We start from the raw sequence: 72,089 nt of genomic DNA, 5'->3' as shown, positions 1-72,089 counted from the left end.
TAACCGAGAGTTGCACGGGCCCTCCTCACAGCTTCTGCTCCCTAAGCCCTGTAGTGCAGTACACTGCCGGATAATGAAGCAAGTGAGAAGGTCCAAAATTAGCGGACCTTTGCTCATTGGAGGTTTTTTTGACTTAGAAGCAAGTCTAAGCGCATCTAGAGAAACAAGCATTTGCAATGTTCAGCTGTCTGCGGTTCATTGTTGGTTGTTGTCTATGATTTGAAGTACATGAAAACATGAGACAATTAGTACTTGCGTGTATATTAATTTTAAAGGTATCTTCACGCACAATGCACGTGGTCTAGGCAGCTACAGTTACTTGATGTTTCGTAGTGACCTTTGTTGCTTTAAGAACTTTAGCATCCTGCTGTCATTAATTTGCATCCCACAGATGCTGCAGACAAATAGATTCCAATCTTTCTCGGTCGGCTTGTTTACGCTTAACTAGCCTGGCCTGGTTTCCTTTCTAAAGTGTCGGAAAATTCACAGCAACGCACACTTCATCAGACCTTTATTCACAAAACATACGTAGATCTATTACATTATTTTAACCCCATTACAAAAGCAACGTGCAAGGTATTTTCTAGCGTATTTTTACAATTTTGTTTGCTAATATTTAACGCTACTAATTTTGGTTGTGTGTAGTTGCAAACATGTGGCTACAGTTGTTCTGTTCGCACGTATCTCCTGCCGATTATTAACGGAATTTTTAATTCTTTTGTTTGTTGCGTGTGATTAATTTAGCACAAAACAAGTCCATCTGAGCGCGTTATTTACTTTTTAAATGTACCCTTATCGTACATTTTGTGGCCAGGGTTTTTATTAGGAGGCTGCTTTCTAAATACAATTTTGGGTGTTTGCCTGCCTAAAAAACAAAATAGAAACTGTATTATTGGGGAGGGCACGTTTAAATGCAAACAATGAGAAATTCAGCACTTGCGGTTAACTAAATTTCAAAAGCAACGTCTTTCTTAATGTACGTGTACTTAGCCAGCTGCAGTTCCTTGTTTTTTTGGGCTTAGCTACAGCCGCTTTTACAGTGCTGGTTGCAGCTGCTTTTATACAGCTTAATTTGTGACAGGATACGTGCCGGGGCTCTTATTAGGTGGCAGATTTTAAAGGAATTTTTTTGTGTTAGCCTGCCTAAGAAACATCCTAGAAACTGTACAATTCTGGAGGGCATGTTCCTTAAAGGCAAAAAAATGAGACACTCAGCACTCGTGTTTATTTTACTGTAAGAGGCAACTTCACTTACAATGCACCTATGTCCAGCCAGCTGCAGTTCCTTGTTGTTTGTGGCTTAGCTACAACCGCATTCACATTGCTGGTTACAGCCGCTTTCCAACAGCTTAATTTGTGATGAAAGATGTGCTGGGGCTCTTATTAGGCGGCACAGCCGCATTCACAGTGTTGTTACAGCCGCTTTTCCACAGCCTAATTTGTGATGAAAGAGGTGCCGGGTCTCTTATTAGGCAGCACTTTTTCTATTTAAACAAGCATTTGCAATGCAATAGGTCTCGCATTTACAAAAGTTTAAGCTATTGGCATTGTTCATGACAATGCCTTTTTTATCTATTTTATAAAACAAACACATAAATAAATGCCATTATCATTTAAAATGCCAATAGCTAGTGTTGCATTATTATTAGCAATGCCAACTGCTCACACTTTTATAATGCGAGACCTATTGCATTGCAAATGCTTGTTTAAATGTATTGTTGTTGCTTGCTTGAGAGAGCTCCTCGGAGCTGCAGTGGCTCCGGTCTGGAGAGACAAAGCAGTGAGCTTCCTTAGCAGGGGACACACCTGCCTGCACACCCGGACCTGGGGGGAGGAGGGTGAGCTTCTCATGAAGCCTCTTGGGGCTACAGATGTGGCGGTCGGTCTGCAAGAGGGGAAAAAGAAAGAAAGAAAGATGGCGGGCGGCCCGGAGGGCAAGCACTGCCAAAGCATCAAATCAGATAGCCAATGTGAAGCTCGACAAATCACCAGCCCTCGGCGTTCAAGTCCCTGGCTAACAAAAGGCCCGCGATACAATCCACCAAAAAGCTCCCTCGTTATTCAACTTCACAGCCGATCACATTCTCAGCTCAAAGCGCCGAGAGCACACACAACACAGAGCACAGGGATGACTGTAGAAGCCAGTTCCTCCAAGGTCAAGCGGCGGCGGGCAGCCTCACATCATCCACAGAAACCTCAATGCACATAGTAAGTCGCAGCCTAGAAAATCTGCCCAACCAGTGAAACAAATACAGGGGGTTGCTTGCTTCCCGCTTAGCAAACGCAACTCATCAGTGACTTACAAGAACAAAAAGGATCACACTGTTGCTGAATGTCCGAAGGAGCCAACGCGATCTCCCGACTTGGCACCCATGCAGGATCGCAAGCGGATGCTCAGTGGCGTTGCATGCGGCCGTCAAGGCCGCTCAAGACTGTGAAAGGAGCGAAGGGACTCACCGCAGGTCCAAGCAATCATCCACGTCCTGCACTCATCCCTCCTGTCTTCGCAACCGCTCTATAAGCGAGGCAGTCTGTTCCCACTGTGTCTTGTGTGTCGATTTAGATACCGTATATAGGTTTCCCGATTTATGTCCTTTTATAGGCACAATTCGCATTGCCCATATTTAGGCATAGAAATCCTACCCTTATTTGCTAACTAAATACAGGCATGGCCACCTACATCCGTTCACCTACGTCACAGCGAGTTCTTGGAAAACCAGACTCTTAAGCCTTTAGGACTTCCCCTTGCTTGGATATTGATTTCTCCAAGAACTCATTTACAATGCATGAACATCTATTCCTTAGGGGTTCATTCATGACCTTCTTCTGCCTGACTTTTTCCGTCAATACTGGCATTCCTAAACACCTTCAAGGTATAAATATACCTTCACTTACCATGGCAAACCACGGTTCGGCTACGTACTTGCACGACGCGGCTTGCCACGGCAAGTTCGGAAGGAAGTCAAGTCCCCGGCTGACGCACTGACCAGACGCTGTCATCCTCCTTGCAGAGAATCCAGCTCCTGTGTTTCTGTCTCCCCTTGCGGGGTGTTCGATATCGAGACTCGGTAAGAGATTCCAACCTCACTCCTTCTAAGGTATGGAGCGGACTAGAACCTAGAGGGACTTTTGGCAAATCTTGGCAACTATAGCTAAACTAGACTATAGACAAACAGCACCTACTTCTTACCTCGTTCCACACTTAGGTTAGGTACACTGGGGTAGAACTAGCTAGAAGCCTCAGATGAGTATTAACATTTTAGCCTGTGTTATTTATGTATGTATTTTTATGAATATCTGTCATAGCTACAAACCATGCTATTGCAGTATTATATTATCTTACTGCTAACGCTGTACGTATTATACTTTGCATTCTGTCTTACGATTGTAGCAGTTCATATCTCTTGCACGAGAAATAAGACTGTTCAATAAACCCTTTTTATTGAAACGCCCGTCTGTCTATTTCTGTGTAACTCTGAGAAACGAAGCATGCACGATTGACTGAGTGAAACTGTTATCTATTGTTTCCACGGTTCTGAGATTGTTCCGACTCTAAGGGAAACAAAGTTGTCATGGTTATGCGGTTGTCAGAAACTAATCCCTTCTTGATCATTCCAGAAGTTTTCTAGTGACCTCTGAGTTAGCTGGCACACACAAGTAATTAAGTTTAATGTACTCGATAGAGACACACTGACCTCAGCCCTATATCAAAACCATAGTGTATATTATTCCAATGCACAGAGCCTATTGGGGATATATGAACTACACTACAGTCTGCGGATCTTGGCAGCAGCGGTGCCCCTCTCACTGAGTATTTCTGGAATGGGCGCACGATGTGAAGTTTAGAGGCAGTGGTTATTTGCACGTCTCCCAATTTATGGGTTCCATACTAGCATGTCAGTTAGAGGGCATTTCTCAAAATGTCTTCTTTCTTATACACTGGCTTACATTCGGAAGGCAGAAATACAGAGAAAAAGTATAGGTAATAACACCTGTCTACTATTCTGTATTCTCCTAAGCCTCCCGATAAAAATGGTACCTCCCTTGTATGTGTCGAGCTACTACCCGCAACAGGAAAGGCACCAAAACGCAACATTAACACCTCACAGTTTTTTCACTGAAACCATACCTTCTTTTGCAAAGTGCCTAGCTGTGGATTTTGGGCTCTAGCTAAGCCAACACCTAGGGAAACCTGGAAAAACTGTACAATTTTGAACATTAGACACCCAGAGGAATCCAGAATGTGTTGACTTGCATGGCTCTCACCAGTTTATTTTACCCAGAATCCCTTGCAAACGTTAAACTTTGACTAAAAAACACATTTAACTCACATTATTGTAATGGAAAGTTCTGGAACCTGTGGGGGGCTACAGACGACCTTCCACCCAGCAGTCCCTTAAGTCTTCTGATACAAATGGTACCTCACTTGTGTGGGTAGGCCCAGTGCCTGCAACAGGAAATGTCCCAAAACGCAACATGGCTACATCAAATTTCTCCACTCAAAACTCACCCATTTTTTGCATTGTGTAGCTTTTCATTTTGTGTCCAAACTCAGCCATAACCTAAGGAAACTAGGCAAACCTGTACATTTTTTAAAACTGGACACCCAGTTAATCCAGTATGGGGTGACTTGTGTGGCTTGCTACTTGAGTTACCTTGTTTGTGTCTGTTTATCAGGTCATTGTAAAAATGATCATCTTTGATGTATCGTATTCGGCCCAAGGAGTATTCAATTGGCCTCTATAAAAAATGTTTTATATATTTCTGACTCATATGGCCAGTTTTGATAGTATTATGGGCACCTTTCTACGAGTCTACTAACGTTGTAGAGTGCTCTCTATTTTTTTTATTCCTCATTCGCCTCAGACCACAGTGAGCATGCTTGCCACCCGTACCGTTACTCGTTATTTGAGAATCATAGGTTAGTGTAAACGAGAACAAGCAGGAAGACACCTCCCCTACCGGTACCTCAGTAGACTAGAAACAACACTGACCCAAGGGAAAGGGGGCCGGTCACACTCCTATATAGTGCAGGTTACCCAGGTGACTGTAGATGTTGGCAATGGGGAAAGCGGGGGTGCCCAACGCAGTCAGGAGAGCTCCAAAGAGCCATAATCATAGGAACCATGATTTTAAATACAGTGTCATCCAGCCTCACCAGACTCAGCATTTGACCATTTCAATAGAGAGTCCCATACAGCTTTCTTCCTCCTACTCTGGGTGCGACTCAGGTCCAACTTAGATCCTGAGAACACCAAGGACAACCACTCAGCATGCATAGGAGGTGCACATTCTACTCATCTTTTACATATTTCCCTCCTTGCCAACAGTACAGCGTAGAAAAGGATAGACCTCGCCGAGCCTGTAACTTCACTAGCTATTCCGAAAATGATCAAGGCCAGATTCATTTGAATTTGAAGGCCGAGAAACAGTCTGTGGGTGTTTTTACATTGCGTATTCCTGTCCTTCCTATGCTGCCGCTCTGAGGAACTCTTCTTGCTGGGCGACTGTAACTTTAATTTGTTGATATCTTAGTGTGTGTCTTTCGTCCCTAGCTCCCTGTTCTGTAATTTAGGCTTATTCCCTTATCTGCTACTAATTGTTTGGTGATTATTATTTCCTCTCTGATCTCCTATACTGTTCATAATCATGACACCTCTATCTCCCTTCTGCCTTTTATTTGATCCTCCAGCACGCCTAAGAGTTCGGTTTGGTGATTGTAATTGTAATCTGTTTTGATATTTTTTGTCTGTTTCTCCCTGTATTGTAATTTATGCATATTCCCTTATTTTGCTATTTATTATCGGACGACTATTTCTTCCTTTCTGATCTCCTATACTGTTCAAAATCCTGACACCTCCACCTTCCTCGACCTTTCATTTGATCCTCCTGTTCCCCTTATTAGCTCTACCTCTGTCCACTCGTTGATCTTATTTCTCAATACTTGTACATTGCATTATCCTTATATTATCTCTTTCTGTTGTCACTCTCTTTGCTATTCACTCTCTGCTCTACTCTAACTATCCCACTACTCTGGCCCCTCCTCCTCCCCCTCCCCTTTCTTGGACACGCTCACTAAGCATATCCTGGTCTCTCGTTATATGCAACTATTTGATCACTGCATCTTAACTTCCTGCCCTTACCTCTCAGTTGAACCATCGTGCCCCCCTCATCCAATCCCCCTTCCTGCAGGTCTCCCTCATATCTAGAAAAGGCCCTGTATCATGGTCCATTCTTTACCCTCCTAATCTTTCCAAGATGCAAAAAAAAAACTATAAACACAAGCTACTCAGGTGTCATCAAGAAACTTTATTCGTCAACAACTACACCAGCTTCACCTCCTTAGTTAAAACTAACTACATCTTTTGCTCAAAACGCCCCTCCAAATGGAAAAGCATCTTCTTACACCACCTACCCATCACTAAATCCTGCAAAATACTATGTGGCTTAAAACTGTCTACCTCCCCTTCGCCTGCTTTTCCCGGAGAAATTGACATATCCATCTTTAAATCCGGCAACATCCTCATACAAGCTTCTGAAAACCACCACTCCATCTTCGAACAACATTTCAACTCCTTGTCCTTATTACTGTCTAAACCACCCCCTCACTCTTCAGTCTCCCTCTCCCAAGACTCCCTTTCGTCCTCCCCATCGATCACCCTCCCCCAAGTTAGTAATACTGATTACGAGGTCTCCCAACCTCCCTCAATGTCCTACCCTCCCATTGACGTCTCTTCACCTTTAACGATCTCCCCTACTCACTCCCACATTTACTCACCTACCCTTAATCCCACCACTTCCCTCTCCAATCCTTCGTTACCTACCTTCCCTCCTCTAGCTATGCCTTCTGTTAATATTGCCTCCCAACCCATGCCTCTCACACCCCCTCTCCCCCTCTCTTGTTTATGACTTCCCTTCCTCCAATCTGCCCTAAACCCCCCGCAACTACTCTGATTCTCCCTCTCCCTAATGACATCTCTTCTCCTACCTCCAACTCCATCACTCCCCTTCCTCCTCTTCCCCAGCCTTTCCCCCCTAACCAAGCTGCTTCCCCTCCTCTCTCTCCCCTTCTGCTTCTCCTTCTCAGTACACGTATCCTGATTTTAGTAATGCCCTGTTTGACCCCTTTGTCATCCCTCCGACCTTCACCTCCTACAATACTCTCTCCCCCTGGCCTCCCTCCCATCCCACTTTTCAGACCTCTTATCACAACTAACTTGGTTCATCCTCTCTACCCTCCCACCCTCTCTCCCTCCTCCCCGTTCAGTCTCCTGACCCAGTCTCTATCTAACATTGAAAACTATCTCCTATCCCTGTCGTCGGAACTCACCGGACTTAGAAAAGATCTCATCTCCCTCTCCTCGTTGAACCTCCTTAGCTGCACTAATCCCCTGGACCCGAATTACAAATCACCCCAATCCTCAACTTAGTAACAACGCCCCCCACTGCAATTGCAATCATAGGCCCCCTGAAGACCCGAGGCATCTATCCTCCTCTCTCTGCCCTGGTTTTTATAACCCCTTCTCTCCTAACTCCCCTTGTTCTGACCCTCCGTCACCCTCTCTACCATCCCGGTGATTCTGGGGACTAGCAGATTACCTTCCTCCCCTGTCTCTCCGACCACCTCTGCAACGTAACACTACCCAACCATGTCCCCCTCCCAAATTCTACCCCAAATCCCTTGCCTGCATGTTGGTTAACTGCCGATCAGCTGTCCGGCATGCAACTGAAACTGCAGAAACTATCTTTAGTGAAAACGTCGACATGTCCTTCCTTACTGAAACTTGGCTCGAACACCACTCTGCTTCTATCCTTGACTTGCTCGTCCCCCCTGGTTTCTCCATTCTCAGGAAAAACAGGCCGGACAGAATAGGAGGTGGCCTAGCCTTAATCTTCAAAAATGTACTACAAATCTCTCTGGTTAAAAACTCAGACCATTCCACCTTCGAATACCTGGGTGCGGAAATTAAAGCCCAGGGTTCTCCTCCAATTCGTCTCCATAACATCTATCATCCCCCTGGTGATTCACTTCCCTTAGCAGAGGAACTCTCGGACCTCCTAACCCAATCCTCTCTCTCCAACACTAATAATCTCTTCCTTGGTGACTTCAACCTCCACTGGAATACTAAGGACCCCACAGTTAATCTACTCTCAAACTTTCTTGAGATCAATGACCTTAAACAACTTTGCCTTTCCCCAACCCACACCAAAGGGGCTACTCTTGACGCCATCATTGCTAACAACAATCTGGCCACCTTATCCAACATCATCTCCATCAATTGGTCTGACCACCACCTCATTCTCTTCACGATCTCTTCCACATTTTCTTCCCTCTCCCCATGACCTCTTAAACACAAGAAACTGACCAGAAACTTTAATCATATCCCCCCTGGCGAACTGGAGTCTAGGCTGCAAGCTCAACGTCTACTTAATCCTCCCTCCCATAACGCTAATGACCTCACAGACCATTTCAATAATTCGGTTAAAGAGGTGCTTGACCTACTTGCCCCTCCCAAGCTTAAAACAATACGAAATATCCCTTCCAAATCGTGGTTCAACTCAGATCTCAACAATGAAAGACGCTCTCTTAGATTTACGGAAAGAACGTGGAGGCAACACCCTTCCCCCACCATTATTGCCCTACTCAGATCCACTAGGTCCAATTACAAGAAGCACATCCTGAATGGAAAGGCCTCCTACTTCCGCGCACAACTTGATTGGGACAAAAATAGACCCAGAGAACTGTTCAACATTGTCAAAAACAAAACATTCTCTGCACCCCCAAATCTTAAGGCTTCCATTGAAAATTGTGAAGATATTGCAAACTTCTCCGAAAAAATAGCCAAAATTGATCAATCCTTCCTCTTAACTCCCCTCTCTACTCTCCCTCTACCCTCCTCTGACATGACTTCGGACTCTCCTGCCATTATCAACCCACCCACTGACCCCTCACTTCTCCCTCCTGACACCCTTCCTACAGAATCCATCCCCAACAAACCCCAGCAAAAAACAACGCATTCTAGAATACTTTCCGCCCTGTTTCTGAACTCAAAGTAAATGACATCATCGCTAACCTTAAGCCTTCATCCCACACCAAAGACCTCCTCCCTTCTAATCTAATCAAATATCTTAAACATATCATTGCTCCTTTCTGGACCACTATCATCAATTCCTCTTTAGGCTCGGGGTGTGTCCCTGCCTCCTTCTAGTTCGGACAAATTACTCAAATTCTCAAAAATCCCAATGCCAACCCTAACAACCTTAATAATCTCAGACCTATCTCTAACCTCCCTCTTCTCTCCAAAGCCCTTTAAAAATGTGCCCTTCTCCAATTGGATAAACACATCAGCTCTTTCAATCTCGGGACTCTCTGCAATCTGGTTTCAGAAAAGGCTGCAGTACGTAAACTGCTATGCTTAACATAGTGGATGACATCCACCACTCCCTCGTCAAGGGTGACTCTTGCCTTCTCATCCTTCTCAACCTCTCTGCTGCTTTTTACACTGTCAACTACTCTTCCCTACTTAACACTCTGAAAGTTCGCTTTGGCCTCAATGGGATCGTTCTCCAATGGTTCACCTCCTTCTTCAAGCAGAGAACCCGACAAATCAAAATTTTGGACAGCCTTTCTAACCCCACTCCTATCTCCCTCGGTGTTCCCCAGGGCTCTATTCTCTCCTCCTCCCTCTTCAACCTCTTTATGGAACCGCTAACCCTCATTCTTAAAAATGCAGGTATCAAATAACACCTCTATGCCGACGACACGCAACTCTATTTTAAGATTAAGTCCCGCTCTGATGTTCAACACCTTAACAACACTCTAACTAAGATCCAATCTTGGTTCCACCATAACCATCTCAAACTCAACCCAAATAAAACCGAAATCATTCTCTTCTCTCCGAAAAGCAACCCGCTTCGAAAATTGACTATGGGAACGTTATCCTTTCCGGTACGCCTAAAATTCACTTTGCTCCACTCAAAACTGTGCTTAACCTTGCTGCCAGGCTTATCTCCGACTGCAAACGCTTTGAACACATCTCCCCTACCCTCAAAGCCCTCAACTGGCTGCCTGTCGAAGTCAGATCCTCCTTCCGGGTTGCACGCATTACTCATAAAGCCCTTCACCATAACTCCCCTGCGTACCTCACTGATAAACTCGACAAAGCGGGCTGTTTCTGACCAATGAGAAGTACCAATGCTCTCGTTCTATGAAACGCACACAAGCTCGCTCTTTCTCTGGTAACGCCCCTAGCATCTGGAACAACCTCCCCAAAGACCTGCGCTGCAACCCCTCCTATCTCAGCTTCGAAAAGGACCTTAAACTTAATCTCCTCAACAAATATTGGGGTCCCTAATTCCCTCGGCTTGCCTTCCAACACTCTGCCAGTTGCCCCCTGTCAGATTCTACATGTCAGTTCCCTTGTCTTTCTCCACTCTCCCTCTCTCCCTTTCACCACATCCACCCGCCCCTATCTTCCCTCTCCCGCCTCTTTGAACTTCCCCTCCCACTTTCTCCCACCCCCTTCACCTCCTAGCCTCCACCCTTTTTTTTCCTCTTCCCCCCTCCCACCCCATACAGTTTGTTCTCGTTATTTATGTTAAGTCTGAGGTTGAATAATTTTTTATTTTTTTTGCCCTTATGGTTTTTGTTTTGACATGGCTGTGCTCGTTTTATTCTCCGTACCTATTCTAGCTGCTGTAAAGCACTCTGATACCTCTGGGTCTAGTCAGCGCTGTATAAAACCTGTTAAATAAAGAATATCTGAGGTGGTTTTACCTACTTTTTCCCAGCATTCCGCCATAGCTGGGCACTTCACAAACATGTGTATGTCAGAGGCTCTCTCCAAGCCACATTTCTTACAGCTGACTGGGGGGCTGTCCAACATCTTTGACAGCCTAAATGGTGTTAAATAGGCCTTATGAACTGTAAAAAGATGATTCCTTCTCAGCCATGCTGGTTTTACAGTGGCAAACAAAATGCAAAAGGATGTTTCCCACAGGTGTTCCCAAGGTTCATTTGACAGTTTATCGGCCAATTTAAAATCCCCATCGATCGACTCCTCGATGCTCCAGTATCAAGTGGAGGCCTCCTTTTTCCCTGTAGGTCTAACCACCAGCTGTTCCTCTAAGGTGTTACCTATGCCAATGGGTATTTTCACATTTTGGGCCCAACTCTGCAACTGGATGTACTCAAATTTAGGTAAACCGCCTACCGTCATGTTTTGATATGATGGCCAAGATAAGAGGGTGCCCTCTTGAGCCAAGTCCCCCCACACCTTCTACCCAGTGATAGTGAGTGATAGTGCGAGTCTGTCATTCAGGCACTCCGGTGCACCGGGAGAGTCAGACAGGGGGCCAGACTCGAGAAATAATTGAGACCCGTCAACCGTTTGATATCAGCCCATGTTCTTACCATTCCCTATAGGACCTTTAACGTGATCTTCTTGAAGAATTTAGGTTCTCCAAATTTAAACAAGAAGCCCTCTTGAGACAAACTGGAACCCCTTAACATTGCATAAAACATTGCACCGACCCCGGCACTTTCCGAAGTCTTTAAAAGCATCCTAGAATGGGATACAATTTTTAATACATTAGATACTATCCTCATAGATTTAATAAGGGGCAAGGGTCGACACCGGATAAGCCTTAAGAAACTCCAAATGAACACGCGGGAGGGCGGACTAGGGGCACCAGATTTGAGGGCTTATTACTATGCATGTCAAGCACAATGGCCATCATACTGGACTGAGGGCCGCAACATACAAGAGATCGATTATAGCACTAGGCACATTGAGCAAGGGACACTTCACACCTTATTGCTACCACACATAAAAATACCCCCAGGACTCTCATACCTCCTACACACAGCGCTCCACTGCTGGGGAAAAGCGGTCTGATACACCTCTAAGGGTGGCGGGTATGCCAACAACATACCCTGGTGGGGATACCATTGGCGACTGGCAGCCTGACGCAGCGGGCACTTGCGCCCTGGACAGATGCGGGGGTGGAGACTATTGGGGCATTCTTTGGCGATGGGACACTTCTGGATCATGACACCTTTACAAGTATTACGGGAGCGCCTACCACCTTATACGTGACACATGCTGTCCTAGTCCATTATGTTAAAAGACACATGAAGGAAGAACCCCAATCAAACGCGCTTATAAAATCGCTCTACTGCATGGGGCGTGGAAGCCACTTAGTAACATGGCTCCACCTTAGCATCCGCACACATGCCTGGGTCCAGTTAGATCTCGCGAGGGCACAATGGGTAGCAGATCTGGGATGAGATTTAACGGAAAAAGAATGGAGTAGCATATTGGAATATCTGCGGAAAATACAGCGTAATGCCAAGTTCAAGTTTATCCAATGCATGATAGTACACAGGGCCTACCTGATCCAGCGCGGACTACACAGAATGTACCCCGAAACGACACATCAATGCCCCCAATGTAAACTACCGGAAGCAGACCTCCTACATATGTTGTGGACATGCACGGGCCTAGTGGAGTTCTGGAGAGGAGTCAAACAAAAGATAGAGGATGTCACGCACCTGTCCATGGGGGATACAGCTCTAGAGCACATACTAGGAGTTCGTAGGTGGCCGAAAACACACAAGGTACAAATACGCTTTTTAGATTTGGCGCTTATAGTTGCAAAGAGATCGATCACTATGCGCTGGAGGACAGACAGAGCCCCCACCACATCTATCTGGCATAACGAATTGCTTAGGTGGGCAGGAGCTGAAAGCATGTCATTGCACAGAGAAGAGGCCCACGGCCTCCGGAAAAATCCAATGTTCTTGGAATGGGATGCAATGGTGGAAGCCTATTCAAATACCAACCTGTCGATTTTTCCACAGTTCCAAGAACCCAATAACACCTACAACAGTATGAAAAGAAGAACAGTAATCCATGGTGGTTGCAGAAGGTGCAGTATGGTCAAGAATTGTATGTAGAGTAATTGCACTGTATGGAGTTGTCTGATTAAGTTAAGGTAATGTATGCCAGAACCACTCACGGGAGGAGGGTGGGTGTTAGCAGGGTGGCGGGAGGGGCAAGAGGGTGTTGATTTAGTGTAATCATTCTTATAAGTGACCTGTGTAATATACTGTAGGAGAGCTTAGCCCCACATCAGTAAATATATGAAGCATTCTTCTGAAACACGCGAGTTTGAGGGCGTAATCATGTATGTAACAGGCAATGTAAGTCATAGCAAATGTTACTGTGCAATTACTTTACGTATCACGTCTCATGTATGACAAAAATACAGTAAAGAAAAACAAAAACCCAATAAAGCTTGTTTAAAAAAAATAATCCTAGAATGGGATCATTGAAAGGCCCAGGCAGAGTATTGCAAGTCTGGCAACGAAAGTCCTCCCTTCTCCCTTCTACGTCTCAGCTTCTTCCAGGCGATCCTGGTTCCCCTATAAGCCCATATGAATGAATGAATGGCCTGCTGAAGCTTGACTATAAGCAATTTATCGAAGTGTAGTGGGATAGTATTAAAAAGAAAGGTAATTTTAGGGAGTACCACCACCATCTTGACCAGACGTATCCTGCCAAAGATGGAAAGAGGGAGGTGAACCCAGGACTTCATGAGCTTCCGACACTCCCTTGCTACACTGGCCAGATTGGTCTCTGAGATCTTATTAATGTCCTGAACTATTGTGACTTCCAGGTACCTCATGTCATGCTTGGTCTGATGCTGGCTCACCCCCAAGTTCCATGCCATGACGTCGGTCTTCTCTGCATTGATCTCATACCCAGATAACTGACCAAAATCTTGCGCAAGCTCTATAACTGCCGGTAAGGCCGTAGAGAGACCCGAGGACAGGACCAAGATATCATGGGCATAAAGGGCCACCTTCTTCTCCCACCCCTCACGCTTAAATGGCCGAGTGTTCCGATCCTCCCTTAACCGCTGGGCAAAAGGCTCAATATACAGGTCGAACAGCAGGGGGGATAGAGGGCAACTCTGCCTGGTGCCTCTCGTGATTTTAAAAGAGCCAGTTAGATGACCGTTTACCAACGGTTTAGCTGACGGATCTTGATAGATCAGCTGGATGGCTCTGCGGAACTTCCTGCCTAAGTAAAATTTCTCTAGGACTGCCGACAGATACACCCAGTTAACCCTGTCAAAAGCCTTGGTGGAGTCTAGCGTCATGGCGGCGAGGGGAAGCGAGTAGGTTGTAGAGAGATCAATGGCATCTATAAAGCCATATGTGAGGTCGTGTAGATTCCTACCCTTGACAAAACCTTTTTGGTCAGAGTGTAGCATATCTCCTGCTACCGATCCCAACCTGCTCGCCAGGATCCCGGCAAAGATTTTATAATCTGCGTTTAAAGGCGAGATGGGTATATATGACCCACAGCTCGCTAGATTCTACCCCGCTTTCCAAAACAAGGCGATAGTTGCCTCTCCGCAGGATCCTGGCAGCCCTGTTCCAACACTAGGAATCTGATTAAAGAGCTGTGTCAGGATTGGAACTATCACCACCCCCAAGGATCTGCAGAGCTCTGTAGTCAGTTTCAGGCAACATTAAAAATGTAAAGGTAACTTTGCCGATTAAAGTTCCTGTTGGAGAGAGATGGAAGTTTTATCTAGTGGTTTTTTCCACTCATGCTAAAGTAGCGCAGAGGATTAAGATGCCTGCTGCATAGAACATGTCCTTGTGTGTTCAGAGGTTTTCAGGCAACACTAAAAATGTAAAGGTAACTTTGGCGATAAATGTTCCTGCTGGAGAGAGATGGAAGTTTAATCTAGTGGTTGTTTGTTTGCACTCACGCTAAAGTAGTGCAGAGGATTAAGATGCCTGCTGCAAAGAACATGTCCTTGTGTGTTCAGAGGTTTTCTGGCAACATTAAAAATGTAAAGGACACTTTGGCGATTAAGGTTCCTGCAGGACGGAAATTGAAGTTTTATCTAGTGGCTGTTTCCACTGATGCTAAAGGATCACAGAGGATTCAGATGCCTGCTGCAAAGAACATGTCCTTGTGTGTCTGTAAGTTTTTAGGCAACAATAAAAATGTAACGTCAACCTTGGCAAATAATGTGTCTGAGGGAGAGAGATCAGAGTTTTTTCTAGTGGCTGTTTCCACTCATGCGAAAGTAGTGCAGAGGATAAAGATGTCTGCTGCAAAGAACATGTTCTTGTGTGTTCATACGTTTTCAGGCGACAATAAAAATGTAAAGGGAACTTTGGCGATTAATGTTCCTGCTGGAGGGAGATGGGAGTTTAATTTAGTGGCGGTTTCCAGTGATGCTAAAGTACCGCAGAGGATTAAGATGCACGTCTGCTGCAAAGAACATGTCCTTGTGTGTTTAGAGGTTTTCAGGCAACAATAAAAATGTACATTTTGGCGATTAATGTTCCTCTTGGAGAGAGATGGAAGTTTTATCTAGTGGCTGTTTCCAATCATGCTTAAGTAGCGCAGACGATTAAGATGCCTGCTGCAATGAACATACTCTTGTCTGTTCAGAGGTTTTCAGGCAACAGTAAAAATGTAAAGGTAACGTTTACGGTTCCTGAAGTACGGAAATTAAAGTTTTATCTCATGGCTGTTTCCACTGATGCTAAAGGATCACAGAGGATTCAGATGCCTACTACAAAGAACATATCCTTGTGTATAGAGAGGTTTTCTTGCGACAATAAAAATGTAAAGGTAACTTTGGCGATTAATGTTCCTGCTGGAAAGCGATTTATCTAGTGGCGGTTTCAACTCATGTTAAAGTAGAGCAGAGGATTAAGGTACCTGCTGCAAAGAACATGTCCTTGTCTGACTGTACGTTTTTAGTTAACAATAATAATGTAAAGGTAACTTTGGCAATTAATGTTTCAGCTGGAGAGAGATGGAAGTTTTTTCTAGTGGCTGTTTCCACTCATGCTAAAGTAGTGCAGAGGATTAAGATGCGTGCTGCAAAGAACATGCTCTTGTGTGTTCAGAGGTTTTCAGTCAACAATAAAAATGTAAAGGTAACTATGGCCATTACTGTTCCTGCTGGAGAGAGATGGGACTTTTATCTAGTGGCTGTTTCCACTCATGTTAAAGTAGCGTAGAGGATTAAGGTGCCTGCTGCAAAGAACATGTCCTTGTGTGTTCAGAGGTTTTCAGTCAACAATAAAAATGTAAAGGTAACTATGGCCATTAATGTTCCTGCTGGAGAGAGATGGGACTTTTATCTAGTGGCTGTTTCCACTCATGTTAAAGTAGCGTAGAGGATTAAGGTGCCTGCTGCAAAGAACATGTCCTTGTGTGTTCAGAGGTTTTCAGGCAACAATAAAAATGTAAAGGTAACTTTGGCGATTAATGTTCCAGCAGGACGGAAATGGAAGTTTTATCTAGTAGCTGTTTCCATTGATGCTAAACGATCACAGACCAGACTTTTATCTAGTGGCTGTTTCCACTCATGTTAAAGTAGCGTAGAGGATTAAGGTGCCTGCTGCAAAGAACATGTCCTTGTGTGTCCAGAGGTTTTCAGGCTACAATAAAAATATAAAGGTAACTTTGGCGATTAATCTTGCTGCTGAAGAGAGATGGGAGTTTTATCTAGCGGCTGTTTCAACTCACGTTAAAGTAACACAGAGGATTAAGATGCCTGCTGCAGAGAACATGTCCATGTGTCTGTAGGTTTTTCAGGCAACAATAAAAATGTACAGGTAACTTTGGCGAATAATGTTCCTGCTGGAGAGAGATGGAAGTTTTATCTTGTGGCTGTTTCCATTCATGCTAAAGTAGCGCAGAGGATTAAGATGCCTGCTGCAAAGAAGATGTCCTTGTGTGTCCCGAGGTTTTCAGGCAACAATAAAAATGTAAAGGTAACTATGGCGATTAATGTTCATGCTGGAGAGAGATGGGACTTTTATCTAGTGGCTGTTTGCACTCACGCTAAAGTAGCGTAGAGGATTAAGATGCCTGCTGCAAAGAACATGTCCTTGTGTGTCCAGAGGTTTTCAGGCTACAATAAAAATATAAAGGTAACTTTGGCGATTAATCTTGCTGCTAAAGAGAGATGGGAGTTTTATCTAGCGGCTGTTTCCACTCACGTTAAAGTAACACAGAGGATTAAGATGCCTGCTGCAGAGAACATGTCCGTGTGTCTGTAGGTTTTTCAGGCAACAATAAAAATGTAAGGGTAACTGTGGCGAATAATGTTCCTGCTGGAGAGAGATGGAAGTTTTATCTTGTGGCTTTTTCCACTCATGCTAAAGTAGCGCAGAGGATTAAGATGCCTGCTGCAAAGAAGATGTCCTTGTGTGTCCCGAGGTTTTCAGGCAACAATAAAAATGTAAAGGTAGTTTTGGCGATTAAATATACTGCTCTAGGGAGATGGGACTTTTATCTAGTGGCTGTTTCCACTCATGTTAAAGTAGCGTAGAGGATTAAGATGCCTGCTGCAAAGAACATGTCCTTGTGTGTCCAGAGGTTTTCAGGCTACAATAAAAATATAAAGGTAACTTTGGCGATTAATCTTGCTGCTGAAGAGAGATGGGAGTTTTATCTAGCGGCTGTTTCAACTCACGTTAAAGTAACACAGAGGATTAAGATGCCTGCTGCAGAGAACATGTCCGTGTGTCTGTAGGTTTTTCAGGCAACAATAAAAATGTACAGGTAACTTTGGCAAATAATGTTCCTGCTGGAGAGAGATGGAAGTTTTATCTTGTGGCTGTTTCCACTCATGCTAAAGTAGCGCAGAGGATTAAGATGCCTGCTGCAAAGAAGATGTCCTTGTGTGTCCCGAGGTTTTCAGTCAACAATAAAAATGTAAAGGTAACTATGGCGGTTAATGTTCCTGCTGGAGAGGGATGGGACTTTTATCTAGTGGCTGTTTCCACTCATGTTAAAGCGGCGTAGAGGATTAAGGTGCCTGCTGCAAAGAACATGTCCTTGTGTGTTCAGAGGTTTTCAGGCAACAATAAAAATGTAAAGGTAACTTTGGCGATTAATGTTCCAGCAGGACGGAAATGGAAGTTTTATCTAGTAGCTTTTTCCATTGATGCTAAACGATCACAGAGGATTAAGATGCCTGCTGCAAAGAACATGTCCTTGTGTGTCCAGAGGTTTTCAGGCTACAATAAAAATATAAAGGTAACTTTGGCGATTAATCTTGCTGCTGAAGAGAGATGGGAGTTTTATCTAGCGGCTGTTTCAACTCACGTTAAAGTAACACAGAGGATTAAGATGCCTGCTGCAGAGAACATGTCCGTGTGTCTGTAGGTTTTTCAGGCAACAATAAAAATGTACAGGTAACTTTGGCAAATAATGTTCCTGCTGGAGAGAGATGGAAGTTTTATCTTGTGGCTGTTTCCACTCATGCTAAAGTAGCGCAGAGGATTAAGATGCCTGCTGCAAAGAAGATGTCCTTGTGTGTCCCGAGGTTTTCAGTCAACAATAAAAATGTAAAGGTAACTATGGCGATTAATGTTCCTGCTGGAGAGAGATGGGAGTTTTATCTAGCGGCTGTTTCCACTCATGTTAAAGTAACACAGAGGATTAAGATGCCTGCTGCAGAGAACATGTCCGTGTGTCTGTAGGTTTTTCAGGCAACAATAAAAATGTAAAGGTAACTTTGGCGAATAATGTTCCTGCTGGAGAGAGACGGAAGTTTTATCTTGTGGCTGTTTCCACTCATGCTAAAGTAGCGCAGAGGATTAAGATGCCTGCTGCAAAGAAGATGTCCTTGTGTGTCCCGAGGTTTTCAGGCAACAATAAAAATGTAAAGGTAGTTTTGGCGATTAAATATACTGCTCTAGGGAGATGGCAGTTTTATCTAGTGGCTGTTTCCACTCATGCTGAAGTAGCGCAGAAGATTAAGATACCTGCTGCAAAGAACATGTCCTTGCGTTTTCAGGCGACATTAAAAATGTAAAGGGAACTTTGGCGATTAATGTTCCTGCTGGAGAGAGATGGGAGTTTAATTTAGTGGCTGCTTCCAGTGATGCTAAAGTGGCCAGAGGATTAAGATGCGTGCCTGCTGCAAAGAACATGTTTTTGTGTGTTCAGAGGTTTTCAGGCAACAATAAAAATGTAATGGTAACTTTGGCAATTAAGGTTCCTGCTGGAGAGAGCCATTAGAGTTTTATCTAGTGGTTGTTCCGACTCATGTTAAAGTGACGCAGAGGATTAAGAGCCCTGCTGCAAAGAACATGTCCTTGTGTGTCCAGAGGTTTTCAGGCAACAATAAAAATGTAAAGGTAACCTTGGCTATTAATGTTTCTGTGGGAGAGAGATAGGAAGGTTTATCTTGTGGCTGTTTCCACTCATGTTAAAGTAGCAAAGAGGATTAAGATGCCTGCTGCATAGAACATGTCCTTGTGTGTTCAGAGGTTTTTAGGCAACACTAAAAATGTGAAGGTAACTTTGGCGATTGATGTTCCTGCTGGAGAGAGATGGAAGTTTTATCTAGAGCATGTTTCCACTCATGCTGAAGTAGCACAGAGGATTAAAATGCCTGCTGCAAAGAGCAAGTCCTTGTGTGGTCTGAGGTTTTCAGGCAACAATAAAAATGTAAACGTTAACTTTGGAAATTAATGTTCCTGTAGGAGACAGATCGGAGTTTTATCCAATGGCTGTTTCCAGTTATGCTAAAGTTTCGCAGAGGATTAAGGTGCCTGCTGCAAAGCACATTTCTTTGTGTGTTCAGAGGTTTTCAGGCGACAATAAAAATGTCAATGTAAATTTGGCGATTAAGGTTCCTGCGGGAGTGAGAAGGAAGTTGTAGGTAGTGGCCTTATCCTTCAAGGAGTATGTGGGAGGTGCGAGGCTACAGTGGAACTAGATTTGACTTTACAAAAAAGTGTTGGAAGAGTTTATCTGGTAATGGGGAGGGGGCGTTTGTGAGGCAAACGGTGTGTGAGTCCAGAGTCTTTTTTTTGGGGGGTAGAATATGTTGTATTTATTGTACTTTATGGGGTACAGTAAATTTCGGTGTTTTAAAAAAACAAAGTTGCTAGATCATTGCAATGAGTGACTGTGGGTTCTGGGAAATTGCCGCCAATCGATGTGGTTAGGGATTTAACAATTTGGAAACACAAACAGTAACGTAAGACTTAACGACAGGTCGGTAGTTTCGTTGTTTTCAATCGATATTTAACTATTATATACATGTTAGATTGGTCCATGGGGCCATGCATATTACATTTACCCTTATTGCCCTTTCAATAGTTTGCAGACAAGCATTATTAATCTAATTACAATTGGTGATTTTTGTTGTAAATATGCATATGCCACCCACATGCACCCCAGTACACTACCCACATGCATCCCACCAACAACACACCACACCATGCCACTGCCCCAGGTCACTGCACTAGACACCAAGTTTGCAGTACGGAGCACAGCAGCCACACTGCTCTGCAACATACCTAAACACTCACAAGCTCCTAAAGGCGAGACCTGTTGGCTATGCCAATGCTTGTTTAATTCTGCAGAGATTTATATGTTACATGCGGTTTGGTGTATGAGTCACACGGCAAACATTGTCTGCCCTTGTTTTAAAAATGTACAAGGAGAAGAGATACATAGTTTCACGTGAGGCTTTTGGTTGTCATGGCAACAGGTGAGAGGGTCGTTGTGAAGAAGGTCCTTTGGAATGTTGGTGTTTGAACCGTGGATGACAGTTGGGGGGCGGGAGTGGGGGGGGCAGGGGGGGCTCACACCAGCCTCAGCTCCGCTCCTGTCCAGAGCCAGAAGTGCGGGAAGAGCCTCTGCGTGAAGGGCGCCCGCGGGAAGGAGTAGAGAAGCTCCATGGAGTCCGCATTGTACAGGGACAGCCGCCCCCCCTCGTAGTCCAGATACACCCCCAGCTTCAGGGGCTTCTCACGAGGGGACAGAGGGGTCGCATGGGAGGTGAGAGCCGTGTACTGACCCCCCGACCCCAGCACAGCCCAGACTCCCCCCTCAGGTGACCATGTGATCACTCCCTTCCTGTCCACAGACTCTGCTGCGACCCCCACATGCCACTGCACCCCCTCCCGCAGCAGCTGCACCTCCCAGTAATGTCTGCCGGAGGTGAACCCCTCGCTCCCCAGCACAGAGGGGCAGAGAGTGAATCTCTTGGGGGTGTCCGGCAGGCGCTGTGCTCTGCCCGTCTCTCTCACACGTCGCCCCCCCTCAGACAGGAGGAGCCGAGGATGAGCCGTGTCAGGATCCAGAGTCACCATCACTGCAGGGAAGAGATTCACAATTAGAGATTTAACGACACAAAGAAAGGCTGTAATTACTGCTTCTGTTTTACATGCGATTAATGTACACCACACCTGGAAGGAGCACGCGGCGCTAGAGAGCGCGGCACTAGGCTGGTCACTAGACTAAAGAGCGTATTCATCCAGAGCACACACTACACCAAACACCACACTGCACTACACAGGACATTCTACTACACACTACACTGCACTGCACCAGGTGACATACTACATTGCACGACCACACATGACGCACACTACAATAACAGAGTAACAGCAACTTGATTAGATGGTACGGAGTGACAGAGCTCCTACAAGGAAATCAGTACTAGTCAGTACACTGCATGAGACGGCACAGAGTAACTGACAGCTACTCTAAGGTATACTGTAGTAGTCAGTACACTATTTTAGATGGAATATAGTTCCAGAGCTACTAGAACATATAATGTACTAGTCAGTAGACTGTATTAGATGGCACAGAGTGACAGATGTACTAGAAGGTATTCTGTACTTGTGAGTACACTGTATTAGATGGCACCATAGTCACATGCAGCATAGCCACATACAGGATTACCACATGCAGCATAGCCATGTGCAGCATAACCACATGCAGCATAGCCACATGCAGTCTTACTACATGCAGCATAGCCACATACAGTATAGCCATGTGCAGCATAACCACATGCAGTATTACCACATACAGGATTACCACATGCAGTATTCCCACGTGCATGATTGCCATGTGCAGCATAACCACATGCAGTATTACCACATGCAGGATTACCACATGCAGTATAGCCACATGTGGTTCCACTCAACCAGATATTACTGGGGACACATTCCACTTTGGCTGAAATTACAGAAATTGTAGCAGGAAAACGACAAATAGTGTTCAGGAATTATCTGCAGAAATCAGGGCAGCAGTACTCTACTGTTGTCTGGTGTTGTGTGTGTGAGTGCATGCATGGCATGAGTGCATATGTGCGTGATGCGACGGGCCTAACTGCAAGTGCAGGGTGTGAGTGTGGACTGTGAGGGAAGATCTCATGAATTGTGTGCGTGCGCTAGGTCAGTGTGGGTGCATGCACTACGTCAGTGTAGGTGCATGTGCTAGGTCAGTGTGGATGCATGCGCTAGGTCAGTGTAGGTGCATGTGCTAGGTCAGTGTGGACGCATGCGCTAGGTCAGCGTAGATGCATGTCCAAGGTCAGTGTGGATGCATGCGCTAGGTCAGCGTAGATGCATGTGCTAGGTCAGTGTGGACACATGCGCAAGGTCAGCGTAGATGCATGTGCTAGGTCAGTGTGGATGCATGCGCTAGGTCAGCATAGATGCATGCGCTAGGCCAGTGTAGGAGCATGCTCTAGGTCAGTGTAGGTGCATGCGCTAGGCCAGTGAAGCTGCATGCTCTAGGTCAGTGTAGGTGCATGCGCTAGGTCAGTGTAGGTGCAAGCGCTAGGTCAGTGTGGATGCATGTGCTAGGCCAGTGTAGGTGCATGCTCTAGGTCAGTGTAGGTGCATGCTCTAGGTCTGTGTAGGTGCATGCGCTAGGTCAGTGTAGGTGCATGCGCTGGGTCAGTGTAGGTGCATGCTCTGGGTCAGTGTAGGTGCATGCTCTAGGTCAGTGTAGGTGCATGCGCTGGGTCAGTGTAGGTGCATGCTCTAGGTCAGTGTAGATGCATTCTCTAGGTCAGTGTAGGTGCATGCTCTAGGTCAGTGAAGGTGCATGCTCTAGGTCAGTGAAGGTGCATGCTCTACGTCAGTGTAGATGCATGCGCTAGGTCAGTGTCGGTGCATGCGCTAGGTCAGTGTAGGTGCATGCTCTAGGTCAGTGTAGGTGCATGCGCTAGGTCAGTGTAGGTGCATGCGCTAGGTCAGTGTAGATGCATGCGCTAGGTTAGTGTAGATGTATGTGCTAGGTCAGTGTAGGTGCATGCACTAGGTCAGTGTAGGTGCATGCTCTAGGTCAGTGTAGATGCATGTTCTAGGTCACTGTAGGTGCATGTTCTAGGTCAGTGTAGATGCATGCGCTGGGTTAGTGTAGATGTATGTTCTAGGTCAGTGTAGGTGCATGCACTAGGTCAGTGTAGGTGCATGCTCTAGGTCAGTGTAGATGCATGTTCTAGGTCACTGTAGGTGCATGTTCTAGGTCAGTGTAGGTGCATGCGCTAGGTCAGTGTAGGTGCATGCTCTAGGTCAGTGTAGGTGCATGCGCTAGGCCAGTGTAGGCGCATGCTCTAGGTCAGTGTAGGTGCATGCCATAGGTCAGTGTAGGTGCATGCGCTAGGTCAGTGTAGGTGCATGCCATAGGTCAGTGTAGGTGCATGCCATAGGTCAGTGTAGGTGCATGCGCTAGGTCAGTGTAGGTGCATGCTCTAGGTCAGTGTAGGTGCATGCGCTAGGTCAGTGTAGGTGCATGCACTACGTCAGTGTAGGTGCATGCGCTAGGTCAGTGTAGGTGCATGTGCTAGGTCAGTGTAGGTGCATGCGCTAGGTCAGTGTAGGTGCATGCGCTAAGTCAGTGTAGGTGCATGCGCTAGGTCAGTGTCGGTGCATGCGCTAGGTCAGTGTAGGTGCATGCGCTAGGTCAGTGTAGGTGCATGCGCTAGGTCAGTGTAGGTGCATGCGCTAGGTCACTGTAGGTGCATGTTCTAGGTCAGTGTAGGTGCATGCGCTAGGTAAGTGTAGGTGCATGCTCTAGGTCAGTGCAGGTGCATGCTCTAGATCAGTATAGGTGAATGTGCTAGGTCAGTGTCGGTGCATGCGCTAGGTCAGTGTAGATGCATGCACTAGGTCAGTGTAGGTGCATGCTCTAGGTCAGTGTAGGTGCATGTTCTAGGTCAGTGTAGGTGCATGCTCTAGGTCAGTGTAGGTACATGGTCTAGGTCAGTGTAGGTGCATGCGCTAGGTCAGTGTAGGTGCATGCTCTAGGTCAGTGTAGGTGCATGCACTAGGTCAGTGTAGGTGCATGCACTAGGTCAGTGTAGGTGCATGTGCTAGGTCAGTGTAGGTGCATGCTCTAGGTCAGTGTAGACGCATGCTCTAGGTCAGTGTAGGTGCATGCCATAGGTCAGTGTAGGTGCATGCGCTAGGTCAGTGTAGGTGCATGCCATAGGTCAGTGTAGGTGCATGCCATAGGTCAGTGTAGGTGCATGCGCTAGGTCAGTGTAGGTGCATGCTCTAGGTCAGTGTAGGTGCATGCGCTAGGTCAGTGTAGGTGCATGCACTACGTCAGTGTAGGTGCATGCGCTAGGTCAGTGTAGGTGCATGTGCTAGGTCAGTGTAGGTGCATGCGCTAGGTCAGTGTAGGTGCATGCGCTAGGTCAGTGTAGGTGCATGCGCTAGGTCAGTGTCGGTGCATGCGCTAGGTCAGTGTAGGTGCATGCGCTAGGTCAGTGTAGGTGCATGCGCTAGGTCAGTGTAGGTGCATGCGCTAGGTCACTGTAGGTGCATGTTCTAGGTCAGTGTAGGTGCATGCGCTAGGTCAGTGTAGGTGCATGCTCTAGGTCAGTGTAGGTGCATGCTCTAGATCAGTATAGGTGCATGTGCTAGGTCAGTGTCGGTGCATGCGCTAGGTCAGTGTAGATGCATGCACTAGGTCAGTGTAGGTGCATGCTCTAGGTCAGTGTAGGTGCATGTTCTAGGTCAGTGTAGGTGCATGCTCTAGGTCAGTGTAGGTGCATGGTCTAGGTCAGTGTAGGTGCATGCGCTAGGTCAGTGTAGGTGCATGCTCTAGGTCAGTGTAGGTGCATGCACTAGGTCAGTGTAGGTGCATGCACTAGGTCAGTGTAGGTGCATGTGCTAGGTCAGTGTAGGTGCATGCACTACGTCAGTGTAGGGCACCATACCATAGCACACCACACCATCGCACACCACACCATACCATACCATAACACGCCACACCATACCATAGCCCACCACACCATACCATAGCACACCACACCATAACATAGCACACCACGCCACACCATACCATAGCACACCACACCATAGCACACCACACCATACAGCGCTGGGACACTCCCGGGTAGCCATGCGGTTTACAAATGCTTTTTCATTCATTCGTTCATTCATTCATTCATACCATAGCACACCACACCACATCATACCATATCATGTTCATGAACAGTAATATTCAGAGCTAATCATCACAATGGTATTTACCTTTATAACTCTTCACCAACTCTGGGCACTGAATCTTCACATTATTACACCTGTAATAACACACACAGCATCTTTGTATTAAAGAACAATGACAGCTAACAAAGGATGAACATCACATAAGACCCGTATTTGGAATAAGATTCAGTATTAAGAGCAGCGCCGGTGGACTAGAGCTCAGTGTGAGTTACTGTTAGAAGGTGGTTCTGACACTATGGGCCGCCCGGAATTTTCGCTTTTTGAGCACCTAATTGTTGAGCTTTTACTGTGGGGGAGCCTCATAAGGTGGGGCTCACCCACAGTGAACTCAGGATGTAAGAGACTGCAGGGGGATTTTACTGGGGTCCCACTGGCTTCATCAGGCCCCTGCGCAGCAGCTGGAGTAAGGGACACCGAGCTGGTTACATCCAAACACATGTGTACATGCGTGTGCACACGTGTACGGGCTGCACAGGGGAGATTCCTAGCGTGTGCAGTCCAGGAGCAGCTACAAAGTGAATGGTGTGGCAGGACTTATGCAGTATTGGGTGGTGACATGGAATAGGCTTTATAGACTGGAAAGAAACATGCCAGGGAAAGTCAGTGTGTTTTACTGTGTTTTCACTTCATTAATCCCCTATGGGAATGAGGAGCCAGGGGCTAGATTAACTTCCATTAGGCCTACAGATTCCAGACACGCACTTAAGTCCACTGTAGCGGATGTGAAAAGAAGTATTCTGCAGAGTCCAAAGTCATATTTGTACTGCTTTTGGGTCATCCAGAACTGTCATATTTCTCTGAGCCAGCCATGACCAGACCCAGCCTGAGGGCTGACCTCAGCTGGGTGGATTGATAACCTTTCTTCCACAAGCGAGGGCCTCCTCTCCATGAAGAGATGATGGGTGGGGCTACAGGCTCATCCATCACTAGGTGCCAGGTGCCAGGCTGCACCAAGGAGGGAAGGAGTTGGGTTTCAGAGGCCATGTGGCCAGAGACACTGGAGGACGCCATTTTGAACAAACCCAGAGGCTGGACACGAAGGAGGGAGCAGGGGCAGGGACGTGATGTGTCGTTGTTCGATAGGACCAGCAGAGACTTTCTGCCAGCCCCGTACTCAACTTTTAAAAAGTGCTTGCACAGGAAGAGAAGCTCTCTGGGGTGTGTGCTCGGCTGAGGCTGAAAGTGCTGGAGCCTGGCGCAATGGGCAGGTGGAAGGAGAGACCCCCCGACGGCCTCCAGGACCCTAACAGCACCAGGAGAAGAGCCCAGGACCGGTGCGCAGAAGCAGGGGCCTCTGCGCAGGGAGAAGAGACGCCAAGGAGGAGAGCCAGGCGAAAGGCAGGCGCAGGGAGCCAGTGAAGACAGCTCCCTGCTGAATCCACCCTCTCAGAAAGGAGACCCCCTGACTGCCTCCAGGACCCTATCAGCACCAGAAGAAGAGCCCAGGACCGGTGCACAGAAGCAGTGGCCCCTGCGCAGGGAGAAGAGAGGCCAAGGAGGAGAGCCTGGCGAAAGGCAGGCGCAGGGAGCCAGTGAAGACAGCTCCCTGCTGAATCCACCCTCTCAGAAAGGAGACCCCCTGTCTGCCCCCAGGACCCTAACAGCACCAGAAGAAGAGCCCAGGACCGGTGCGCAGGAGCAGTGGCCCCTGCGCAGGGAGAAGAGAGGCCAAGGAGGAGAGCCAGGCGAGAGGCTGGCGCAGGGGGCCAGTGAAGACAGCTCCCTGCTGAATCCACCCTCTCAGAAAGGAGACCCCCTGACTGCCCCCAGGACCCCATCAGCACCAGAAGAAGAGCCCAGGACCGGTGCGCAGGAGCAGGGGCCTCTGCGCAGGGAGAAGAGAGGCCACGGAGGAGAGCCAGGCGAAAGGCAGGCGCAGGGAGCCAGTGAAGACAGCTCCCTGCTGAATCCACCCTCTCAGAAAGGAGACCCCCCGACGGCCTCCAGGACCCTATCAGCACCAGAAGAAGAGCCCAGGACCGGTGCACAGAAGCAGGGGCCTCTGCGCAGGGAGGAGAGAGGCCAAGGAGGAGAGCCAGGCGAAAGGCAGGCGCAGGGAGCCAGTGAAGACAGCTCCCTGCTGAATCCACCCTCTCAGAAAGGAGACCCCCTGACTGCCCCCAGGACTCTATCAGCACCAGAAGAAGAGCCCAGGACCGGTGCGCAGGAGCAGTGGCCTCTGCGCAGGGAGAAGAGAGGCCAAGGAGGAGAGCCAGGCGAAAGGCTGGCGCAGGGAGCCAGTGAAGACAGCTCCCTGCTGAATCCACCCTCTCAGAAAGGAGACCCCCCGACGGCCTCCAGGACCCTATCAGCACCAGAAGAAGAGCCCAGGACCGGTGCGCAGGAGCAGTGGCCTCTGCGCAGGGAGAAGAGAGGCCAAGGAGGAGAGCCAGGCGAAAGGCTGGGGCAGGGAGCCAGTGAAGACAGCTCCCTGCTGAATCCACCCTCTCAGAAAGGAGACCCCCTGACTTCCCCCAGGACCCTATCAGCACCAGAAGAAGAGCCCAGGACCAGTGCGCAGGAGCAGGGGCCTCTGCGCAGGGAGAAGAGAGGCCAAGGAGGAGAGCCAGGCGAAAGGCTGGCGCAGGGAGCCAGTGAAGACAGTTAAGAAGGTGGTGAAGAGATCTAATTGCACCAGAAATGCTTTTACTTATGTTATTTCTTTTAGAGGAACTGAAGGTCACATGTGTAATATGAAGCACTTGTATGAGGTGATGTCATAAGCAAAGTGGGGTTATATTGCCAGACATTCCTCCTAGGGTGTCTGGCTGTATATGCGTAATCCTGTGATTTTATCTGTGATGCCTTTAGGGGCTGCAATTGCAATGCATTCTAGTGACCCACAAATGTGATGAGTACTCTTATTGTAAAGTGTTCAAGATGATGCGCATACATGGGAGTGGTGGTACTAGACCCCACCCCCCTGCGGGAGGGGTGGAGATGTTATGCAATGTCACAAAGTAATTCCAACAGCTTATGTATATTTTAAATTGGTGCATAGTATTGAGTGGTGTGTGTGTTTAACAAATGTACTCTTACTTTTATAAAGCAAAGTATAGACTGGACAATCAATTATTGAGTGTTATTTTTGCGCACCTGCAAATGGCGATTACTAGCCCACACCACCTCCCTTGAGTAAGCCTCAGACTGCTCTGCAACGCTACCCTCTGAGAGTCAGGCGCTACAATTGGGTGGTTGGTTCCCAGTGAAGGACAAACGTAGTCATGTTATTTGTGCCGGCCTCACAGAGGCTGCCTCGTTTTCCAACAGTTACTGTTCATACACAACAGTCAAAGCTCTAACGATATCCAAAAGTACCTTTAACATCTTATGACAGGATGTGGGTGTTCTAAGGCAGATAGCTCAGTGAGACCAGCGCACTTCATGTGATGCTATGGAGTGCCTCAGCATGGGTCTTCTAGGAGCTATAGTTAGCTCAGTGATACCAGCACGCTTCATGTGATGCTATGAGTGCCTCAGCATGGGTCTTCTAGGAGCTATAGTTAGCTCAGTGATACCAGCACGCTTCATGTGATGCTATGGAGTGCCTCTGCATGGGTCTTCTAGGAGCTATAGTTAGCTCAGTGATACCAGCACGCTTCATGTGATGCTATGGAGTGCCTCAGCATGGGTCTTGTAGGAGCTATAGTTAGCTCAGTGAGACCAGCACGCTTCATGTGATGCTATGGAGTGCCTCTGCGTGGGTCTTGTAGGAGCTATAGTTAGCTCAGTGAGACCAGCGCGCTTCATGTGATGCTATGGAGTGCCTCAGCATGGGTCTTCTAGGAGCTATAGTTAGCTCAGTGAGACCAGCGCGCTTCATGTGATGCTATGAGTGCCTCAGCATGGGTCTTCTAGGAGCTATAGTTAGCTCAGTGATACCAGCGCGCTTCATGTGATGCCATGGAGTGCCTCAGCATGGGTCTTCTAGGAGCTATAGTTAGCTCAGTGACACCAGCACGCTTTAATTTTAGGCCGTAGGGGAAGGATCACAGAGGGAGAGATGAGGGAACAGGTTAGGAGGCTCAGTAAAGGGAAAGCAGCGGGTCCAGGCGGGATCACAGAGGGAGAGATAAGGGAACAGGTTTGGAGGCTCAGTAAAGGGAAAGCAGCAGGCCCAGAAGGGATCACTGAGGGAGAGATAAGGGAACCGGTTAGGAGGCTTAGTAAAGGGAAAGCAGCAGAGCCAGAGGGGATCAAAGAGGGAGAGATAAGGGAACAGGTTTGGAGGCTCAGTAAAGGGAAAGCAGCAGGCTCAGGTGGGATCACAGAGGGAGAGATAAGGGAACAGGTTAGGAGGTTCAGTAAAGGGAAAGCAGCAGGCTCAGGTGGGATCACAGAGGGAGAGATAAGGGAACAGGTTAGGGGCTCAGTAAAGGGAAAGCAGCAGCCCAGAGGGGATCAAAGAGGGAGAGATAAGGGAACAGGTTTGGAGGCTCAGTAAAGGGAAAGCAGCAGGCTCAGGTGGGATCACAGAGGGAGAGATAAGGGAACAGGTTAGGGGCTCAGTAAAGGGAAAGCAGCAGCCCAGAGGGGATCAAAGAGGGAGAGATAAGGGAACAGGTTTGGAGGCTCAGTAAAGGGAAAGCAGCAGGCTCAGGTGGGATCACAGAGGGAGAGATAAGGGAACAGGTTAGGGGCTCAGTAAAGGGAAAGCAGCAGGCCCAGAGGGGAGCACAGAGGGAGAGATAAGGGAACAGGTTACGAGGCTCAGTCACGGGAAAGCAGCAGGCCCAGACGGGATCATAGAGGGGGGATAAGGGAACGGGTTAGGAGGCCTTCCAGGACTGGCAATGCCGGGCACCGGGCAATCCCCCGGGAGGCTGCCAGGGGTGGGGGCCGTTTTTTTTGGCCGGGGGCCGGTTTTGCTGCTGGGGCCGATTTTTTTAACACAGTCACTAGTACAGTAGTCACTGACTCGTCACTACTGTACGCTGCTGCGCGGCGGCATGCGTCTGTGTGACTCTCTCTGTCCTCGCTCCGCGCAAATACGTAATCAATCTCTGCTGCTAATCAAATAATGCATTGGAGTGCGAGTGCCATTTTAGGGGGTGGGTCGTGCGTGTACGTGCAGCACGCAGATGTCTCCGACGCCGCCGCGTCTGTGTGGTCTCTTAGTCTTCTTCAGTTCACCCACCCATCTTAGGGGGGTGGGGCGGGCGCGGCTGTTGGTGACATGCGCATTAGGGCTCGCTCAAAAAAAAGTGCGCGAGTGACCCGCATTCCAGAGGCCCTCTCTTGGCACCGTCCCCATAATTTAATTATTTCTAGCCCTGGCCCCTGCCTGTCCCAGTGTCCCTGCTGCCGACTGTCTGCCGCCCGCAGGTGAGTGTCATTTGCATTTTTGCACATTGTTTGCATTTGCAATCAGATAATATATTACACAATACCACAGCAGAAGCCAGAAGGTGCAGTAGGAGCGCGGGGTCAACGCGGGTAAATAACCGTAGGATCGAAGTACATGTAGGCAACCGCGGGAGGGGCAGAGCTGAAGTCTTAAGACCAGAGGGCTACAGTGGGACAGGAAGAAACGTGCATTGTTTGTATTAGCTCCATTGTCATTTATGGGGTCTGCTTATTGGAGACATCATTTCACATCGTGTGCGCGTCTGCGCGTTTTTATTGTTTGCCTTTGCAACATTAACTTGACATTTCATCACGTATGCTGTTCAGGTTATGTGTGGAGTTATTGAACATAGCGCTAAAATGACGAGGCCGGCGGCTTTTTCTGCACAGACGCATCGCCCCATTTCTGTTTTCTTTTTTCTATGCGCTTCGCTGAGAGTGCCTCCTGCGCCCTGGTCTCTGGGGCTCACATGAGCATTACCTTTACCTGTCATCAGCAGTCAGAAGACAGCACATGGGCTATAAGGGGTCGGCATCTGGAGGGTGTAGAGAAGGGGGGGGGTGTATAGATTCATCATGGCACTGTGGGCCTATTAAACAAAAGGTTTTTCCAAGTTTTGCAAACTGACAAATCAAATCTTGCCTTTCTTGGAAATGTTGTACATTAGCTCCTGTGCTGCAGAAAGTGTGATTACATTCAGACACAGGTGCACAGCTCTGATCTGGGCCTGCGCAGGCGTTCAAGCGAAGGCCCGCGGGGCTTGATCATGAACAAGGTGCCATGCACAAGAGGAGAAGAGAACTGTGTTATGCCTGTTTTCAGTTAAACTGGAAAAGTTGTATAAATTAGAACATGAGCTGAATGACAGCATAGCTCGGAAGTGCGTAGGTATGATCGCTGCGGCGGTATATATTTTTTTTTATTGCAGTTTTATATAGCGCGTGCTCGACTGGAAGGTATGAAAGCGCTTTACATGGGGAGATTACGTGATTTGCCCAGAATCACGATGCTTGAGCGTCCAGCCAAATTCAAAGCTGGTTACCCACTGCCACAATTGCTTCCGAACTGTGCTGTGCTACTAGCAACTCATTTACTAATTCAGAGTTTCGGCGAGTTTCTGAGTCTGGTATGCTCCTTAAACAGGGCAAATACTTTCAATAACACGCACAGCGACACAATAAGCGAGGCGGCCCTCTTTATCAGCTGCCGCACTTCATACATGTAAAAAAAGGTTCGTATGTTACTGCAGAGAAACTATTCCGAATAAAAAGAGCCCTTTATGTACTTTGCAAAACAGGTGCACAAAACAATCAAAGAATGACGTTCATCCACTGGGCGGGCCCTCTAAAATGTATCATAACATCACATTTGTTGGCACGTGTTGTTGACACTATCAGCTTCTAAATGGTGTCGTATATCCTTCTGCGAATGAGCAGGAAGTCGGTTACTTGTGTTTTTTTTGCAACCCAAATGTATTGGAGCCCTTTACTTGAGCACCAGTCACATTACAAAGAAACACATTCATTTTTGGTTGGCACGGGGAGATTAAGTGATTTGCCCAGAATCGCAAAATGTTGAGCTGACGCCGAGGCTCGAACCCGGTTCCCCAGCTCCAAAGTCGGCAACTCTGGTTGTTACGCCACATCCTCTCCTTTGACATAACAATGATAGACATCCACTGGGAAGCAGCAGATTTAAAGGCGCTGTCCAGGAAATGATGTCAAGATAGGTCTCAGATCCCCCATCAGACGTCAACAAACAAAACAGCATTCTAAAATGGCTACGTACAGTTGGTGCGGGTTAGTGATGCGGACTGGGTCAATAAAACCGTATTTTTTCCTCTTCCTTGGGTGGCCCGTTAAAATAGGCAAAAAAAGCAGAATGGGAGTTGACAAAATGAAATGAAAGCAGATGGTGATCTGTTAACAGAGATTCGAGGCGGGAAATGCATGGCCTATACCTTTTTAGGTCTCGGCTAGCGAAGGCTGCGCTTGCGCAGTCTCGCTCGCGAGATTTAATGACTTGGAGAAGAGGGGCTTGAACCCGCCCCTCTTCTCTCCTCTTCTCCATTGGCTGGCCTCTGGAATACTGGTCAGCCATTGGAGAAGAGGTTTGTCTCTCCGAACAGGCCCCGTCCTTTTCGGATTCGGGGGCGTGTTTTTTCGAATATTTTTCTCTTTTTTTCGATTCTTTCGATGGGCGTGTTTAAACACGACCCCGAATCCGAAAACACGCCCCCGAATCCGAAAATGCCGCTGCCTTTCTCCGAGGCATTTCTGCTTCACCTCGGAGAAAGGCAGTGGTGTGCTTTTCTTTGTGGATACAAGGGTGACTCTCCGGTTCCACAAGTCGAAATGGAGAGGCAGGGCAAACGCGTTATTCATTGTGAATAAATAAACTAATCCGCTGTGCCATGAAGACTGTTAGCATCGGAGACTAATTCACGCAAACACCGTACAGCGAACAGTTTACCTACGATTGCCATTTTGTGCCTCCGCGTCATTCCCATGAAGAATGTGTTTGCTGTACATCGCAAGCCTCATGGTAAGTCGTTTTGTTATAACTTCAACCTGAAAACAGATTGGGCGGTACCTTCGAGTTAGTTGCGTCATCTGCTGGGTCATGTTAATAAAAAATAAAAGTGAAACACATTTCGGCCGCGAACATAAAAGCTGTCTGAGTGTGTATAAAAAGTATGGGCCTTTCATCCTTGATACAGTGGACACGGGGTCGGCGATGTGGTTTAAAATGCATGTTAAGTCAGAATGTCCAGTTGCACTTTTAAGTTACACGCCACAGACATACTGGTTTTGTAAATGTTGCAGGCAGGGTGCACATACAGGATAGGCAGGAGCACACAGAGGGCGTGCAGGAAATACTGGGCACCTCGTGAAGGTGGGTGCCACAGAAGTATGTAGTGATGCAAAGATTTGGACCTCATCAGTCCTAGGAATCTGTGGAATTCCCCTTAATGATCAATTAGCCCAACCTGATATTCAGTCTAAACCTTGGTTCTAGTACATCAGGTCCACATTCAGGAAGCTGGGTTTGTAAAGTTTTTGGGCAGTACCAGAGGATCTCACCCCTGGTTCCAATATAATAATTAAATCAGCCTATTGGCAGGACGTATATGAAGAAGCCATTGATAGCAGTAGAGATATAAAAGAAAAGCACATAGAGAGGCAACATTCAAAGTTACAAAAACTGTACAATAGACATTTCAGTCCAAATTCTTAATTGTTCATTTCTTTAATGTTGCAAGATGATTGAAAACAGCAGCAGCGATACAGCCAACGCGTTTCGCCCAATAGAGGGCTTCATCAGGGCAATTCAGGGAATAATCCAATTCTTGATCAGACCCTTCTGTACCTCAAACGTCACTTGATTCTCTTAAAATTGTGTAACCTCCACACGACATACGTAACGTTCCGAAATGTATAATTCGAGCTCAGACGTTCACTACGATTGGTGAACTGGCAGTGAGTTCAAAGTCACTTCATTGTTGGCCCCACGTGAGACACCGAGTCCAGCGACCCGCCGACAGCCTACTTCCATATAGCGGAGATACCTTGACCCTTAACTTCTTGGAGTTTAAGTTCACCTCTAGTTCTGAGAGCACGATTGATGAGATTACTCTCCCCCCCACCTTAGCCAGGAAATTGTTTCTGTAATATAGATACCAGTCCCTACCTATTATGGCCTTCTGTGCGAAGTGGGCAAATGCGAAATACTAGGGTAATGAATACCCGGCGTGAAAGGGCCCTCTTGAGGATATACCCCATTTCTTATTCTTTTGCATAGCATACGTTTTGCAGGGGCAAAGATGGCTACTGCCACCGTGTAGGACTCTGGGTGTTTGGAGCCTCCTTGTGCCTCCTAGGATTCTGCAAACAGACACACCGATGCTGGTGATATACACGGTCACCAGGTATCTCCAGGCAGCCGGGATCTTGCAGTCCAAATGTGTTCGCGCAAATGATGCTACTGCATGTTTGGAGCGGCACTAATGTTGGCAAGTTGGTCCTTTGCATTTTGCCACGATAGCCAACTTTTGACAAGAACCATTGTTCCATTGGAGAGCCTTTTTGGTGAAAGGCCTAATTGTTGCTCTAGCCCATTCGTTTGTAACTTTTAAGACACAGATCATTTTTAGGTCTCGGCTAGCAAAGGCTGCGCTTGAGAGCGCAGAAATAAGTTTTCACGTCACGTGGCGTGTGGCCATTTTAAATGTACGAACGTCTACCAGTTGTCCAATGACACATAGCTGAGATCTGAAATGCGCGCCCGTCATCTTTATCCTATTGGCAGCTAAAGAGTTTGTGCACACGCAACAAACCGGGCTATTTTATACCAGTCTTCCCTGAGCAGTCTAGTGTTCAATAGCTTATTAGACCCGCCTCGCACTGGAGACGTTTAGAGAAGAGTTACATCCCACACGGCCCTCCCACCATCTGCGTCTGTTTTACCACTGGTGGGAGGATTCGGGAGGGCCGCCCTCGGGCGCGCTCCCGTCGCCCCAGAGTGGAAGTTGGATTTCCTGGCAGCAGTGGTAGTGGTGCTCGGACAGTGAGAGAGGTGAGGCACCTAGGCTGCTGCACAGAGCCTCGGAGGGGAGGCTGGCCGCCAAGCGGGAGCCCGCAGCATGCTCTATGTGAGTGGCTCTGTGTGTGTGGGTGGCTCTGTGTGTGTGGGTGGCTTTGTGTGGGTGGCTCTGTGTGTGGGTGCAAATGCAATAGGTCTCGCATTTGAGAGTGATTAAGCTATTGACATTGTAAATAACAATGCCGTTTCTTTAAATGTTTAAAAAAAAAAAACATAAACAAAAATAATGTCATGAGCAATGCCAGTAGCTCTAACTTTAACAATGCCGAGACCATTGCATTGTAAATGCTTGTTTTGTTTAATCCCCGGCCCGGTTCTGCGCAGGCAGCGCAGGCGCAGAGAGCAGTAGTGCCCTGGACCCTGAATGTGGGTTTATTTGTGAGCAGCCCTGCCTGCTTTGGTTCCTCCTGCCACGGCCCATGGGCCGCCCGCTGCCCCCAGCAGTGCTGCACTGACCTCAAACCCTGATGAGCTCCGGTCAGATTCTGTAAAAATGGGTTTTCTTTTCGTCTTTGTCAGGTGTTGTCTGTTCGTGTGTGTGTTGACTCCCAGCAGGGCCAGGCCAGCTGAAATGTTCCGAGCCAGAAGCCAGCAGGCAGAATACATGTCGGGTGCTCCCTTTGGTGGCGCTGTGCTGCTTGACTCTTGGGGGCTGTTACTGGGGCAAAGGTTGGGGTCTGCTTAAAATATATTTATCAGCACAAGCCCCAACTTGGGGCTTGTGCTGAAAAATATATTTTAAACTGACAACAGGGCTTTCTAGTCTTTTTTTTCTTTATTTTTTACACGAGTGAGTCCTTTTGTTTTGTTTTCCACTGGCCACTGGTGTTGCCACTGGCACTTGCCGCTTAGGCTAACGTGTACATTTGTAGGAGCCCTCAGTGTGTTCCCTTGATGCTGGCTCAGTTGGTTTGTGAGTTACGTTTTTTTTAATTGTTCGGATTTCAGTCCGGGTTTCACAAGAAAGGAGTTTGCGCTGTTAAAATGCGCACTTGTGTGTTCACTGTTCAGTGTTCACTGTTCAGCGGATGGTTCACTTCTAAAAGATGCAATCGGGCCACAGTGACGGTAGCTGCAGTTCCCAGTGTGCAATCTGACAGAAGTTTTCGAAAGAGGCTTGCTGTTTCATAAGACCCAATCCCTGTGCGTTCTATTTCAATGTCTAAGGAACAGATTATCCAGCTGAATAGTATTCATGTTTTCTGGCCTCAGAAAGCTGAAAAGGCTGGGTCTGCCTTGCATCGATTCCAATCTGTAACAAATTTGCTGCACAGAGTTCTCTACAGAAGGCGCAGTGTTAGGCAAATGACATCACCAATCCTCTGATGACATCACAGAGTTGATCTCTGATCCCAGCCCAAGCCCTTTAACAGCCTCCTACTTGCTCCTAAGGGCCCAGGGGCAGCAAGGGCATTATCAGATGTGGAAGATAGAACTGCTACCTCACGCGGTGTGAGCGTGTGTCACACTATTGGCTCCCGTCACATGGTCGGGAAGAGCTGTCATCATAGTGCTAGACAAGGTGAGCTGGAAGCCCTTGCACAGAGCAGCCTTCCAGCTCGTGTGTGGAGGCTCTGCATTGCTGACGTCCATAAAGGGGGTTGCAACCTCCCTAGGAAATTAGTGGTAGCCTCTGAAGCTTTTGCTAGAGTTTTAGGGGAGAGAGAGTTGTGTGGCTCTCAGGCTACTCGCTGGCCATACCTCTCCTTGTTTATGCCCCCTCCTCCTCCTCCCCCTCCTCCTCCTCCTCCTCCTCCTCCTCCTCCTCCTCCTCCTCCCCCTCCTCCCCCTCCCCCTCCCCCTCCTCCTCTTCCTCCTCTCTCTTATAGTGAAAAGTTTTTAAAGTCGTCAGGTGTGGGGCACTTCACACACTAATAGGCCCTTTAAAACCCTCCTTAGTTTCTTTTCTGCTCCTGCCTTCTTCATTAGCCCTGATGCAGGGGTATAAATCAACAAGGGCAGTGCCACTACGAGTACCCAAGGGCACTTTACCACCACTAACCAGTGCTAAAGTGCTTGCGCTCTTTCCTTTTAAACATGGTCAAATTGGCTTACACCGAATTGGCAATTTTAATTTACTTGTAAGTCCCTAGAAATGTGGTTCTACATGTACCCAGGGACTGTACATTAAATGCTGCTAGTGGGCCTGCAACACTTATTGTGCCACCCACTTAAGTAGGCTATTTAAAGATGTGTCATGTCAAGGCCAGGGCCTTTATGTTCATTTTTCATGCTTTCTGGCCTGGGTGCTTATGTGTGACGTTTCCATGCTTTCTGGCCTGGTGGTGTGACATTTCCACAGTATTCTGGCCTCACTCAGAGGCCTGTGTGCTCATATGTGACATCACATGTCAGTGCTTAATGTGTGATAACATGAGTGACAATTTACTAGGCTTTAAAAGTTAATACAATCTAATATGTAATGAAAATTTGTTGAAAAATGCTTTGTTTTGGCCTTTCTGTCTCTCAAATTTTCTTGGGGGGGGGACAAGTGCAACCCCCCAAACTCCCCCTAGTAGTGGTTGCTCACTGCGCTTGCTCGCTACACACCATGTGGGGGGCTGGTCTCACTTTTACTTTGTTCTCTCTGATTCACTACTTCTGTCTATGTTTGGTGGCCTCTGAATGAATGTCTATGGATACATATGACTGGGTGGGTAGCCTGGCGCTCTTTAATGTCTATGGGTACATATGCCTGGGTGGGTAGCCTGCTGCTCTTTAATGTCTATGGATACATATGCCTGGGTGGGTAACCTGGCGCTCGTTAATGTCTATGGGTACATATGCCTGGGTGGGTCGCCTGGTGCTCTATAATGTCTATGGGTACATATGACTGGGTGGGTAACCTGGTGCTCTTTAATGTCTATGGGTACATATGACTGGGTGGGTAACCTGGTGCTCTTTAAGGTAATCACCTACTATTTACTGTGCTTAGAAAGTTGATACAATTGAATATGTAATGAAAAATGTGCTGTAAAATTCACCATTTTGATCTGTCGTTTTCCAAAATTTTCTTGGGGGGAGATAGCGGTCGGGCTCACATGCTGCTCGCGCTCGCTACGCGCCAGACGGGGGCTGGTCTGCCAAAATTTGCCAGGGCTGCTTTCAGTTCCCAGTCCGGCCCTGTTAGGAAGCACCATAAAGTGAAAGCAGCAGGCCCAGACGGGATCACAGAGAGAGAGATAAGGGAACACGTTACGAGGCTCAGTCACGGGAAAGCAGCAGCCCAGACGGGATCACAGAGGGAGAGATAAGGGAACAGGTTCGGAGGCTCAGTAAAGGGAAAGCAGCAGCCCAGGCGGGATCACAGAAGGAGAGATAAGGGAACAGGTTAGGAAGTCAGTAAAGGGAAAGCAGCAGGCCCAGAGGGGATCACAGAGGGAGAGATAAGGGAACAGGTTAGTGGGCTCAGTAAAGGAAAGCAGCAGGCCCAGACGGGATCACAGAAGGAGAGATAAGGGAACAGGTTACGAGGCTCAGTAAAGGGAAAGCAGCAGGTCCAGAGGGGATCACAGAGGGAGAGATAAGGGAACAGGTTAGGAGGCTTAGTAAAGGGAAAGCAGCAGGCCCAGGCGGGATCATAGAGGGAGAGATAAGGGAACAGGTTCAGAGGCTCAGTAAAGGAAAGCAGCAGGCCCAGACGGGATCACAGAGGGAGAGATAAGGGAACAGGTTCAGAGGCTCAGTAAAGGAAAGCAGCAAGCCCAGACGGGATCCCAGAAGGAGAGATAAGGGAACAGGTTAGGAAGCACCATAAAGTGAAAGCAGCAGAGCCAGACGGGATCACTGAGGGAGAGATAAGGGAACAGGTTAGGAAGTCAGTAAAGGGAAAGCAGCAGGCACAGGCGGGATCCCATCTGAACACTATAAAAATTGATAAACTCTTTGGTCTCTTTCTGGGTATCTTATTTTAATGAGATCTCTCTGGAAGGCTGTTAAATTCCACCTTCCTAATATGAGGCACCTGTAGTTATGATCCTTAAGCAGGGTAAAGATGCTAGGTTAGTGGATTCCTACAGACCTCTATCTTAGTTGAACTGTGATTACAAAATGATTACAGGAATCTTGGCTAAGAGGTTGTCAGATGTCCTTCCAAAGTTGATGCATTTCGATCAAAAGTGGTTTGTGCCTGGAAGGAAGCTGTATGAATGAACCCAATGACATCGGTGCGAATGATATGGCCGAGGCCTTTAATCTCCTGTTGACAATCGCAAGAATTGATGCTGCTAAAGCATTTGTTAGCGTTAATTGGTTCTATCTTTGGGAGGTATTGCAGGATTATGGTTTCAGCAGCAATGTTACCGAAGTTGTGCAAATGTTATATATGGTGCCGGCAGCAAAGATTTTGGATGGCAAATTTACAGCTTCGTTTCAGATATCCAGGGGAACTAGACAGCAGTGTCCTTTGTCGCCAATTCTGTTCCGTGTATATATTGAGCCCTTTTCCCAGATGATTCGGCAGGATTAGACCATGCTTCCCTTTGAAGCTGCAGGGTTACCAACCCGACCAGCACTGCATGCTGATGACATAGTTCTGTATGCATCGAAGCCAGAGCTCTCTGTTCCACAGCTTGAGACGCATGCCAGAGATTCTGGGAGTCTGTCAGGGTATCTAATCAATAAGGGAAAGACAGAGATTATGACTTGGGCTAGAGAGAAAGTAGGGCTTCAAACCAGAAACCAGATTAGGAATCATGGGAGCATCGTAACTCAGAGTTTGGAGGAAATATCGGATGTAAACGTAACTAAGGTATCCCACTGTTAATTTGGAAAAAAGCGATGCTGATATGACAAATGATACATTTATTTATGTGAACAAAATCACGTCCTTGTTAACAAATTCACCCGATGTGAACGCCGCATCAACCCCGACTCGCATATACGTAGTCCGGCAAGCACGAAGACCTAAGCTCAAGGTTACTGATTGACAGGCCACAGGTGGAGTGGCACGTAGCCGGCAGACAAATGCATGAACGGGAATCCGAGATCAATCTCACAGATTAGTGAAGAGACACTACAATGGTTAAGGGAGATTGGCCCCAATAAAGTGAGCATGGCTGGAGGGGGTATGCGCGCTCCAGAAACAACATAAAGTCAGATTTTCTCGAGTGAGTCCCATACCTGCACTGGGAAAAGGATCTTCTGGCGCTAGCTAAAGAGCAATTACAGCGAGTATCTTTACATCTGTTATACACTCTGATCAAACCAGCACCACTTAAAAAGAATCATTTGTTTACTCTCCATAGACCTTATTGGTCACCAACGAAGTTGGCTTAGATCACATAGGAACCATCAAAATATTAGAAGTGCGGTGACACAGAGGCGGATGATATACGCATGTTCGTGGACTGCCCGTTATTTGCCTTCTTCTGGGGGTATGTAAGTCAGGTGTTTCAATAAATTACTGGCTGAGAAGTTAAGGTAAGCCCCTGCCTGATCCGATTTGGGATGGACTTGTGCCCGTACTGGGACGAGTTAAACTTGGATCAGGCCTCACTGATATTTTTTCTGATATTGCTAGCAAGAACGGAAATCTGTAAGAAATCAATTACTCCCGACCCACCAAAGGTATCAGAATGGCTCAGATCTGTAAGAGATGTCAGTAGACTGGACTTGGAGCGCAAGTCGGCCTCAGTAGATGATTAGTGCCCCATACTACCTCTACAGAGAGGAGAAGTCATGTCACTATACGCTGTAACCTCTAGGCACTGTTACTTCTTAGGATTCTTCATTTCATCTTTGGCTCCGGCATCCATAGGATCTAGCTGTTCATTTAGCCTATGGTGGATTCATAGGATCAGCATGGCCATTCATTTTATTAATGATAGATAAGATTCGGGGGCGTGGCCAACAAGATGGGCGGGCGGCAGCACTAAAAGAGAGCTCCAGCCCAGACACAGGCATACTCCATCCTCCTGCCGCCCCCTCGACTCTGAAAATCTTGAAACTGATCTCCGGATAGGGGGCATGGAAATAGTGACACCCCGGAGCTGTCTGCAACGCGCTGCTGCACAGACCGAGGAGAGGCCTACAAGTCACTACCTCTCTGCTGGAGACCAGGTGGCCTGCCAAAGCTGTGGGACGGACCTGGGGAGCTGCCGCAAGGAGGTGAACGGAGTGTGGGTGGTAAAGCGGGATGGCTGATACCACGATAGTGGTGGGGCCAGCCTGCTGACAGAACCTGCAGCCTGTAACGGAGCCCCGGCACGCCTCCCCTCTTGGTGACTGCCTCGCCACAGAGAGACCCCCCCAACATGGTGGCTGCATTGATTTACCCCCCACCTGAGACCGAGTGCGAGAGAGACTGTGACCGCTGATCCCCTGGACATTGCAGGCACTCCTACATGCCGTGGTGGAGATGAGCCGCGACAACGGTGCGCCCTGGTTGATGCAAGGGGCCCTCGGTAGGATGCTGGGGACGGATCCAGTGGTGGCCCTGGTGGACTCCTGGTGCTTGAGGTGGAGCTTTTCTGTGGACTCCCCCCCCCTCCAGGTGCTGTGCAGGGGTATGCCTGGAGAGTATAAGAAGTGTGGATGCACACACAAGCGAGAGGCTGCCAGCAATTGTTTATTCGCCTCACCCCGGGATTGAGGGTCGTGCAGAGGAGCGAGAGGAGACTAGCAGTCAGCCTTGGCAGCGTGGAGGTGAACTGGACTGGACGTGAACCCACACTCTTGGTGGCCGGTCCCACTGACTGGTGAGTGGGCTGTGTGACTTGCAACCTGCCATTGATCCTGACATTCTCCTCCTATAGGATTTTCGCTGGTAACTAGCTCTGAACTAGGAGCATGGCCTCCACAGTCACATGACTGCCTGGTGCGATCTCTGCACAGGCATCTGAACACCGGACCCTGGATTTGAATCAGAGCTGTAGGTGACACCAGGAGGTGGGAACTCTGTATCCTCTGTGCTGCTGCACCCCGCTGCTACTCCTGGAGTCCATCACACAGCTTACCTGTGGAGAATTGGACTGGCACCACTGGTGGCATTCAATCTAGACACACAAGGTGTGGGGAGCGACCACAACTGCAGCGCTGCCACCAGAAATCCTGGAGATATTGAGGGAGAGAAAGTTGCAGGTCCTCACGGTGGCATGGGTAAGGACAAACTGCGCTGGGTCGGCAAGCAGACAAAGATTGACCAGTTCACGGTACAGGGAGTGGGTACCACCACATCACAGTCTCTTGAAGAGGCGACACAACCTGCAATGGAGCCCTGAGGGGCCCGGATTCTGGCAGCAATTGAAGCCTCAGGCCCAAACCGAAGCCATGGCCATAGACATGAACCTCCTCCACACCGACCTTCGCACGGTAGCGGAGCGATCTGTGGAAACGGAGACACAGGTCACGGAAGTGCGGGGGGAGATCTCCACATTGAAGGTGACGTGGACGCCCAGGCGGTCTGCTTGAGTCGATTGGAGGCACGAATCGAATATGTAGAGGGCTGGTCCTGCAGATGTAACCTATGATTTATGGGATTCCCCGAGGGTGCCGAGGGTAACGTCCCAGAGACCTTCATGGAAGACTGGATCAAGACGGCACTCACAAACGTGACACTATTTCTTGCGGTGGAAAGGGCCCACAAGTCATTGGTCCCACCGCCGCAACCAGGAGCTCGACCCCGAAGCATAATAGGGAAATTTCTCAACTACAGAGAACGGGATAAACTACTATGAGGGGTTCGGAGCCATGGAGACCCGATATTTGTAAATAGCAGTATACGAATATTCCCAGACTATACAAGAGCTGTCCAATTGCAATGGCAGTCCTTTAGTAGTGTCAAAGAAAAGCTAAGAATGATTGGCTTGAAGTATATGTCGCCTTACCCTGCCAAACTGAAGGTGCTGCGGGATGGACATTCTCATTTTATCATAATGCCAGACAACACTTGGGGCTGGCTGGAGGTCCATAGTGCTGAATGTCAGCCTTCGACATCTACGGGACGGGCTCGGGATTCACTGTGGCAGGGAGAAGGCCCCTCGTCTACTCCAAGGAGACAAAGCCAACGTAGACGCCGTTCCAGATCTGCCGCGAGAACGGTGGTGCAATCTGGTGGTACTCTGGACCTAGCAAAACAATGACAGGGGTGAGAAGCAGCCAGGGCCTTAGTTGAGGCAGTTATTTCTGCTGCTTCCTCAAGCACAGAATCGCATCTGTTGGGGACTCACGAACACCCGAGCGAGCAGATGGTCGAATATGGACACATATTTATGGACCACACTGAAGGTGCTGTAGAATGATGTTGCACTTGCCCCTGGCATGACAGGTATGAGGAGGGCTGGAGGGGGAATGCCACCCAGTAGTACGACGGGACTGATTAGTCTGTTTGTTGAGGCTCCCCCTGGGACACTCGGTCATTGTTGTACGGACTTTAAGTGAGGTGTGATAAGATGAGGTGGTGGCACTGACAGAGGGCCCGGGTCATTCACCTACCAAGCGGCCAACCCGCCCTTTTCCCTTGCTCTATTATACTTTACTTCTTGTTTTTCTCCCATACCTTCTCCTGTTTATGCTTTTCTGTGGTGTGACTGATTACCTGACTACCAGTGTGAGTACCTCAGGGTATTAGGGAGCGGAACTGCTGATTGAGCCGCCCCCTGGGGTGAGATCTGACTGTTTTCTGCCCCTAAAATATAATACCAGTTTATACCCAATAGAGGGATTGTACACACACTGTAGTTCAATTGAGACTGTTTTTGGGTGGGTGGGAGCAGCATTATGTGTGGGAGGACACTAGCTAAGTTGAAAGGTGTTTACCCGGGTGGTATAATGGGAGTCGCATATGGTTTGGGGTTATTATCGTTGTTAAAGCATCAGTTGTGTGTCTGAGGCTGGCGGGGGTTTGGGAATGGTGTGGGGAGGTGTGTTTGCGGAGGAGGAGAACGAGGGGGGTGGGATGTTACGAGATGGGTGAAATTTTAAATTTGCCACATGGAATGTGAGGGGTCTAAACTCCTTTGTGAAACAGTATAGAACACACATCTATCTTAGAAGGATTAGAGAGACAGATATGTTGGACAGAAGCCCAGAAACTCCACAAAAAATGGAGGGGACAGCTTTACTCATCCACTTATTCATCCTATGCCAGAGAGGTATCCATATAGGTGGCTCGGGGCTCTTGTTTCAGCTGTGTTGCCGGGTTGCGGACGTGACAGGATGCTACATACTCATACACAACCTATTGAATGGCCGGAATATCTGCTTGCTTAAAGCAGTGACAAGAGTGACTTTTTCAAGGCCCTAGAAATGGAATTATATACTCCATCCGGAAATTCACCGGACAACTATTCGTACATTGGCCCTTTTCATTGTATTCCGCTACACATGGAATCACTTCCCTCGTTTCACCTGGGTGACCAGTTTTCATCCTAAACTGGTCTACTTTTATATGTTGTTATTTGCACTTCCCTTTTTACTACTCAGGAGACTTTGCTCTCCTTACGGTGTACTGATTTTTACTTTTCTGCACAGTCCTATATTTTCCTCAGCATGGTCTCATATACATGCAATTTTATATATATTTTAAATAGATTCCGACAAGATCTTCTCTGTATCTATCGGACTACTTTTGGACATTGTCCTTACTACAGGGCGCTCAGGTATTCTATATTCTAATTAAATCTCACAACTAATATATATTCATTCCTTGCATGCAAAAAGTAACACCAAATGCACATCTTTCTTTGTATCTTAGAGAGCACAATGCCTGCAAAATCTAGTTTTTCACTTGTATTATAATATATACTGGCATTCCCTGTGGCCCCCATGGGTTCTCTTCTTTCGGTCAACATCGCCTATCATGGGTACCGCTTTTTATGGCTTTGGGTGAGCTGACGCTACAATGCATTTTTACACAATATCCTCAGTGCGTTGTGTCTGGCATGTAGATTTTCATGTCACTATTTTCCTTCGCCTCATCACTGCTACATGAGGTTTTCACGTAAGAATTTTACATAAAAGATTTCATGAGAGATGATGTTCCATACCAATGTATGTATTTTTTCTGCAGCCTTGATAAAGTCCAACGGACGAAACACGTGTCAACTGCTTGTGCTCGTATAGATCAGAGTTTGCTGAAAACTTGCAGGGATTTCTGAAAATGTAAGAGAGTTTCCGGATGACGCAGGGAAGGTTTCTGAGGACTTAAGATTTGTTTTGAGAATGTAAAGTGATTTTATGAGGATCTGAAAGTTTCCTAACACTTTGTGTGAGCTCAGAAGTGGCATTTACACACTGCAGCATTGAAACCTGCTCCTTACACACTGACAGGAGGATAATAAACTGGCCTTACCTGCTTAGGGTGCTTCTGACATCCTGCAAAACAGGGAAACAAACACAGTGAAATCAGTTTCCACAGGAGATGTTAAAGTTTTGGCAGTATTTTTAGGAGTGAAACACTTAACTATCTATGGATAGAAAACAGTGAATGAGGTCACATGACACAGCACATTCTGGGGTATCGCATGACTAAGCACAAAATGTGATATTCAGAATAAGGTCACAAGATATAACAGAAACTGATATTCGGAATGGTAATGACAGAGCACAGTGTTCTTCTGAATGGAGTCACAAAACACAGCACATTCTGATATTCTGAATGAGGTCACTTGGCACATTGTAGGATGTTCTCAACAGGGTCACATGCATGGGCATCATTTAGGGATTTCCAGGGGTCGCAGCTGTGACTCCTGTCTTGTCCCTTGTGACCCCTGACACTGCTTGTGCGACCTCTGGCTTCAGAGGTACCAAATGAGTACCAAGAACACAGAGGCAGCTCGCCCTTATGGGAGCCATGCTCCACCTTTGTATTTCAAACAATTTTATATTCAACTAATAGTGAATAATAGATTATTATTCACTGTTAGTGTCATAAAAAATGGGGCACGAGGATCTAGAATGAGTATTTCTGTGGCAGATGACAAATAAAACATGCTTTTAAATGTATGTAGGGTACAAGCTTGGGGATCGGAGTGTGGTTGTGTGTTTGTGAATGTGTTTGTACATGTGAGCATGAGTGTGTGTAAGTAACAGCGAGTGTCAGTGACAGGTAGTGTGTGTGAGCCACTAAAAGGGAGTGAGAATAAGTGAAGATGAGTGTCAGTGAGTATGAGTGAGTCAGAGAGCACAAGTGAAAATGTATGAGTGAGTAAGAGTTGGAGTGAGTGTGAGTGTGAGTGAAGGAGAGAGAATGAGTGATACAGAGTGTGTGAGAATGACAGAGTTAGAGCAAGTAAGTATGTTGGAGTCAGAGTAAGAATGAGTGAGAGTGAGGTAGACTGAGTGAGAATGAATGATTGCGTGTGGTTGAGTAAATGTGAGTGAGAATATGATGTAATGCTTGCTAGTCTGCCATTGGCCCTTACATACTGAAGGTAATTTGTGGCTTATAAAGGGACCTATGGAAAAATTCTACTGCTGGAATACTGGAGGCAATTGCTGGCATGGACAGGCACCTGTGAAAACCACTGCTACTGGCACACTGGAGGCAATTGCTGGCATAGGGGGTAACTGTGGCAAGATACTGGCACTAGCTCATTGGAGATGCTTCTTGGCATAAGGGAGGAAAACCATGACATACGGGGGCAACAATCACAAAATTCTAGTCCTGATGTACTGGATGTAATTCCACCCAGGTGCAATTTCTCCATGGGTGTGTTGCCCTCCTGTATTTGCTGCCTCCCTGGGCCCTAATATGCATTTAGACAGTTTATATTCCCGGTCGCGGTGCTTATATTATAGCGGTGAGCCGGCTGCACATTGCAAGCAGCAGACTTGGGGGCGTGGCATCATTATAGACAGCACCGGAAGATTGTCTGGGTCTAAAGCTGTGTAAGTGCGCATGTCAGGATGGATGGATTTCTTCCTATGACCAACCCGGCATGCGCACATAAGGCCTCTCCTACCCGCACAATGTTAGTGAGCCAGGGATCATATCCGCAGCGACCCGGTCTCCAAAGGAGAGCTGACTTTGCCTGCTCCAGCCAATCCCCACGCTTCTCTTATGCTGTGAAGCAGCTTCTGGATTGGCTCAAGAGGCGAACAGTAGGCCTAGTCTTGACGGCAGCAGGTTTGTCTCTACAGAAGGACATGGCCAATCACAGCATGGCTTTATTATGGAGCCACGCAGTGGTTGGTTATTTCCTATCCCTTGCTGCCTTTCCTTAAGTCGCTCTACTGTTACCACCTCATCATCATGCCCAGCCCAGGGAGTGGCAAAGATGAGGGTGAGAAGCGCTGCGAGTAAGTTACGGTTATGGTAATAAACTATTTTACAGGATTAATGTTTTCTTAAGATGTTTTACTGAAAATTAACCTGATAAACAGACATAAGAGATGCCTGAGAAAATTATAAGAATATAGAAAAAAACATCATGAAAACGGACCATGAAATCGAAGGGTGTCGAGAGCTAAACAACAGATGAGTGAAAAATAAAATCACATGGGGAAGCCAGATGAGTGAGGCACAAAAATATACATTTTCTGATTGGTAAAATGTAGACTTCATCATTTAAGTGTTACCATGCAACCTCGGAGACGATCTGAGAAGGCCAAGCGGCACTAAAACGGTAATACAGTACGACTTCAGGATGATAAAATTTCAGGATAATAAGCAAGCGTCCCGTGGCCGTATGTTGGTTCATTACAGTAGGACTTCAGGATGATAAATATTTAATAATAAGCAAGCGTCGCGTAGCCGTATGTTGGTTCATTACAGTAGGACTTCAGGATAATATATGTTTAATAATAAGCAAGCGTCCTGTGGTCGTACGTTGGCTAATTTTCAACGAAATTACGGTCTAGAATTATGGGGAAAAAATCCAGAAACATTTTAAGCAGGGGTCAGCAACCAGTCGATTACGAGCTATTGGTAGATCGCCGACAACCTGTCAGTACCTCGCAGCCTGACCCCCACTTTTGCATCCTGTCATAGCAATTTTGTTTATTTTCAGGCCTTTTTGGCCACTTATCCATCCCTGCCCACTTTCACACACACCAACTGCTCCCATTGGCTATTAAGCTTTACTGGGGAGTGGTGGTGCAAAGTGAGTGACGTCAGTCCTGCATGAGCAGTGTTAGACTGCCCACCGTCAGTAACTGGTGTGCTTCCAGTCCATGTTGGCCGCTTCCCATTGGCTGATATACAAGGCGGGATGTGCGTACACTGCCTCTGCCAGTCCCCGCGTGCAGAGACTCAGTCTGCAGCACTTGAATAATGTTGGTTTGCTAGTGCGGCGCCTGTGGATTTGAAACTTTCTCTAGAAACAGAAGTGCATCAGCTGCTTCAGAAGCTGGCCGAGCCCCCGCTCCACCAAGCCATTCTCTGGACGTGCTGTAGCTTGACACACTTGCAGCCCCTCTGTGTGTTGCTCATTGTTGAATTCAGGTAACTAAAAGTCTAAAGTAAACATTATTACACTTAAAAAAGCCCTTTTGTGTGACTGCTTGTGCTGGTGAGTTTCCGTCAGTGCAGTGTGCCCTTCTCTTCAGAGTCAAGTGACATGATGGGGGGGTTCCTCTTCAGCACCCTGTAGCATGACCTTCTGGGCGCTATCCAAAATGAATAACCAACAACAGCCCCCGTTAGCTAATAGCTTTTATATGAGATGGCACTTGCACGACCCTGGAATCCGCCCCAGCTCCCACATCTTAAACCACAGAGGCAGGTTCACAATCCTCGGAGGGATGTTCCCTGTCGCCCTCGGGGGGATGCTCCCTGTCGCCCTCGAAGGGATGCTCCCTGTCGCCCTCGAAGGGAGGCTCCCTGTCGCCCTCGGAGGGATGCTCCCATTCTCCCTCGGTGAGATGTCCTGGATGCTCTCTGTCAATCTCCGAGTGATGCTCTCTGTCAATCTCCGAGTGATGCTCTCTGCCACCCTCGGAGGGATGTCCTGGATGCTCTTTGTCACCCAGGAAGCTTCTGGGTTGTAAACGAATCAACCTAACTGAGCAGCGCATCACTATCAAGAGTGACAGATTACGGAGGTTTACGCCTCTATCCCACCATAAGCCAAATTGGTGAGGAATTTGGTTGCTGTTCATGGTTTCATGATAATCTAGTTATAAATCAAATTTCTGGTGCTGCCGGGCAGCAATTTGCGGACTTTCATGTCACACACTCTGTAATATGACCAAGGGTTACTTGTGATATATAATGGTCACTCTTCTTCAAACTAAAGTGTTTTCTGTGGCAATCTTTATCTGGGGTGGAAAAAAACCAGTGAGCTTTTCACTACTTATTCCAAATGCCTAGTTATATAGCTGTTCACCCTAACAAAAGATCGGTGAACGCAAACGTAAGTGGCCGTCTGTCTCAGGAAAAAAGTAACTGCTTTAGAACAGAAATATTTTCAAACTTCTTAGAAAAGAAGGAATTTTCTTTTTAATTCTCTAAGATGCTGGCTCAGCTTTTTTCACAATTTGCTCCTTCATGTCCATGTTAATTACGGTCACTGGTATTGCCTGGTGTGTTGCATTAACAACGACCTCTACAGCCTCCTCATGTCAACTGATGCCACACCCAACCATCCGCTCACCACACAGAGCACCACAGCCACCCTGAACTCCATCCACTCTGGAGCACCCACGGACCCCTGCCCCCACCACCTCTATTCTCAACGCATTCATCACCACAGCCACCTTTATTGATCAATGGAAACATGCAGAGGTCAGACCGCTCCTCGAGATACCCTCCGCCGAACCCAGCAAACTCAAGAACTACCGCCTCATCTCTCTGCTCCCCTTTCCAGCCAAAGTCCCTGAGAAGGGGATCAATCACCAACTCACGAGCACCTGGAGAGCAACAATCTGCTGGACACCTCCCAAACTACCTTCCACGCCCACCACGGCAGAGAGACTGCCCTGACCACCGATGACAGCAGGTCCCTCCTCAACCATGGGGAGACAGCGGCTGTGATCCCTCTCAACCTCTCAGCAGCGTTCTCACGACACCCTCATCAAAAGAATCCACCCCATCTGGATCCAGGCAGACACCCTCAAATGGATCACATCCTTCCTCACAGGACGAACCCAAAAGATCTGCCAACCACCCTCCGCTTCGGAACCCAAGAGCATAATCGGCGGCATCCTTCAAGGCTGCTCAAGTCAGCCCCACCCTGATCAACACATACATGACGCTTGTGGCAGACATCTTCAGAACCTACGGCCTCAACATCATATCCTACACAGACGATGCCCATCCTCTCGCTCACAGAAAACCCTTCCACCACCAGGGCCAACTCCCACAACTGCATGACGAGCGTCACCGACTGGATGAAGACCATCTGCCTGAAGCTTAACATGGATAAGACGGAAGTGCTGATATTCTGGGAATAACACCTCACTGTGGAACGACACCTGATGGCTCTCCTAACTCAGCCGCACACCCACAGACCGCACACGCAACCTCAGCATCACCCTGGACAGCAAACTCACCATGAAAGATCAGATCAATGCAGTCTCCTCCGTCTGATTCCTGACCCTCCACATGCTCCAAAAGATCTTCAGATGGCTCCCCATCAACACCAGGTAAGCTGACACTCAAGTTCTAGTCACCAGCTGGCTGGGCTACGACAACCCGTTCTACGCAGGACTCATCATCCAACTCCTGAATGGATTCCAGACGATACAGAACTCAACTGCCAGACTCATCCTGGACCTCCCCGGGAGGAACCACATCCCCCCCACCCCAGGAACCTCCACTGGCTCCCCATCCGTAAAAGATCCCAATTCAATATGTTGACTGACGCCTATAAGGCCGTCCACGACCAAGGACCAGCATACATCAACCAATGCCTGAACTTCCACAAACCCTCCAGACACCTGCCCTTCACCTCCCTCTCCCTCACTCCACATCCACTGAAGCAACAGTGGAGGATGTTCCCTCTCCTACCTCACTGCAAAGTCCTGGAACGACCTCCCCTGTACCTCCGAACATCATCCTCTCTCCCTGAATTCAGAAAAGGAATCGAGACCTGGCTTTGCAACTGATCCCAGCAAGAGCCCAGTGCCTGCATACCCTCACGGGTGATTAGCCGTGCTCTACAAATCCAAGTAGATTGATTGATTGATTGATTGATATCTCACCTTCAGGAGTTCCCATGCTGGCTCCTCACACTTCTTTTCTATCTCTGTTATCACGGCGTTGAGAGAGGTGATTTGATTGGACAGTTTGGTGATATTTGCATTTTCTACCATGGTCATTTTCTTGTCCATCTCCTCCAGTTTTTCACAAAGTGTTTGCTCGTGTTCTTTCAGGAGTTGCCGCAGTTTTTCAAACCCAGATTCAATTTTTTTCTTCTCAGTTCTTAACTTGTCCTGTCATAAGCAAAGACACAAAAGCTGGTAAGATATTAAAAAGTTCAGGGGGAGGGTCGAGGGGTTAATAGCTACTTTAAAAAATCAGAACACTCGCGTGCTTCTCCCAATTTCTGAACTGCAGCCTCTCACTACCTTCACTTTTACTGTCTTACATCCTTCTCCCACTCCTGCCCCCCCCTGTCCTCAGACACCTTACAAACTGTGTGGAGGTCAGAATCTGTGAGGCTGCAGAGAAGTTAGATCCATAAAGAAAGTGCAAGGAAGCGAACCCCCCACAGGCAGAGACAGTCAAAGACCCAGAGACAGGCTGAGTGGAGACTGGCTGAAGTCAAGTGTGAGTGGATGTGACTAGCACAATAGAATTTAAATGAGGGGGAGCAGGAAGTTTGAGCCCTTGGGATGAAAGAGAGAATGTAGGTGGTGTGCAGGCTGCCCCTGTCCTGCCAGGACACTGGAAATGTTCGCTCAGAAGGAGACGCACAGGGTGTGTCCTACTAAGGCTCTCATTCAGAGTGAGGAGGAATCACTGGTGTGGTTTTTTCCCGTTCAGAATCATTAAAAAATGATGCGTATTCTGATATTTAATGGAGAACTACCAGATAAAATCAATTTTACTGCACTAGTTTCTTTCGGAAATTCAGCAATTCCTATAGAAGATGGGTGAGGAGGGTGATTAGAAATCTTGTCCTATACCAAGATAGGAGCCTGTGTGTTATCAGGTGAGGTATGTCACACTGTAGCTTAGAGCAGGAGCCTGTGTGTTATCAGGTGAGGTATGTCACTTTGTAGCTGAGAGCAGGAGCCTGTGTGTTATCAGGTGAGGTGCGTCACACTGTCATCTAGAGCAGGAGCCTGTGTGTTATCAGGTGAGGTGCGTCACTTTGTAGCTTAGAGCAGGAGCCTGTGTGTTATCAGGTGAGGTTTGTCGCACTGTAGCTAGGAGCCTGTGTGTTATCAGGTGAGGTATGTCACACTGTAGCTAGGAGCCTGTGTGTTATCAGGTGAGGTATGTCACACTGTAGCTAGGAGCCTGTGTGTTATCAGGTGAGGTTTGTCACACTGTAGCTTAGAGCTGGAGCCTGTGTGTTATGTCGCACTGTAGCTAGGAGCCTGTGTGTTATCAGGTGAGGTTTGTCACACTGTAGCTTGGAGCAGGAGCCTGTGTGTTATCAGGTGAGGTTTGTCACACTGTAGCTTAGAGCAGGAGCCTGTGTGTTATCAGGTGAGGTTTGTCACACTGTAGTTTAGAGCTGGAGCCTGTGTGTTATCAGGTGAGGTATGTCACACTGTAGCTAGGAGCTTTTGTGTTATCAGGTGAGGTTTGTCACACTGTGGCGTATAGCAGGAGCCTGTGTGTTATCAGGTGAGGTGCGTCACACTGTAGCTAGGAGCTTTTGTGTTATCAGGTGAGGTATGTCGCACTGTAGCTTAGAGCTGGAGCCTGTGTGTTGTCAGGTGAGGTATGTCGCACTGTAGCTAGGAGCCTGTGTGTTATCAGGTGAGGTATGTCACACTGTGGCTTAGAGCAGGAGCCGGTGTGTTATCAGGTGAGGTTTGTCACACTGTAGCTTAGAGCTGGAGCCTGTGTGTTTTCAAGTGAGATATGTCGCACTGTAGCTTAGAGCTGGAGCCTGTGTGTTGTCAGGTGAGGTTTGTCACACTGTAGCTTAGAGCTGGAGCCTGTGTGTTGTCAAGTGAGATATGTCGCACTGTAGCTTAGAGCTGGAGCCTGTGTGTTGTCAGGTGAGGTATGTCGCACTGTAGCTAGGAGCCGGTGTGTGATCAGGTGAGGTTTGTCAGTCCAGGGAGGACCTGGCTTGGCAGTTCAGGCTGGACTGTCCCATGAGGCACAGGGTCAAGACTGATTTGCATATGGCCATGTCTGAACTGGGGTGGCGTGGTGAGCAAAATAACGATGCATTAAACCCAGATCTGTGACTGGGGGTGAATGTTTTGCCAATGTGCAAGTCGCAATTAAGGAATGTGTAGGAATCGCTATTTTTATAGCTATTCCTACATGCATAGGCTTTTGCTATTCCTTAATTGCGATTCCTTAATAATCGCAATTAAGGAATCGCAAAAGCCTACGTTGATGCATGTGCCAGATAGAGCCTTAGTAAGTTTCCGTGGACTTAATTCTTTAGTGTCTTAGAGACAAGAATTATTATGGCTCTTACATTTTGTCCTTAGGATTATCACCACCATGTGCCAGAATGGCGGACTCCTGAGGCGGAGTACTGTGATCTGATAAGTGTAGTTTCATGCAGAAATTATCATCAATTAAACGCAGAGTGTGTTACCACCAAGGAGACTGGAAAATGTGGTCCTATGAATGTCCTGGTTTTCCTTTCTTGTCTCTGCAGGGATGTTCAGGAGCTGAGCGGGAGCGGCCATGCACGATACCGTAAAGCAAGAGAGAAAGCCGATGAAAACACAGCTGAGGAGGCTGAACATGGCGTGTAGTGACCTGGAAGTAGAAGGTAAGTGAACCGACGGCAGGAAGGCTGTAGGCACAAACACTAGAATGCCAAGCAGCTTCCTGCCGGGTGAGGCAGCACCGCCCCTGCCACATCCGATATACGTATCGCGGCAGGCTCGATAATCTCCTTAGGTTTTGATGTGATAAAGCCTGTTGATAAGGTTGTGGTAGGATACGGTGCTGAATGCTGCTGAGAGGTTGAGAAGGATCAGGGCTGTTGTTTCTCCCCAGTCGAGGAGGGATCTAATGTCATTAGTGGCGTCGATCAGGGCGGTTTCAGTGCTGTGGTCGTGCGGAATCCAGATTGGGAAAGGTCAAGAGGATTGTTGATCTCGAGTTGATGGTTGATGGCCTTTTTGAGGACTTTTGTGGAAATGGGGAACAGAGAGATGGGATGGTAGTTCTTGAGTTTGCTGGTGTCATTGTAAGATTTCTTGAAAAGGGGCTTGACTTCTTGACATAGTATAGACATCAGAACTCCTATAGAGGGTAAAGGGCACCAGAGATGGTGCTAAACTTTTTGGGGGATTGTACATTGCAACCCTAAAATGACTTTATTTCTTACTAAAAATAAGAGCAGGGCTAGACATTACATGATTGTGTCTGTTGGTTGACTGTTTAGTTCTGAATGCTTGCCTCGCCCTCTACTTCAGTGAAAAGACTTTGACTGCTCGATCTCACTATCGTGAGAATCAAGTGCAGAAAGGGATGTCCTTGGCTCAGTTTTGAGCTATAGTAGGACAGACCCCAGGACACTAGAGGCAAACGACCTCAACCAACATGATCATTACCCTTGAGGCGTCCGCGCCTGGACCGCGCCCAGCGCCAGGACCCCTGGCCCCCTTGTCTGCCGACCCACACAATGGACCCAGGACCACCTCGCCTTCAGAAAGCAACTCAAGACCTGGCTATTTGAACAGTAGCGGACCCCCCCCCAGCGCCTTGAGACCCCCCGGGTGAGTAGTGCGCTATACAAATGTTTTGATTGATTGATTGATTGATTGATGGTGGTCTGGCAGTGCCTGTGCAGGGCTATGATCTGGTGACAAGCACTTTGCAGCAATGAACGCGTCACTCAGATGTCAGTACTATCAGGCGGCATAGTGACATGTGAGGTAACAATCACTGCAGAATAAAGAGTGTATTTTAGGAAAAACTCTTTACAAAAACTGTGAGTTAAACACTTATCATGAAATGTTTATGGCAATGACACCCTTGTTAACTCTATCACTACAGACACCCCTATGCAACACTTAAATATCGCGATCAGTGGCCGTGTCAGAGCGGTGATAAATGTGCGTCTCTGCTAGTTGTGCGTCCACGTTACAGGCCTGCCCTTTCTTCCAGCCTGAGACAGGGTTAAGTGCAGCAGTTATCCTGGGACATTCCAATCAGCTATGTCCTATCCCTGTAAGAGAGGTCTAATAAAGGCATAAAATATGACCGATTAAATAGACTGTTGCAGGAAAACCTTGCAATGAAGATTGAGCAGAACAGAGAATGTCCACGGTCAGTGGCTGATGATGTATAAACAACACCGGAGCACGATTACATTACTAACTCCTTGGTTTAGGAAGAGTCTTACACCGTGCTTGCTCGATGGGTGGATAGATAACTCCAGATCCATGCATACACATACGATCAGAGGTACACATTCATACAGATGCACACATTAAGGTGCACACTCACATACAAATGCTTGTACAAACTCACAGTGGGAAATCTCCACTCCATTCATACACAGGCTCACAGATATACCCATGCGTGCACATACTTACACGCAGATGCATTTAAAATCTCACAGATGTATAACTCCAGACCCACACATACACAAACTCACAGAGGCACAAACTCATACTGATGCACACATAAATGTGTGCACTCACACAAATATCCATAGACCGTTGTACAACACAGATGAACATCTCCAGACCGTGAATACACAAACCCTGCAAATCACACTCTCACATTGGCACACCCATACATATACATACTAACACAGAGATGCTTACATAATCTCAATGATGTATAACTCCCGACCTATGAATACACAAGCTCACAGACGCACACACACATACAGATGCACATGCATTTGCAAACTCACAAATACCATCAGACTTTGCGATATGAAAACCCCTAGACAGGCATTCAAATGTGCAAGTACAAACCCACAACCAATAAATCCAAACTAAAGCGTACCCAACCTTCAAACACACATGTACCCATGTGAGCACATGCATCTATGAATCGCAATATATACATGCATACACAGAAAACTCATCCATGCCGACAAAAACACACAAATATAGAGATGTGCAGACATGCATGCACTCCCATGAATAACTCCAGGACCATCCATACATGAACACCTAAGCATAAACATACATGCATGCATGCACACGCACACACACACTGGTACATATTTACAGCCAAATAATGCCACACCTGTGCACATATACACTAACACACACCATGTAAGTATGTAGGTGCTATCTTAAGGTCAGAAAGTAATTCTTGTTTTTATTTATTTTAGGATGGACCCTTGGCCGATTTCAGCCCCAATATCCAAGCACAGTGACTCTGGTCAGTAGATTTATCAGGTGGAATCCTTGTCGCAGTCTGTAGGGTCACTCATCAGCCTCTGTGTGTCCTTACAAAGACACGGGCACAGACATAGACAGACACACAGACACACAGCACTCCCTGCAGCCTCTCACCCTCATGGTTTTATATTCTTCCTCTTCCTTGAGTCTCGACTCCAGAATATATTCCTCCTCTTTCTTCAGAAGACGCAGCCACTCTTGAAGTTTCACCTGCAGGGATGAGAGCGCAGGAAATAAGTGTAGATCTGTAGAGTGCGGTCTTACTTACAGAAAAGAGTCACTAGAGTTTCTGCCCCATGTGCGCAGACTGTACGCGCCAGTCATACATTAATATTGTGAGTACCACCCAAACATATCCAGATTGTAAGTACCAGTCGCACATATCAGGATTGTAAGCACCAGCCCCAGGTATCACAGCCAAGGAGACAGACAACGGTGTCACTTCTTTGGACCTGTTCTTGCCTCAAAGGACCTGAAATCCTGTTCCATGCAAACTAGCTTCATCACGGGCACTGACTTGTACTTGATAAAGACACTGGGCTCGATTCACAAAGGTAAACTTAGACTTATGGTCTAAACTTAGACCAAACGTTTAAAGTTATGACTTTGGGAATTCACAAAGGGCATTTACAGGTACCATCTTTTAGTTCGCACTAGGATTGTTTGTGAATTCCCAGAGTTGTAAACGTAGACGTTTGGCCTAAGTTTAGACCAACCATCTAAGTTTACCTTCGTGTATCGGGGCCCACTGTGCATACTTTAAGCCTAACTGCATGGAAACATTTAGACTTGGCAATTTGTTTTTTAACAAAGGGGGAGATGGGGAGCAGAGAGATTGTTTTTTAACAAAGGGGGAGGATTCTTGTGAGTTAGAAATGGCGGGACCCTTTTGGCTTCAGATGGACTTGAATGTTCGAATGCAGGGAAAGGGAGACAGGTTTGGAACGTTGAGTTCGCGTTTACACACTGATGAATAAAGGTGTGTAAATCTACCCTCCGTGTGTGGCGTAGGCATGTGCGAGTGCCCAGTCTGGGGAGAATGCTACACACAGGACATTCTGACCCTCACTCTTAGTAACTCTGCCATACCAAACTCTTTCAAGATCCACTCCTGCCACTTCCCTCTATCAATCTCCAAAATAGCATCCTTTTAACTGATCTACAGACGACCCGGACCAAGCAAGCACGTAATAGAAGAAACTTCAGACATCACCTCTGCCTCCATCCAATGCAGTCACCCACATTCCTCAGAGACTTCCACCTCCCTGGCAACTCCAATACAAAATGCATGAAGGAATCCTTCTGCACACTACTCAACACACTGGAAATAACAGAACTCATCAACAACCCAACACAAAGGCAACACGTCAGATCACTTTCTATCAGCGTCTCCTAATAGCTGCACCCAATTAGAAGACAAATATCCCTCCACTCCATCCAACAGTCTTCTGAAACATGCCAGAACCCCTCAGCCCTCCAGAGATGTCGGAGTGTGAAAACCGGAGAAGTCAAACACCCTTCTAAAAACACGAAGTGCAGATCCTTCACCACAGCAGCTAAATCCTTTTTCTACAAAACCACCATCAGTGAGGCAATCAACATAAGAAAAACTCTCTTCAAGCTGCCAAACACTGAACCAAACCTCTCTCAGAACCCACAGTCTCTGCATCAGTCGAGAAATACAATGCCATCAAACTCCTCTTCACCAAGATCAACATATCATATCTAACGTTGTTGCCACTTCCACAATCCCGCCACTTCAAACCATCCCCCATTGCCACACCTGTCAATGGATCTTCTTCAATCCAGTCTCGTACATGGGTCTCCCCAATATCCTAAACTTTAGTCTAGAGAACCTCTGATCATAAGAAGACCCTTCCTTCATCTATCATCAAAATGCACCACACTGTCAGCATCTCCTTCAGCCAAGGAACACTCTCGGACACTCTTAAGATCTTTCCACTGCAAAAAAAGCCATCCCTGGGCCTGGCCGAGCTCACAGAAGTCTAACCTATTACCTACCTTTCATTTGTAGGGAAGATCAACAAGAAAGCAGCTGCCAAAATCTACAGGAGCACATCAGCCAGAGTAATCTTCTACAGGAGGACCAATCTGTCTTCATGCCACGCTGCAGCCCTGACACAGCCACACTCTACAGGAGCACCTCAGCAAGAGCAATCTTCTACAGGAGGACCAATCTGTCTTCATGCCACGCTGCAGCCCTGACACAGCCACACTCTACAGGAGCACCTCAGCAAGAGTAATCTTCTACAGGAGGACCAATCTGTCTTCATGCCACGCTGCAGCCCTGACTCAGCCACACTCTACAGGAGCACCTCAGCAAGAGTAATCTTCTACAGGAGGACCAATCTGTCTTCATGCCACGCTGCAGCCCTGACTCAGCCACACTCTACAGGAGCACATCAGCAAGAGTGATCTTCTACAGGAGGACCAATCTGTCTTCATGCCACGCTGCAGCCCTGACTCAGCCACACTCTACAGGAGCACCTCAGCAAGAGTAATCTTCTACAGGAGGACCAATCTGTCTTCATGCCACGCTGCAGCCCTTACTCAGCCACACTCCAAGTAGTCGACAACACCCTCCTCGTCAACGACAAGAAAAACTCTCAACCTTATGGTCCTGTTCCTGGACCTCTCTGTAGCCTTCGACACAGACGATCATCCAGCTCTGATCAATACCCTGAAAAAATGAGTGAGATTTTCAGGCACTGCTTTTAAATAGTTCCCATCCTACATCACCAACTGGAATCCGTTCATGTGAATAGGTTCCACAAGATCACAGAAATTCCCTGTCTCCAGCGGAGCGCCTCAGGGTTCTATTCTTTCTCCATCATCTGTAACCTCTACGTGGGATCTCTCGGATCCATCCTTACAGACAGCAGCATCAAGACCCATCAGAATGCAGATGATGCGCAACTCTACCTTAAATATCCTCACCCAACCACATCCTTAAATCCTGCCCTGATCTCATCCAGTCTTGGATGTCCACTAATGTATTAAACTTAAACGCCACAAAGACTGAGCTCCTCCTGTAAGCCGCTAGCTCCGAACAGACCCAGATTTTAGCCTGGCTCTCCAACGAACACGTATCAGTCTTTACTCCCACCCTCGACACAGACCTCTCAAGCAACACACTGAATGAACGACAATGAATGCCAAGAAAGCTCGATTCCAATGTCCTATCTTGAGGAGGTTGTTTATCCTGGAAGATGACTTCAGAACAAACGTACAAGGCCTTGCCCATGGGGCTAGAGACCAGGCCCTGGTCAACAGTCTCTCCAACACCACCCTAGCACCCCTGAAAGGCAGCGCACAGAAAGCAGCGCAGCTCATCAAGGGCTTGAAGAAATCACCTCGACATTAAAAGACCTACACTGACTCCCCCTTCCAGGCCAAGATCATTTTTATCACTTATAGAGCGCTCAACAACAAGACTCTGCTCATCTGGCCAACCAACTATACATGGACAAGGAACAACATCAGACCAGGAGCGTGGATATTCAAGAGGTTATAATCTGGAAAACCAAGCTGCTTTACATTCCTTCGAGACTTAGCCTGAAGGCTGCTCTCCACAGCTACCACTAGGATAGTTTACTTTAAAGGTTGTCTTTCACCTAATCATCAATAAGGGTTGTTTGGACTCGTACAGGGTGCCCACTATAACTAGTGGACAGCATATACCAGGCCAACTTCTCACATGCCACACCCTGCATTACTGCACCTCTTCTGCTGTGGCTGAGCCCATGTGAGCCCGTGTGTCACACCCTGCATTACTGCACCTCTTCTGCAGTATTTGATGCCCATGTGAGCCCGTGAGCCACACCCTGCATTGCTGCACCTCTGTGTTTGATGTCCATGTGGGCCCTTGTGCCAATTCGGAAGGTGGAATCTGACTGCATGGTTACCCCCATTTTTTCCTGGTGTTTTGCTGGTTTTTGACCAGTCTGACTGGGATCCTGCTAATCAGGACCCCCGTTTATCTGCTTTCTCCCTAAATTGGTTGTGCATATACTTTAGGTACACTCCAGATTGGATTCTGGGGGACCCTTATAAGTCCCTACTATATGGTATACTATAGGTACCGCAGAGGCCTCCCAGGGGCTGCAGCATGTATTATGCCACCCCTCAGAGACCATTTAAAATGACACCACATTTGTTTTTCCTCCAAATGCTCCCTAATCCATATGTTAATTATTGTGTCGCATCGTATTTATGCTTGGCATTATCGAAAAAGAGGTTAGCGAGGCAATATATTGTTTTTATTGAACATTGCACTAAAAAGCACTTTATAACAACTGACTGCGGGAAGATAGGTATCCTAGGCCCTCAATATGTTTTAGATGAAATATTGGATAATGTGAGATATTGCGTCTAATGTATTGGTACTGTTTACAAAAGTTACTGTTAGCACTTTATATGGCATCTTGCCTATTTGCACAAAGCACATTATGAGTTATTAATTAACTTTTTGATGTTTTAACCGTATCGTTGGTGATGTATTTATCCTTTTAATTATGAACATGTGTATTATGCTGTGCTTTTATGATCTTGCAGCTTAAGATCGAATAAAGTTACGAATTGAATTGACACCACAGGTCTGCAACAGCAGCCTGTGTAAGGTGGTGCTTGCACCCCTTACTTAGATATAGGTTCACTATATCTATCCTAATCACTGCACATATAAACCTATCAGTCACCCCTACGGCAGGCCTTATCAATACTGAAGGCAGGGTGCTGGGTTTTAAGTGAGAGGGTGCCCATGCATGAGCAGAGCCCGTCTGCAGCCTTCGGAACCTATATTCGAGGGTTGTTTGTGATGCAGCCAACCATATATACTTTAGTGCATTATAACCTCACGGTAAATGCTAACTTTAAAACGGCTGCATGGAAACATGTTGTGTTTGGTGTCAAACACCTTGGAATCATACCTCCACACCAGTAACTGGTGTGGAGGTATGATTCCACCCTCCTCAATCAATCAATCAATCAAAGACATTTATAGAGCGCACTACCTACCCGTAGGGTCTCAAGGCGCTGGGGGGGGGGGGGGGTGCCGCTACTGCTCGAACAGCCAGGTCTTGAGCTTCTTCCTGAAGGAGAGGTGGTCTTGGGTCAGGCGCAGGTCGGCCGGGAGGGAGTTCCAGGTCTTGGCGGCCAGGTAGGAGAAGGACCTTCCTCCTGTAGTGGCTCTGCGGATGCGTGGGACGCGGCGAGGGCGTGGCTGGCAGATCGGAGGTGGCGTTTGGGAGCGTAGAAGTTGATGCGGTTGTTGAGGTAGCTCGGGCCTTGATCGTGGAGAGCTTTGTGTGCGTGGGTAAGGAGGCGGAAGGTGATTCTCTTGTTGACCGGGAGCCAGTGCAGGTCTCTTAGGTGTCCGGAGATGTGGCTGTGTCGTGGGATGTCGAGGATGAGTCTGGCTGAGGCGTTCTGGATGCGCTGGAGTCTCTTCTGGATCTTGGCGGTGGTTCCGGCGTAGAGTGCGTTGCCGTAGTCCAGTCGGCTGGTGACGAGGGCCTGGGTGACGGTCTTCCTGGTCTCTGTGGGGATCCACCAGAAGATCTTCCGAAGCATGCGCAGGATGTTGAAGCACGACGAGGAGACGGCGTTGACTTGCCTGGTCATGGAGAGGGAGGAGTCTAGGATGAAACCCAGGTTGCGTGCGTGGTCCGTCGGTTTGGGTGCGGTGCCCAGGGCGGGGGGCCACCAGGAGTCGTCCCAGGCGGAGGGCGAGGAGCCCAGGATGAGGACCTCCGTCTTATCTGAGTTCAGTTTCAGGCGGCTCGTCGTCATCCACTCGGCTACCTCTCTCATCCCTTCGTGCAGGTTGGCTCTGGCGGCGGCGGGGTCGTTGGTCAGGGAGAGGATCAGCTGGGTGTCGTCGGCGTAGGAGATTATGTTGAGGTTGTGTTGGCGTGCGATGGCCGCGAGGGGGCTCATGTAGACGTTGAAGAGAGTAGGGCTCAACGAGGATCCTTGAGGGACGCCGCAGATGACTTCGGTGGCCTCTGACTTGTACGGTGGTAGGCGGACTCTTTGTGTTCTTCCGTCGAGGAAGGAGATGATCCATTCCAGTGCCTTCTCCCGGATTCCGACGTTGCTGAGGCGCTGCACTAGGGTGCGGTGGCAGACCGTGTCGAAAGCCGCGGAGAGGTCTAGGAGGATGAGGGCCGCTGTTTCTCCGTTGTCCATCAGGGCTCGGATGTCGTCAGTGGCGGCGATGAGGGCGGTCTCGGTGCTGTGGTTGGCACGGAATCCGGACTGCGATGGGTCGAGGGATCCGTTCGTCTCGAGGAAGGCGGCCAGCTGTTTGTTGACGGTCTTTTCGATGACTTTGGCTGGAAACGGGAGTAGAGAGATGGGGCGGTAATTCTTGAGTTCGGTGGGGTCTGCTGTAGGTTTCTTGAGTAGAGCGCTGAGTTCGGCGTGCTTCCAGCTCTCGGGGAAGGTGGCGGTGTCGAATGAGGTGTTGATGATGTCCCGCAGGTGGGGTGCGATGACAGCGTCGGCTTTGTTGAAGACGTGGTGAGGGCAGGGGTCGGTCGGAGATCCGGAGTGGACGGAGTTCATCATGTGGACGGTGTCTTCGGTGTTGACCGGGGTCCAGGCGCGGAGGGTGGTGGTGGGTGGCATTGCTGCGGTCGTGGCGTGCGTCGGTTGAGTGCTGAAGCTGTTGTGTATGTCCGCGATCTTGTTGTGGAAGTAGGAGGCGAGGGAGTTGCAGAGGTCTTGCGATGGGGTGATGTCGTTGTTTCCGGCGTTGGGGTTGGAGAGCTCTTTCACGATGTTGAAGAGTTCCTTGCAGTTGTGTGCGTTGTTGTCCAGTCGGTTCTTGAATGCAGTTTTCTTGGCGGTGCGGATCAATTGGTGGTGTTTCCGGGTGGCGAGCTTGAGGGTGGTCCTGTTGTCCGGCGTGGGTTCCTTTCTCCAGGCTTTCTCGAGGGCTCGGCAGTTCTTCTTGGAGCTCTTGAGTTCGTCAGTGAACCATGGGGCTCTCTTATTGCCGGGTCTGCTGGGCGGGGTCCTCAGAGGGGCGAGTTCGTCTGCGCATTTGCTGATCCACTTCGAGAGGTTGTCGGCGGCCTGGCTGGGGTTCGCTGAGCTGGCCGGAGGGTGCTGGCTCAGGGAAGCGGCGAGCTGGTCGGCTGTGATCTTGTTCCAGCTTCTTCGGGCAGCCTGTTGCTGGTGGTGGTGGATCGTCGTTCTTCTGAAGGTGAAGTGGATGCATCTGTGGTCCGTCCAGTGGAGTTCTGTGGCGTGGCTGAAGGCGATGTCTTTGCTGGATGAGAAGATGGCGTCGAGTGTGTGTCCGGCGAGGTGGGTGGGGGTGGACACCAGCTGCTTGAGTCCAAGGTTGGCGAGGTTGTCGAGCAGGGTGCTGGTGTTGCAGTCGTTGTTGTTCTCCAGGTGGAAGTTGAAGTCCCCCAGGAGGATATAGTCAGCGGAGGGGAGGGCGTGCGGGCTGACGAAGTCGGCGATGTAGGCATATTTCTCCTAGAGGGAGAAATATGACAACACCGGTACACCCGGTAGCAGCTTTCTTGGCCCTGGCATCACAAAATGGATGCTGCCAGCCACAGACAAGAGTCTGCCCTCCTGCTGCTGGATGAAACTCCGGCAGCGGAAGGCTTGACAATAGGTTTCCGGTCACAGGGAGGTGTGACCACCTCCCAGACAGGCTTTAGTGTATTGGGGCTGGGTGGGTGCACTCAGAGTGCTTTGATGTCTGCACTGGTGGCACATTTGGTGTCCCTGTGCATAGTCCAGCTCAAACCGGTTGCAGGGGCCATCAGCCCCTGCTTTGGCGCAAAACTGGACAAAGGACATGGGTGTAGCCACCCCTCTGTCCTGACCCTCCCATAGGTGGGTCCCTAGAGTTTGTCCCACCCTTTCCTTGGGTATAAAGTAGGAACCCCTGACTATAGGTTTTTAGATTTACCTGGACGAAACTCTGCAACAGAAACCAAGTACTTTGACTATCTACACTACGTTGGATGACTGAAGTATCTCCCTTGGAGTGAAGGAGTAACTTCCCCGCAAGGCAGGCACCTTAAACACATCTGACCGGTTTGCATCTCCGAAGCTATTGAGGACTCCGAAGATTTCTGTAACACAGGAAGTGGGTTCCCAAGTGTCCCCAAGGTCGACTAGTTCTCTCAGCAAACCTGAGACCCGCATCCCTCGTGGGGACCGTGCAACCCGTACCCCTGGGCACCGTGTCCATTTTCAGCAGCATATGCTTCTCGGGGATCCCTGAGGCTGTGCTTTGGGCTACTTGTAGTCCTGACCCCGAGCAGTAATTCCATCAAGGATTTCTGACCTACACTCCACGAGTGTTCCGTGGGCTGGTATTCTGTGATTCAGCTCGAGGTCCCTTCGCGATCCCTGCTCCGTTGGCCTGTGGGTCCCTGTGAAGGCAACTCTAACTTTCCGTGGTCTTTCCTGGTTGCTCCAGCCATGCCCTGACTCTCCATCGCTTGGGGAGTCCCCAGGACCTTGCTGGTCCTCACCGAAGCATCTTTTCTCTGGCCGCATGGGTTGCAGTTGCCAAGGTTTGTTGGTGTTCAATCTGGGCACTGACCCCCCAGCACCCGACATCCATCGTGGGACAGCTCACCTTCAGACTTTGGTCACCGTCGACGTCTCCTGGTCCCCGTGGCTGCAGAGTGAAGCTTCACCTCTACTCACCTGAAACACCCGACATCGGTGGGCATTCGTCGATCGTGCCCCTGGTCACTGTGAAGTGACCCAGACTCTGTCCCCTCTGCTTTCAGGTTCTTCTCAGCTCCAATCCAGGCTTGGATCACACCAGACACTTTTCATCTTCCCGGCAGCAGCACTTCTTCGCATCACGCCATTGAAATCAACGAGCGTTTCCGACACCACTTGACCCCTATGCACCCGGCTCCTCTGGGATAGGTAACACGGGTACACGCGGTACTCTCAAGGGTGCTGGCCTTAGAACCTTCTATGTTCCAAAGGGTTTGCTTGAAGTCCTCTCCTAAGTGTCCTTAATCTTTAAAATTCCAATCGCGACTTTCTCATCGGGTTGTACTGAACTCGCGTCTGTGTTCTCACACTGCACCCGTCCTCCGTGAGTCCCCTGTGTCACTACCTTGGGTGGTTCTTTGGGGTCCCAGCGATTCTACGTACTCTAGGCACTGTGTCTAGTCAAGTCGGGTGTGTTATACCACTTTCTTAATATATAGTTTGGTCTCCCCCTGGGGCCCACTGTGTATTGAGCTATTTACTGTCGTTCTAGTGATTTAATATTGTGTGCTTTGTTCTCTAATCTCATAAAGAGGTTAGTAGAGAGTGTTAAGTAATAAATACATATATTTTATATATACCTTGTGTGGGTCTCCTTTCATTTGGTCATTCAAGAGATTATAGACTGGTCAAACAAGCTGCTTTACATTCCTTCGAGACATAGCCTGAAGGCTGCTCTCCACAGCTACCACTAGGATAGCTTTCAGTAAAGGTTGTCTTTAACCTAATCATCAATAAGGGACGTTTGGACTGGTGCAAGGTGCCCACTATAACTAGTGGACAGCATATACCAGGACAATTTCTCACATGCCACACCCTGCATTACTGCACCTCTTCTGCTGTTTGATGTCCATGTGAGCCCATGTGTCACACCCTGCATTACTGCACCTCTTCTGCTGTGTCTGTGCCCATGTGAGTTTGTGTGCCAAACCCTGCTTTGCTGCATCACTTCTGCTGTGTCTGTGGCCATGTGTGACACCCTGCATTGCTGCACCTCTTCTACTGTGTCTGTGCCCATGTGAGCCTGTGTGCTACACCCTGCATTGCTGCACCTCTTCTGCTGTGCCAAGCAGCATGTGAGTATGTGTGCTACACCCTGCATTGCTGCACTTCTTCTGTTGTGTACAATGACCATGTAACCGCATATACCACACCGTGCATTTGTGCACCTCTTGTGGTATGTCCGATGACCCTGTGAGCCTGTGTGTTACACCCTGCATTGTCACATCAAGTCTTCAGACACTGAGAACTCACACTGCACTGCCACCCTGAATCCGTTGAGTATAGTGCAAGGTCCCAGAACACCCACACACATCCCTTCTGCACTTGTGCAGCCGCTTTGTGCGTCACAGTATGCGGCCTATGATCTCGGCGCTCTGACAGACACACTGTGTGCTCTTTTGCAGGTCCTTATAAAGCCTCACAGAGTATATTCACTTGCGATCCCTAAAGACCAACGAACGTACCTTGTAATTTTCAGCAGCCTTCTGTAGGGACACATTACACCCCCAAAATATACATTGAATCCTCTTAAAGACGTAACATGTGCATTCACTTGTGAATCGTGAACATCCACAGACATGCGTTGTGCTCCTCGGCAGCTCCTTCCTCTGCAGAACGTACAGTGTCTTCACTTGTGACTCTTGAACATCGACACACATACCTTATGTTGATCTTACAGAATGTCTTCACTTGTGAATCCTGAACATCCACACACATACCTTGTGCTCCTCTGCAGCTTGCAGCTTTTTCCTCTGTGGAACTTACAGTGTCTTCACTTGTGAATCCTGAACATCCACAGACATACCTTGTGCTCCTCTGCAGAACGTACAGTGTCTTCACTTGTGAATCCTGAACATCCACACACATACCTTGTGCTCCTCTGCAGCTTGCAGCTTTTTCCTCTGTGGAACTTACAGTGTCTTCATTTGTGAATGCTGAACATCAACACACATACCTTGTGCTCCTCTGCAGCTTGCAGCTTTGTCCTCTGTGGAACTTACAGTGTCTTCATTTGTGAATCCTGAACACCCAGATACACTCCTTGCACAGACTTCCCTCAAGGGCCTACGGGTGCACTATGATCCATAAACATTCACACGTACGTCTAGAGCTCTTTAGCAGCCTCCTCCAAGGACTCTCGGGGGCCTTTTAACTCCCTGAACATCCCCAGACACACCCTGTTCTCTTATGCAGCTTCCTGAATGGCATACACAAGTAGGGTGACCAGATGACTCCATGCCACCGGGACACATTTCCTTTTCCGGGTTTTTGATTTAACAGATCAGGGCATTCTGGGACTTGTAGTCTTCGTTCATTTTACTTGACCCTGTTGCTTCAACACACCAGATACAAATGATATGTAAAAGCTAAATCCAGGAATGGAAAAGTGGTGTCCCAGTGACACGGAGCAATCTGGCCATCCTATAAAAAGGGTGACTCGTGATTTGTTAACACCGCGTACTGCGCTTGTGGTCTTGGACTGCCCCTTGGTGTGGCTCACCAAGTGATTTTTGATCCCTGAACGCCCACAGACATACCTTGTGCTCCTCTGCAGCCTCCTCTACAGGACTTGCGGAGTGAGTTTTATGCTCCTTGGACTCCCGGCAGACCCAGCACATCATGGTCTGATCCTCTGCACAGAACAGCAGCTGTGCCTGGTTATGCTTCTCACACAGATTCTCCTCCGGGGGCTTCACGGGGGGCAGATGAAGCTTTTTTAACATTTCCACCATGTTCTTCAGCTGCCTGTTGGGTCGGAGGCTTTTCCCAGAAGATATTTCCCTGCACTGTGGACAGGGGAAGTTTCCATCTCTTCCCTCCCAGCTCTGAGTGATGCAGGAGCGGCAGAAGTTGTGTCCACAATCGATCATCACCGGATCCGTAAAATATTCCAAACAGATGGAACAAGTGGCCTCTTCCTTGAGGTCCCCGAGCTGAGCTGCCGCCGCCATGATTCAGAGATGCAGGAAGTAAAGTTAAGTTTCATTTCTCTCTGTGCAGTGGGTGCGTCTGTGCGTCTGCCCCTCTCTGGCTGCGCTGGGACTTCCGGGTTCATGTTACAGTCAGAGCAGGGAACTGACCCCTCTGCTGCCTGTGCTCTGACCGCAGGTTTCCCTTCTTTCTCGGTAAAATACCAGCGATTTCAGTTTCCTTCTCCGGTTCCGTAAGTGCCAGGAGCGGTCTCCTAAATATGGATTTGTATGAAATCCTCCGAGTTAGTTTTAACCTGACAATTCTGCGTCTGCTTGTTATAATATTTGTTTTAGAACTGGAATGACATCTGGAAAATAATTATGAAACAATTTCTTCATGCATTTTCTGTTTGAAAGGCTGAAAAATAACTGCTTTTCTCACTTCTTTACATATAATAATTCATTATCGGGATCACTGGCATTACCCGCAATTGTAGGAGCAATTTATACCGCAGGTTGGACTAAATCATACAGCGAGATGAGGCAAAATATGCGGCTTAATAGCAACCTTTGACCGCATGATTTCAATATCCTGCAATTTTATCCCACACAATCATTGTCTGAGCGGAGGTTTCACCTCATTAGTGCAGTTAAACTCCTCACTACAACTTTCATCAGATAAATGGTGACCAGTGGAGCCTTGGAAAGGGGCTGCCACATGTGGCGCTGTTTAGTCCTTGTTCATCTGTTTGAGGCAGACACCGTTTTATGCGGTACATGCGGCATAGCCGTAATTAAATGCCCAATTCAACTTGTGCAAAATCCATTATTTCCATTGACTCTGATCACAAAACATTTGTGCAAAAACAAGCTTTCTATTTTGTTCGGAAAATATTTGTAAACATTTTACTGGTTATAACTACACATTGTTTTAATTTAACACCTTGGAATTTCACGTGTATGCAGTATTTACACTGCTCATATCAGTTACTTCTATACTCAAACAGGAGCTGTTCATTAAAGGTCAGAGGTCAGAACCTACCAGCGATTACAATAAAACGCTGAGTTTGCTTTCTCGTGGGAGACACTGAAAAAGTGAATAAAACATAAAAGACCCTTTTACTCTCCTTGTCTTGCATAGTTAGTGGTGACTATTAACTATTTCCAAATCCAATGTAAACATATGAGATATATACACTTCTGCGAATTTTAGGTGTGCACCTTTAATTGTTTGTATGTGTTTCTGTGAATTTTAGGGGTGCACCTTTAATTGTTTGTATGTGTTTCTGTGAATTTTAGGGGCGCACCTTTAATTGTTTGTATGTGTTTCTGCGAATTTTAGGTGTGCACCTTTAATTGTTTGTATGTGTTTCTGTGAATTTTAGGTGTGCACCTTTAATTGTTTGTATGTGTTTCTGCGAATTTTAGGTGTGAACCTTTAATTGTTTGTATGTGTTTCTGTGAATTTTAGGGGTTCACCTTTAATTGTTTGTATGTTTCTGTGAATTTTAGGGGTGCACCTTTAATTGTTTGTATGTGTTTCTGCGAATTTTAGGTGTGCACCTTTAATTGTTTGTATGTGTTTCTGCGAATTTTAGGTGTGCACCTTTAATTGTTTGTATGTGTTTCTGTGAATTTTAGAGGTGCACCTTTAATTGTTTGTATGTGTTTCTGCGAATTTTAGGTGTGCACCTTTAATTGTTTGGAAGTGTTTCTGTGAATTTTAGGGGTGCACCTTTAATTGTTTGTATGTGTTTCTGTGAATTTTAGGTGCACACCTTTAATTGTTTGTATGTGTTTCTGTGAATTTTAGGGGTGCACCTTTAATTGTTTGTATGTGTTTCTGTGAATTTTAGGGGTGCACCTTTAATTGTTTGTATGTGTTTCTGTGAATTTTAGGGGTGCACCTTTAATTGTTTGTATGTGTTTCTGTGAATTTTAGGGGTGCACCGTTAATTGTTTGTATGTGTTTCTGTGAATTTTAGGGGTGCACCTTTAATTGTTTGTATGTGTTTCTGTGAATTTTAGGTGTGCACCTTTAATTGTTTGTATGTGTTTATGCGAATTTTAGGGGTGCACCTTTAATTGTTTGTATGTGTTTCTGTGAATTTTAGGGGTGCACCTTTAATTGTTTGTATGTGTTTCTTTAGCAGACGTCCTGGTGCTGTAAAGTGTATTGATTACTAATTTCCTTCTTCGTGCTCTCGCCTCTGTTTGTGGTTTATTACAGCTTAAGACGTTTCAGGCCGATGCTGAAAGAAGAGAGAGGGGCTTCACCTGGATTCTTTGAATAGTGTAAGGATGGAAAGTCCTTCAGGGTCAGTGTAAGACATGAGAGTGAAATATCTCCACAACATGTCTGTAGCTTGCAACACTCCTGTTTGTCATCAGAACAATTCACTGTCTGCCATGTACCAGGACTCCCTTGAGAATCTGTAATTATGTAATATACTATGCACATAACCACAGATGTGTACGTTATATCCCAGAGAGTACATACATATTCCGCTGTTCTTATGCCAGTCTATACTTTGTCCAAACAGGCTGCACCAAGATGGGCCAATCCCCGTGTGTACATTTACTGACACATATATGAATGATTTAATTATGTAAAAATATGCATGCAGGTTTTTATCCATACATTTCAGTCATTCATTAAAAATATCCTGATGTGAGGTTTCTATTGTATTCTATTTTTAGGTCTGGCGTTAACCAAGACCTTTTGATTGTACTAAAATATATATAATATACTAACATATAGCGGCTTCCAGCCACCCCTTTTCATCCATTGGTCTGTTGTTGTGTCAAAGTGCAAACAGTACGAGCAATAAATCAATCTCCTGTCCAATACTCGCTTTTATAGAAAAAAGACGCATTTTATTTCTAACACTACAAATACAAAGGTAAATGACATTCTGAAGCAATAACGCAATCTCCCTTCAAGTCTGGGCTCTAGTAGTTGTCAGGCAGATCTCTGTTCCCACCCGCCTTCTTGTAATGTGTTTGGCGTTATTCCACATTTAGTGGTGGCTGCGTCCAGGTAATGCAAACTATTAGGCCGCACTCAAAAGTTTTCCCTTTGACACTTGAGGAATTATTCAAAAGTGTCCATGGTGCCGTCGCAGCGTTAGCAGCAAGTCCTCCGGGGCCACAAAGGCCCAGTGCCAGTCTTACCCGCTCTGGCGGTGTGGCAATGTTCATTGGTGAAGCGAGTGCCCTCTCCTCTGGCTCTCATGAGTCCGGATGGTGTAGGGTAAGAATGTTTCGCTCCCGATGTACGCAGCAGCACCCGGCGGCCCAGTCTCTCACTGTCAAGCGGCGCTGCCACTTCTTTCCAGTGATCAGAGCTTCTCCGGCTCTGCAGACACAAAGCTAAGCTGCTCGTCTCCCTAGCGGAGGGGGGAAGGGGGCTGGTGTGGTCCTCTGGCTCCCAACCGCAGCTCCAATGAGGGTATTATGTCCTCGGCAGTGTCTTGATGATCCTCGGGGAATCCGTCAGGTTAGATCTAATCGTGTGGGCTAGACCCACTGATCACAGCAGTATTGCTTAGGCCTGAACCCTTGGCCAAAGTGATTCCGGCAGCCCCATGTTGATCATGATCCAGGCGCAGACTCTCTTTATGCAATCGCCCTCACTACGTTGGCCCCTCCTGGCATAAGGAGTCGCTGATTTCGGCAGTCACAAGTCCGGCACTCCTGGCCCAAAATCAGTTCA

The 72,089-nt window shown here is 47.6% G+C and overlaps 1 protein-coding gene across 2 annotated transcripts; it reads right to left on the bottom strand.

The window, feature by feature from the left end:
- Positions 1-20,399: 20,399 nt before the first annotated feature.
- Positions 20,400-68,504, bottom strand: LOC146869134 (E3 ubiquitin-protein ligase TRIM39-like). 2 transcript variants are annotated; one of them, XM_085630966.1, is made up of 6 exons: positions 68,000-68,504; positions 56,787-56,882; positions 51,357-51,587; positions 45,565-45,587; positions 25,349-25,398; positions 20,400-21,165 (listed from the first exon to the last, which is right to left on the bottom strand). In XM_085630966.1, exons 1-6 carry the CDS (start codon positions 68,411-68,413, stop codon positions 20,654-20,656), a joined length of 1,326 nt encoding a protein of 441 aa, XP_085487092.1. In that variant the 5' UTR covers positions 68,414-68,504; the 3' UTR covers positions 20,400-20,653. The 2 variants fall into 2 exon arrangements, with proteins under 2 accessions (XP_085487092.1, XP_085487279.1); XM_085631153.1 differs by lacking the exon at positions 68,000-68,504 and adding an exon at positions 67,181-67,192.
- Between the last annotated feature and the right edge of the window lie 3,585 nt (positions 68,505-72,089).

This window comes from Triturus cristatus, chromosome 1_1 (genome assembly GCF_964204655.1).
Source record: "Triturus cristatus chromosome 1_1, aTriCri1.1, whole genome shotgun sequence".
Lineage (NCBI taxonomy): Eukaryota > Metazoa > Chordata > Amphibia > Caudata > Salamandridae > Triturus > Triturus cristatus.
This window is presented reverse-complemented; position numbering and strand designations above follow the sequence as displayed.

What these genes read in the sequence shown, in the direction of transcription:
- LOC146869134 (XM_085630966.1), bottom strand. Translation starts at nt 68,413, where the DNA reads ATGGCGGCGGCAGCTCAGCTCGGGGACCTCAAGGAAGAGGCCACTTGT. An exon ending in GTCAGAAGCACCCTAAGCAG is followed by an intron (nt 25,399 to 45,564) that starts GTAAGGCCAGTT and finishes GTGTTATTACAG; the next exon opens with GTGTAATAATGTGAAGATTC. An exon ending in GTTGGTGAAGAGTTATAAAG is followed by an intron (nt 21,166 to 25,348) that starts GTAAATACCATT and finishes TCTTCCCTGCAG; the next exon opens with TGATGGTGACTCTGGATCCT.